The sequence below is a fragment of the Zeus faber genome (genome assembly GCF_960531495.2).
Source record: "Zeus faber genome assembly, chromosome: 3".
Classification (NCBI taxonomy): Eukaryota; Metazoa; Chordata; class Actinopteri; order Zeiformes; family Zeidae; genus Zeus; species Zeus faber.
This window is the reverse complement of record NC_137190.1, coordinates 25,752,802-25,824,157: the sequence shown is the minus strand read 5'-3', so window position 1 is coordinate 25,824,157 and position 71,356 is coordinate 25,752,802. Positions and strand designations below refer to the sequence as shown.

General features: G+C 42.4%; 5 protein-coding genes across 7 annotated transcripts in view; 4 read left to right on the top strand and 1 right to left on the bottom strand.

The window, feature by feature from the left end:
• The window catches only part of neo1a (neogenin 1a), a 164,112-nt gene extending 153,539 nt beyond the window's left edge, over positions 1-10,573 (top strand). The window contains exons 19-29 of the mRNA XM_079997168.1: positions 376-483; positions 1,005-1,199; positions 1,883-1,915; positions 2,196-2,261; positions 3,138-3,276; positions 3,557-3,801; positions 4,345-4,437; positions 4,776-4,946; positions 5,665-5,961; positions 7,026-7,159; positions 8,011-10,573. Of these exons, the coding sequence (XP_079853294.1) occupies positions 376-483; positions 1,005-1,199; positions 1,883-1,915; positions 2,196-2,261; positions 3,138-3,276; positions 3,557-3,801; positions 4,345-4,437; positions 4,776-4,946; positions 5,665-5,961; positions 7,026-7,159; positions 8,011-8,097 (1,568 nt within the window). The 3' untranslated portion in view covers positions 8,098-10,573. The remainder of the gene's footprint in view (positions 1-375; positions 484-1,004; positions 1,200-1,882; positions 1,916-2,195; positions 2,262-3,137; positions 3,277-3,556; positions 3,802-4,344; positions 4,438-4,775; positions 4,947-5,664; positions 5,962-7,025; positions 7,160-8,010) is intronic.
• A 5,954-nt stretch (positions 10,574-16,527) lies between these two features.
• On the top strand, positions 16,528-27,943 carry LOC307228405 (sorting nexin-1-like; the record flags this gene model as incomplete). Its single annotated transcript, XM_079998048.1, has 15 exons — positions 16,528-16,638; positions 17,123-17,258; positions 17,420-17,553; positions 17,736-17,802; positions 18,146-18,189; positions 21,833-21,974; positions 22,063-22,141; positions 22,245-22,320; positions 22,558-22,671; positions 23,111-23,204; positions 23,313-23,518; positions 25,367-25,510; positions 25,847-25,927; positions 26,483-26,554; positions 26,755-27,943. The coding sequence occupies 15 exons, from the start codon at positions 16,528-16,530 to the stop codon at positions 26,803-26,805; spliced, it is 1,551 nt and encodes a 516-aa protein (XP_079854174.1). The 3' UTR covers positions 26,806-27,943.
• A 9,124-nt stretch (positions 27,944-37,067) lies between these two features.
• On the top strand, positions 37,068-58,011 carry csnk1g1 (casein kinase 1, gamma 1; the record flags this gene model as incomplete). Of its 3 annotated transcripts, XM_079998175.1 has the most annotated exons (13): positions 37,068-37,254; positions 37,520-37,560; positions 38,771-38,840; positions 44,252-44,403; positions 46,990-47,224; positions 47,422-47,507; positions 48,162-48,246; positions 48,435-48,583; positions 48,682-48,789; positions 49,495-49,605; positions 53,799-53,905; positions 57,072-57,095; positions 57,957-58,011. In XM_079998175.1, 13 exons carry the CDS (start codon positions 37,068-37,070, stop codon positions 58,009-58,011), a joined length of 1,410 nt encoding a protein of 469 aa, XP_079854301.1. The 3 variants fall into 3 exon arrangements, with proteins under 3 accessions (XP_079854301.1, XP_079854302.1, XP_079854303.1); XM_079998176.1 differs by lacking the exon at positions 57,072-57,095; XM_079998177.1 differs by lacking the exons at positions 49,495-49,605; positions 57,072-57,095.
• Positions 58,012-63,070: 5,059 nt separating this feature from the next.
• On the top strand, positions 63,071-65,149 carry LOC307227659 (small ribosomal subunit protein eS17). The gene is made up of 5 exons (XM_079997048.1): positions 63,071-63,100; positions 63,850-64,001; positions 64,520-64,625; positions 64,827-64,892; positions 65,029-65,149. The coding sequence occupies exons 1-5, from the start codon at positions 63,098-63,100 to the stop codon at positions 65,104-65,106; spliced, it is 405 nt and encodes a 134-aa protein (XP_079853174.1). The 5' UTR covers positions 63,071-63,097; the 3' UTR covers positions 65,107-65,149.
• A 2,247-nt stretch (positions 65,150-67,396) lies between these two features.
• Positions 67,397-71,356, bottom strand: part of cpeb1b (cytoplasmic polyadenylation element binding protein 1b) — a gene marked incomplete at both ends in the record, with an annotated part of 8,053 nt that continues 4,093 nt past the window's right edge. Inside the window, 9 exons of the mRNA XM_079997305.1 lie at positions 67,397-67,507; positions 67,806-67,886; positions 67,990-68,084; positions 68,214-68,412; positions 68,583-68,719; positions 69,074-69,178; positions 70,073-70,186; positions 70,290-70,545; positions 71,202-71,356. The exon at positions 71,202-71,356 is cut by the window's right edge and continues 75 nt beyond it. Of these exons, the coding sequence (XP_079853431.1) occupies positions 67,397-67,507; positions 67,806-67,886; positions 67,990-68,084; positions 68,214-68,412; positions 68,583-68,719; positions 69,074-69,178; positions 70,073-70,186; positions 70,290-70,545; positions 71,202-71,356 (1,253 nt within the window). The remainder of the gene's footprint in view (positions 67,508-67,805; positions 67,887-67,989; positions 68,085-68,213; positions 68,413-68,582; positions 68,720-69,073; positions 69,179-70,072; positions 70,187-70,289; positions 70,546-71,201) is intronic.

Below are 71,356 nucleotides of genomic sequence, written 5' to 3'. Positions count from 1 at the left end.
CACACACACACACACACACACACACACACACACACACACACACACACAAAACCCCACACAACTGCAATGTACACATGCAAAGCAAAGGCTCCCCTGCCTCAAACACCATCTACAATCCCATAAACAAAATTGTTCGCACAATCCTTAAAAATCACACACCCAAAACAACACACACAACCTCACACCTACACATCAATACACACATGCAGGCCTATATCGGTTCATATCACAGATACACAGCGACATCGGCCATTTGTCAATGTCTCAAAATCATTTGTTTATTTCAATTTGTCTTAGTTGTTTATAAACTGTTGTTTACTCTTTATCTGAATCCGTTACCGATACATGGTAATTAACGCCCGCCGCCATTCCCAGTTCCCAGTTCGTCCCCTAAAGACGTGACTGTGGTGAGCAAGGAGAGCAAGCCCCGCACCATCATCGTCAACTGGCAGCCGCCTTCTGAAGCCAACGGAAAGATTACGGGTTAGTGTCTCTGTTTGTGTCTACATATCTACATGTCTGTCTATAATATGTCTCTCATGTACATTACATTTACATTTACATTTAGTCATTTAGCAGACGCTTTTATCCAAAGCGACTTACAATTGTTCAAACACCAACGGACGCAGCCATCAGGAGCAATTAGGGGCTAAGTGTCTTGCTCAAGGACACTACAGCATGCTAGCAGGAGGAGCCTGGGATCGAACCAGCAACCTTTAGATCACTAGACCACCAGCTCTACCGCCTGAGCTACCATCCCCGTAAATCATGTAAATCTAGACTCAAAAGGTCAATTAATAGCGAGTGGAGTGTGTGTAAATGTATTTATTGACTTTTGATGATGTTGCCAATAACGTGGCGTCAAAGGAGACCTCAGTACATCTGAGTTTGACTTGACATTAAAACCAAGGACTTGGGATCTCTCTCTCTCTCTCTCTCTCTCTCTCTCTCTCTCTCTCTGTCTCGCTCTCTCCCTTCCCTCACACCCACCATGGCTCTTTTAGGCTACATAATCTACTACAGCACGGACATGAATGCCGAGGTGCACGACTGGGTGATCGAGCCGGTGGTGGGCAACCGCCTGACCCACCAGATCCAGGAGCTGACGCTGGACACTGCCTACTACTTCAAGATCCAAGCGCGCAACTCCAAGGGAATGGGCCCCATGTCGGATGCCGTGCAGTTCCGCACGCCCAAGAGTAAGCAGGACCAAGAGGGAACGGCCTCCACCGCAGAGCCACTCAGCCACTCATTAATCCAGTATCAACACATGCTTCTTTTTTTGAAGTGAAATGAGTATCACAGTTAACATTCCAGGTGAAGCATTATCACCTTTAAGCAGAAAGATGAATTGAGATTCCCCCTCTACTGCGTTTGTAATTGCTGCGGGAATGACGGAATGGGGGCAACTGGTCCACAACAACAACGGCTCTGGTGTATTCAGCCTCGTACCGTGGAAGGAAAATACCAGTTTATTTGCATGTGTGCTGCCTAAGCCTCATTCCGCTGGAAAAAGTTACACGACTGCGCTGCTCAAGTTACAGTCATCATTTTCTCTTGTGGCAGTTTTAATAAAAGCCTTCTGGTTTTTCAAGACTCCATAAAATCGATGAGTCATTGTGAATTATTTCATCGGTCACAAGCCGCATTTTAATCTTTCCTTTAGACGCTTTGCTTATAACACGGTTTTGGCAGAATCTCTGCTGTGTTTATCACCTTCTCCATCGCCTCCATCCAGTTCTGTGTTTTCCCTCTTCTCTGCTCTCTCTCTCTCTCTCTCTCTCGCTCTGTCCATCAGTCCTCCCCCCACTGTTGCTTTTAGCTAACCAGGTTTTTATGCTTTTTATTTCTCTCCCTCCCTGCTCTCCTTTGGCCTGTTAAGCTGAGTCCTCTGACAAAATGGCTAATGACCAAGGTAACCTCCCTCTCCACACTCTGTCTCTGTTTACCACTCGGTGCTGACTCTAACTTATTCACCTCTCTCCCTCTCAGTAACTTTATCTTCCGATCTGATTTATAGGCTGACTTTTATATTTTTTATCTTTTTCTGCTCTTAGGAACTTTATAGTCCATGGTAGATTTATGCAGGCATCTATTGGAGGAGAATAATTTTCAGTCCAGGCAGTTTAAAAGGAAAATAAGTTTTTTTTTTTCCACTGATCTTCAATTGCTCTGTGTCCTGTTTCAACTGCCAGCCTCAAACCTCCCAGCGAAGCCTGGAAGCAACCTATCTCCACCTAACCCGTTCGGATCTGCAGTCGGTAAGATGTTCTTTACCAGCCGCCATGACAGGCACACAGCTCATTTTGTCAGTCACATGACATGATGATGACAAAAAATATCTGATAAAACCAAATCTTGACAGGGAAATGGATATATAGATGGAAAGATAGATAGACCGATAGATACATAGTTGGGTAGATAGATAGATAGATGGGTAGATAGATGGATGCATAGATTGATTGATTGGTTGGTTGATTGCAATGTCCCACCAGCTCACGTCAAAACAATAGGAAAAATATTAAAGCAATAATGCAATGCAATATAAACACGAAAAAAATTAAGAAAATCACAATATATGGAAAATTAGAAAAAATATACACATAAACAGTCAACTATACCCAATAAAAAAAACTCTAAACCTTATAATAAATGACAGATTAACCTAAAATAACAGAAAAAAAAATAAAAAAACATAAAAGTGGAAAAGACCTGAAAAATAAAAGGTCATGTCCAAGAATGAAGTATAGGGTCCTATACAAATAACCTATGAAATAAACAGTGAAGCACAAGGATTCATGTGGTCTTAATGCATAATAAACATAGTAAATTTACCCTATTTTTATGATTCGACTTTTAAGGTTTTTAAAAGCCAATGCCTTCTCGGTTTAACCTATGGAGTCAGACTGAGCTCCCTCCATTGCAGGGATTTTGTTGACGAGCCACAACGAGGGACTTAATCACTTGGGCGGCGGTGTGTTAGACGAGCGTAATGAGGCTTTACGGAGGGATTCCCATTTAGGAGCATAATGAAAGAGCTCGTCGTTAAACAGCCCAGAGCACTCTCCTAAAGCCGCCTCTTGGTGACACCACGTATAAAATTCCTCACCCCCGTTCCTCACAATCATCCTCTCCAGGTAAGCCGGGGATGCCGGGCAGCCTGGACAACCACATCCTGGTCATCGTCATCATCATCTCAGTGGGGGCCTTCACCATCATTGTGGTGGTGGTGGGGGCCTTTCTCTGTACCAGACGCACCACATCCAACCAGAAGAAGTGAGTACCCCCCTTCCCCTCCCCCCCTTCTCCTTTCCTCCCATTTTGATTCTCCCTCCTCCTCATCCAAGGTTGTGCGGTCTTGTTTGCTCGTCGCTGTTACTGCTTGTGTGTACATTGAGAAATGGCCTGGTGTTTACTCAACCTCTTCCAATCCCGCGCTCACATGCCCCTCCTCCCCTGCTCGTCCTCCCCTGTGTTTTGACGGAATCCCTCTGCTTCGTCTCCGATTCCTCCGTTTCTGAAACCGCTGCCTTCTTTCCTCCCCCACCGCCACCAGGAAGCGAGCGGCCTCCAAGTCCACCAACGGCTCTCACAAGTACAAGGGCAACTCCAAAGACCTGAAGCCGCCCGACCTCTGGATCCACCACGAGAGGCTGGAGCTCAAGCCCATGGACAAGTCCCCTGAGCCCAACCCCGTCATGACCGACACGCCCATCCCCCGCACCTCGCAGGACATAACGCCGGCGGACAGCGGCTTGGACAGCAACCCCCACCTGCAGCAGCGGCGCAACTCCTACCGCGGTCAGTCCCGCCACGCGTCTGGGCCTCTGGGCAATGGGTCAGGTCTCCGGGCCGCTTGTCCGTCTGTTGTTTTAGACTCGGCAGCTGTCTTAAAGTTGGCCAGGAGAGGATAAGCAAGTAAAAAAAAAATCAACATTTAGGAAGTTTAGGAGTTGCACTTATTTCCTCCATGAGTTCTCTAACAATCAGTGTCTTTAAGAGTTTAGCGATTATGCCATTTGTTCCTCTCACCATGTTTGTCTTTGTCGATGCTTGTTCTGTGTCGTTCCTAGGCTTTGTGATCATCATGCAAAACATTTCATGCTTTTCATACGTTCCTTCCCCCTTGTGCGACAAGGACAGACTCTCATTATTATTAATATTTCCAGTGGATTGGTTCCAAAACAACGTGATTAGGGGTTAATAAGGGGCAAAAGATATGATCAACACAACGTAAATTGCCGTTTCCACAAGGCTTTGACAAAATCGACGACAAAAAAAAAATACCCCACAAATCAGTACGCAGCGGGTCTCTGATTGGCTGGTTTCCACCATACCTTTTAGGCCACGAATCAGAGGACAACATGTCTACACTAGCAGGCCGTCGAGGGATGAGGACTAAAATGATGATGCCGTTTGACTCGCAGCCGCCTCAGCGTAAGTGTTGGTTTGTTGGGGTGTAGTGGGTCGGTCTATTTACTGGAGACAACATTTAATATACAATATATATAAGAATATAGTCAACAGTGCTAGTTTACACAACACAGGCTGTCCCGCCCAGTTGATGTTCACTTCATGCTATTTTATTCTTTATTTATTTTATTCAACATTTTATTTTGATTTAATAACATGTTTATTTGAAGGGAGTGTGTTTGGGTGTGTCATGTAACGTGCATGCTTGTGCATTCGAGCAATAGTGCCTCCACATCTTCACCCTTGCGTCATTGAAACATCTCATCCTGTTTGTGTGTGTCCATATTTTTGTCCATCCACAGCTGTGATTAGTGCTCACCCCATCCATTCCCTCGATAACCATCACCACCATTATCACATGGGCAGCCTGGCGTCTCCAACTCGCAGCTACCTCTACCACCAGGGCAGTGGGCACCCGCGCCCACACGCCTGCGCCACCCCCATCTCCCATCTAGACAGGGTGGACTCCACAGGTGAGACTGCTGCGCCCCGTTGGACAACAGAGGAACTGCGAGTGGTTTGCGCCAATGCCGGGGAAACGCAAACCACACTGTTCATTTTAGCCTCCATTTGCCATATCTACAATCAGTTCTTTCTTCCATTCAATTGCCATGGAGTCGGGTGATTTTCTCAAAAAGCATTTTCCACGCTATTAACTTCAGTTTCCTTCCCAAATCGACACTTTCATTTTCTTTTTCACAAACTGTATACGTTTCCGCATATTGTCTACAGTCAAAAGGGATGATGATGATCAGTGTATATAATTTATACCTAATCCTTTGAATGTAGTCCTTATCAACACAGCAAATTTTTGATTGTATTATCAGGTATTAGAGCGGCAAAAACGTTAACATGGTTTTGCCCTTTACACTTTATTAGTGTCAAAGCACTTCTCTCTTATCATACAATAGGCGTTTGAGACGTCGATGTATTTTTGGAAACCTTTTTTAACTAAATAACCGTAGTAAACACTTCCTCCTTTCATCCTTCCTTCCCAGATTGTGGCAGTCATCAACTGAGTAATTGTCCTAAAGTTACATGCTGCAAAAAGCCAGATAACATCCGCAGCCTCTAGTTCTGGACAAGAAAGTCTTGTAGTTACCACCTGGAAACTTTTCCAGGTCTTCTCCATGTCTGTGGACTGGATCTCTGAAGCCTCGGTATACTCATCTGCCGCCCTCCCCCCCACAGAATCGGTGAGGACCACGCCTAGCGTTGAGCCCCCGCCCGTCGCCATCACCGCCTCCTCCCAGGCCTCCTGCCCTGCGGAGCTGCTGGCTGACACCGAGGGCAGCTACCACGGTTCCAGCACCACTGAGGAGGAGCCCAGCTACTCCAGCAACCTGCCCCCACACCGCCCCGCCCACCCTCACGCCCACGCCCACGCACACCCGCTCAAGAGCTTCGCCGTGCCGGCCATACCCGCCGGCTCCCACCCCTGCTACGAGTCGCCTGCCCTGCCCAGCACTCCGCTGCTCGCCCAGACCGGTGAGGGGACGTAACACCCACACACATACAGTATACAATCTCTTTCTCACACACTCACTCACAGTAAGAATCAAAGGAATTTGCCATGAACATTTGACTTAGTAAATAGGCAAATAAGTAAATAATCAAGATAATAAATGAGAAATAGTGATATAATATATAATAACATATATAATATAATATACTAATGAATATTAATATGACAACCCTTAGTCATAGAGGAGACATTACAAGAGCAGTGACATGATGACCATGTGGTGCATATAGTATTATCTAGCAGTGATTCTTGATAAGATTTGTCTCTGAGACCCCAATCTGAGAAGATTTTTATTGTTGGAAATGATGTAGTGCAAATTTATGAACAAACAGGAAACAAAACATGTCATTATTGTACATCCTCTCATGGTTCTAAAGTCTCATGAATGAAAGTTGAAGTATTAATCATTTTGGCTGGGACCCCCTGGAAGCTCTTGAAGTATTCCCTCTGGTCCCCTGACCCCACGTTGAACCACTGACAAATTAATTATGGGCTAATTCTGTTCAAACTCTCTTCTGCTTTGTACTTTCGCAAACTCCTCCTAGACGATTTATCGCATCGACTTCCAACTTGGTGAGGGTCTACAAGACACCTTCACGGTTAAAACAAAATTAAAAGATTTGGTTTTAGTCACATGGTGTGGTTCGTGGTACAGCCTTGAATTTCATGTTGGGTGTAAAAAGGCACTGTTTACGTGACTTTTTTGTCGCTTTAATGGTCATTTTCATCCTCCGTACTTTCGCGGACTCCTCCAATCCGATTTATAGGGTCCCACCGACGCTTGCACTTTGAGGTCCCGGTCATCATTGCTTGCAGCTTTAATTATTATAATTATTACTTTTATTATTATTATAAACAGCTATCCAAAATACTTCTGTGTCAATTGGCCGTTACACTCTTTACAGCCACCAGGTGTCCCAGTCTCATGAGCGGCCGTCATATTTAGCACCTGGCAGGCGTGCATGGAGGGAAAACACTGGATGCAGAAAGAAACAAACTCAATTCACCGTCCTCACGTCTTTCTCAGGACCCTCTCACCCGCACATCGTCAAGACGGCCTCCATTGGAACGCTGGGCAGGACGCGCACGCCCATGATCGTCACAGTGCCCAACGCCCCCGACGTCCCCGAAACCAGCAAGATGCTGGAGGACGTGGACAGCGTGAGTACAGCGCCCGGCGCCCCGGAGCTGCCGCTTTGTTTTCTCTATTCGAAGAAACAACATTTCACCGACTCCACTGGAATGTTTTGATGGCCGTGATGGAATGTAACGTGAAAATATTCGATCTAATAATGTGTTAGACGCCACGTATGGGTTTGGCTTTTCCGCTGAACTCCGAACGACGACCACACATCCCAAACTCATGTCTGGTTTTATTTGGGCACTAAATTAAAAAAAATAAAAAAGTACTTTTTTTGGGTGAGACATTGATTTTAACCACATTTTTTTTCCTGTTTGTTCTTTCTCTCTTCTTTCACTTGCCATTTTTTGTGGTGTTCGTGGCGGCTGCCTTTTTCGATACTACTCCATTTAATCATTAACATTTTATATTTTATTTATAACCCCCACACCCCCCTATCTGTAACAATGAATGTTTTTTCCTCCCACTTCGTTTTACCATCGAATGTTTTCTCAACGCTTCAATCCTCTTGGTTTGGCTGATGACCATCGGTCAACTTCTGGCTGCCTGCTCACCACCTCTCGTCGTCGTCGTTGTTGTTGTTGTTGTTGTTGTTGTTGTTGTTGATGTCGTTGTTGTCGTTGCTATGGCGCTTCAGTCCCATTGAGCCATCCCTTCGCCTGCCTCACTTCACCTCGCCCCACCCCACCCATATGACTCCCCTGGTTCCTCTGTTAAAAAAAACAAACTAAAAAAAACAACCAACCCTGACTGATCCTCCTCTCCTCCTTTCTTCCTTCCCTTCCTCCCCCCTTCCCAAATCCAGGTGCTTGCCTCCCTCCCGCCCTGCCCCTCCCCCGCCCCGCGCAGTAACCCTGTTCCTCTCCCCCAGAGTTACGAGCCCGACGAGCTGACAGAGGAGATGGCCCACCTGGAGGGCCTGATGAAGGACCTGAACGCCATCACCACGGCTCCCTGAGCACGCCCGCGTGCACGCACACACACTCACACACACACACACACACACACACACACACACTCACAAAACACGCATACGCATACGTCAGGACACACCCTCATTCGACCCAACATGTAGGAATCCACACACTCCAAAACGAAACACACGCTACAGCAACCCGCACCGCAACCACCCTGGGAGCCAGAGGTTTGTGGACACACGGCGGCCGAACTCTTCCCCTCCCTCCCAACTCCCCTTTACTACGCAGAGAGGGAAACAAGCAAAACAAAAACAAACTCCAGACTGATTTACAAAACTCAAAAGACGATCCGTTTCATTTCCGGCTCACACCCGCTCAGTCTCAGGAAGGAGATGGCCATGCGAGGGAAGAGAAGTGAGACGTTTCAAACCTTTTTACGAAAGAAACACTCTCAGAGACGATAAGACTTATTGAACAAAAGAGGAAAAAAAAAACAAAAAAAAAAAAACAAAGCGGTCGCTTTCAACCTGAAGATTGTGAAGATTGTTCTTGGTTGTTTTTTTTGTTTTTTTTGTTTTTTTTTTTTTTTTCCTCCCCTCAGCAAAAAAAAAAAAAAAAAAAAAAAAGGTTTTTGCGGTGCGCGGCCAGAGACGATTCCTCGCCGAGTCAAAAAGGAGAAAGTCCAAAACGATGCTGGTATTGATGTTGGTGCCGGTGCGGCACAGTCTACACACAGTGTTTGTTTGATTACGTGTCATTTCTTTGTGCATTTTGTATCTTATCTATTGGGCCGTTGCAGTGAAGTGAACATTGAAAGTGAACAATCCCCCTCTACAAAGCCGGCAGTATCCGCCACGTTCAAGCCCGCCAGGTTTGCTTTCAACCCACCCCCATCCTCATTGTGTCATATATTGTGCCATTTCTTTTATCATTTCCTACCTTTTTAATGTATTGTTTTTTACACTCATATCCTTATAGACATGTACATACGTTGTTATTTTTTGTTTTGTGTTTTAACTGCCTCATTCATTTTTCTTTTTCTTTCTTTTTTCTTTTATCGCTCGTCTCCCTTCGAATCGTCGCTATTTCGGATGAAAGTGGGCTGAGGTCGAGTCTCGAACGTCATTTTTCATATCGGCGGAGGGAGGTATTCCTCCGGTGTTTCTATACAGTATGTTTTTAAAATGGACTCTTTGAGTAATCCCCTCCCTCCCTCTGATGTGTGCGCGTCGAATTGTGTTTGGTCGATGTTTGTTGTGGGATCTCTGTTCTTAAAAGCCTTACCAACGTGTCTGAATGTTGGACATTCTGAAGACTTGGTCCTCCCGAGGACGCCGCTCCATCACCGCTCCGTCAGCACGGCGGTCGATAGACAGGCGACATCCTTTCATATGAGAAGCTCCGCCAAGCGTATCTCGCATTTCCCGAAAGCCAATATTTGGTTTCAGAAGATTGTCGAAATAACCAGATATGCCCACCCCCTCCACACACACACACACACACGCACACACGCACACACACACACACACTCCCATGCGCGCGCGCGCACACACACACACACACACGCACATTCATACACACACCACTCGCACACACACACACACACACACACACACACACACACACACACCAGAGAGCTGGTTTGTCACAATAACCCCCCATTTTATTTTTTTATCTTTATTTTTTTTTTCCCCATTTATTTTTATTTTTTATTTCCTTCAAATCGTATAAAGTGCAAAGATGTCGGCCTTTTGAATGGGACTCCCAGATTTTTTTACATTGTAGTTTTTGTATGAAGAAAAAAACAAAAACAAATGCTTGTTCTATACACAATTCCAATGTAAAGAGGAACAAAAAAATAAACTATGTTCATGTAAGAAGCTAGTTTTTCATCTGCCCTCTTACCCAAAGAAATTTGTCATTTGCAATCAGTCATTTGCTCTTCTTTTGTGAATACCATGTTTCTCATCAATGTGCATCCTCATGAATGTCAATATAACTGTAAGAGATTTAAAGTATGGATACAAAAGGAACAACGTTTTGGGGGGAGGGGAAAAAAAAAGGTGGATGGAAAAGCGAACGGGAAAGATAGGACAATACTCCATTTGGGAAATAACTATTAAGTTGTAAACAGTTAAACCTGTATTGCACTTTTTCACACTTTTTGAAAAGTACATTTCTTACATATCTTGTGTTTTAAATATCGAGCTGTTTGTGTAACGTAGTGTCCTAGGTTAGCGGCAGGCAGCTGGTCTTGTTTTATGTTTTTATTTTATTTGTTTCTGCTTCAGAGAGGTTGTGAATTTGAGTAGCAGAGAATTATTGGCTGCGCTGCTCATGAGGAATGATGTTGCTTGTTTATGTACAGAGCTCTTTGCTTTCTGTAGAAAATTTGTGGCTTTTTCAAGAAAAATGTTCGGAAAAAAAATTTTGGAAAAAAAAAAAAATGAGATCTTTTTTTTTTTTTTTTTTTATTGGTCCTCCTATACATTGTGTATACAAACTATTATGAATACTAACAAAGTTCCTGTTTCAACTCGTCTTCTTTGCCTGTGGAAAATGTTGTGCTTTAATTTTTTATGCCGTGTCGAGATGCACGTTGTGCAATGACAAGAAATTCAGTATTCCATGCGTTACAAATGAATTAATATCCAAGACTGACAACGCTCTGGGGTGCCGGCGCCAAACACATCCCAGTGTTCAGGGAGTTGTCTGTATTCGGGCGGAATATTGTGGCTCAAGCCAGAGTGTTTGTATCGCGGGCAGAATCTATTCATTCTATTCTAACAGAAGATATTTTAGGACGGATTGAAAAGACATAGTTTAGACACGGTAAAACTAGCTGTCAAGAGCTTGTAGTTTAAAACTTGTGTCAAAGTGTTGAACTTGACAAACTGGCAAAATGCACCAGCTTATGTCCGGCCATCTCATATACATTTACACAAGTTTTGTGTAAAATATAAAATTTTAAATGCCATTAGTATTGGAACAGACCTTATTCCAACCCCCAATGAAATTAACTTAACGGAAAGGTCAGACCCGTGGAAAAGCCAGTTCTGGGATTGCAATTACAATGGTATTAATATTACACATTTCTAGCAGACAGTTGGTCCAAAGGGAACACTTTCCACACTGTTATTCTTCACGGTCTGAGCAGAAGGAGAAAAATTGTTCCACTGCAAACATGCTGATGTCACCGTTAGAGCAGAGTTCGGTAAATCAACTCGGCAGGTTATTGTTCAGCTATAAAACTGCGGAGAAAGTCTCAATCGGAGCCAAACCTCGTCTGAGATGCGGGGAGGGCGTTTTGTTCCAGTTGTTCTTTTTCTTGACACTGTGTCCTCAAGTAAGTAAAAGAATCACCCCCCGACATACCCTACTCAGCCCTTCTCCATGTATTCCCATTCCAAAGTCAAACCTGTTATCGCAGGGGGATACATTCTGTGACTATTGAACCATTGTTTAAATACAGATGTCCCATGTAGATAGGAAATGTACACATGTTCCATTAACATCAGCCCTGTCAGATTGAATATAAACAAACCGTTTTCTATGAGACACTTGGTTTTGCCCCCTTTTGCAAGAAGCTGTTATATTTGTAGGTTCATAGAATCTTTTGTGATGTATAATCGGAAATTTTGTTTGATGTTAGATCTGGGTCATATTAGGTAAAACGAAAAAAGAAAATAGGGACTGATTCTGTCAAACTGCCGATATAGGATTGCTCAATATCCTTGTAAAATATTTTTTGTCGTCAATCAGGATATGCAGTCACACTTGCCCACAGGAACAAAGTAAAGCAGCACTTCATAGCTCTGTTATATCAGGACTCGGGATGTGACAAATGCTGTACTTACTTTCTCAACTACAAATGTCAATGTGGGATTTGTGTCAACTAGGATAATGTACTTCAGAACAAAGTATGAGTATTACTGCTGTTCTGACACATACTCAGATCACTTCAGATTACAACCGTTAGGACATGGTCCATGCCAGATGCGCTTCTCACAGTCAACTTGAGATTCTTCAACTTGAGCAGCCGTCTTGAAATAAGGCCGTGCAAGAGTCACTGAAATATCACATGACTCTCAATACTCCATTCCCATGTTAGAGACATTTAAACCCAATCATGTCACCACAGAGGGGCTCAAGTTGAAGGTTAAAGAATCGCAAGCATTTATATTTTAGAGTCATTTAGCCCTGTTACCCTAACAATGTAGTGTATTTTTTTAAGGAAATCACCAACATGACAGACGGTAGTGAGGGAATTCTGTGTCCCATTTTACACTAAGCAGTAAAAAAAACCTCTAAAATCATGCCAATTAAAAACAAGTAAGTGGGCCATATGGTGGAAATAAATATTGTGCACTTTAATGAATAATTTCACATTCTGAATAAGTGCATGGATTCATTTTGTCACATCTTTTATGGTGCTTCCATGACCCACACAGTGTTGTGAATGAACACCAGAAGCAAATGGATACGATTTCATTTCTTTATTCTAGTGCTGTTGTTCGACCATACCTCCTCAGAAGCCCTTGGCAGATGGCTCTGAAGCCGCCAGTTTGGACATGAGCCTGAGGGCAGCCTAGACCTCCGTGGGGGTGTGGCGGGTTTGCGAGAAGGCCTTCCAAGCGTGCTGGTACCCGGAGCGGGAGCCGATGGAGTAGACGGGGTCCAGGTCAGACACATCACTGAACACCGGCTCGAGGCCTTCCTCCCTGTCACTGGTGGAGTCTCCCTCAGCCCACGAAGCGCCGTCCTGCCCTGGTCCAGCAGCTGCATAACCAGTCGATGACACATCATAGTTGCCGCCACTTCCCCCAAAGCCGGCATAGTACCCGTACGCGCTAGCCTCTGGGTGGCCATAAACCGCATTGTGGAAACCAACGGACCCACCGGGAGACTTTGTTTCCTCTCAGCCGTCATGTTGTTTCGGACATTGACGTTTGATGGGCTGCTGTAGGCACCAACGCCAGCATCGCCAGTAAAAGCTGGATCCCTGCCGACGAAGACTCGGTAGCCACTGCTGGGAAGGCCTACACCTTGTCGCGACAGTCCACTCACTACCAGCATGAAGCAGCCGGATGGGAAGCCAGCGTTGGAGAAGCTGCTGGCCTGGCCAGAACTCACTCCACTATCCCAGGAGCCCGGAGACACCCTCCTCACAATGTCGGATTCTGGAGCAAAGTTCCCATCTGGGGACCAGAGAGAAACAGTCAGTCCCGTGTGGGAGCGGTTTAATTCGTCGAACTGGTTATGAACTGAAGCTGACACAACACCGTCCTTACCTTTCTGCACAGGTAGACAGGCGACAGTGCCAAGCAGGAATGAAATCCGCAACACCCTGAAAGTAAACTTTAAGACAAGCAAAATCAAAGCAGGGGGGAGGGGATGAGCATAAAGCAGGGAACCAGGAGTGGGCACTCACCTCATTTTGGTTCCAGTTCAGTGAGAGCGTCTCGTGCTACGGCCTCCCTCCCCCCTGCCCTCTCCAGGTGCTGCTTTTATGAAGCATCTTCCAACGTGTCCCCAATTGATGACACATTGATGCCGTTTGCATGGGGCGAAAGCAAGGTGGAGTTCCTATTGGTTGAGGTTAAACTATACATTTCCACAGTACAGTTGGAGAAATGCGTATTTCAGCCTATTTCTGTCATGTCAAAACATGACCAATTGCATATACAGTCATTATATTACCGGGAACAGACATGGGGAACCTATGGAGCAAGTGAAATATTAATGAGTAAATCTTTTGTTAAATCCATCAATAAGTCATTAAATTAATAACTGTATAGCTCTGTGAATGTGTCAATTAACTAAAATAACGTGAAAAAAATTATTCAAGTCATTTTTGTATCGATGGATTTATTCATTATTTATGTATTAAATATTAATTTACAATATTTCACTGTGTCCTCAATATCGCAAGTAAGTTTCACCTGTTTCTTTAAATCAGTAAGCAATTATTACTGTCGTTGGTCGCTATCAATTTTAATGAAATTGTCGTGATCTGAGATCTAAACTGGAACTGGCAACTATTTGCTGATCTTAAAGGTTATCTTGCCTCGCTCAATCGCTTTCAGATTGTTGATACTCCCACAAGACCCAATCTGAAACGTCCTGGAAAAATCATCTCCAATTGATCTGATCCCAAGCGACGCTCCTCAGGAATACACAGCTGCTTCTGTATTCGCCGTGCTGTTGCCGCAGTTGGAAAATACAAAAAAAAAACCTCCCAAAACCATGTCCCGCATCATTATAAAGCGTGACGTGAAACATTTTGTGGAGCGAGGGTTTTTTTTCGTGACCTGTTTTACTTTGATTTGGAGAGAATGGACCTTTATTGTTGATGTTGGAAAAAAAAAAGGCCTGGGTGGGTTTTTCACGATGGGTTTCGGTGAAGTCGGTGACAAGCAGGCTCCCCACAGAAAGTACAGAAAAGGCCGGAGCAGCGCACGCTTCACTCCGGGTTTATCCGATGCACTTCACCAGCGCGACGTGGCCCGGGCGAAAGCCAGGGAGGGCAGATCATGATTCTGACGGGCTGCTTTTCAGGCGAACGTGCAACACATGCACAGTCGCAATTAGAAAAGACAAAGCTGAGCATTTCCTCACCCGAAACCGTCAAACAATCTAAACAATCCCTGGAAATTCTGGGATACTATTAAATCCTGAGCTGGAAAATAAAAACGACACAGAGCTTCCTCCGTGCATTGTTAAGGACTGACATCAAATCTCTGATGAGGCTGAAATGCTTTGGTTGGTTTAGTGAGTGTTTCATTTCCCTCTGGGTCCTTGTTTGACTCCCTCGACATTACTCGCGTGAATTCCCCGACTGTTTGTTCCGACTGTCATGCCAGCGTAAGTCAATCCTTTCATTTAAATCCGGTTGCAGTCTCGGAGGTGCACAAAAGCCCCTCAGACTTTTAGACACAGAAATCGGCAGGGCCCGGTAACTGACACATCTTTTTCCATCTCCCCCCGGACACAAACTAAATTGTTCATATGGAAATCTGCCTTTTTTGCTTCCCCTCGTTGAAAGGAGGGTGACCCGACAGTGTTGTTTTATTGTTGGCCTGTCTCCACATTGTCTGTCATGGTTAAGGTTCTGGAATCCCCTTGTGAGTGAACAACTCAGAGTTTTCAACCACTAATAATATCTTATCTGCTTTTCCATCAGGTTTTAGGGGGGGAAAAAAACAACAAACCACAGCACAACTACAGCAGCCCTAAAAGTTGTCAATTATTTTATTGAATCTCGAGACAATGAGCGACATTGTCCCGCTGTTTTCATTGACTTATCAGTATTCAGTATTGAAGCAAAGACCCATCCGTGCAGGATGGTCAGAACAAACCGTCTCCCTGTTTGATAATTATGGATCATGCAGATCTCAGGGTGTGCGGGCAGAAGGTATTACTTCTAGCTCCCTTAGGGCGTCCGAGGGCGTGCCCCAGGGATCGCTCCTATACATTACATGTCAACAGTCTTGATCAAAATGTTTCCAATGCAGATTTCAACTTTAATGCCAATGATACTGTGATATATACAGTGTATTGCTCTGCGTCTTCAGCAAACCAAGCTCTTTGCCAGCTCCAGTACAACTTTCTTTTAACATTCCACCATTGTACCATAGCACCTTGTGTGATTCAAAACCTGTTTTGAATGCTGACGAAACACAACTTGTGATGTTTTCATTTGCAAAATCAAGCGCACCGAGCCTTTCATCCGTCACCACTTTCCAGGGCTCCGAGATTGAGTCTGTATCTTAATACGAATATCTAGGAATTGTAAGTGATGACTGTCTCTCGTTTAGAGCTCACATTCAGCAATTGGTGGAAAAAAATAAAATAAAATAAAATAAAAATGAAGTTGAAACGAGCCTCGAAAATTGGTTGCTGCCACGTTTATGTCTGCGCTGGAGTGTGGGGATGTTGAATACATGCATCTGGGCAATGCCAACACATGCTAGATACTGTCTGCTATGGAGCACTGAGGTTGACCACACATTTTAAAGCCCTCCAGTCCGTAGACGGAACTATTGGCATATTTCTTATTCATAAGGCTATTCTTCCCACATCCTTCAGAAAAGCATGATGCCAAGACAGGCTGCAGCACAATTAGCAGGGTTGCAGCCTTAATCAGAAAAAAATATATATAACAATTTATTTTAACAATTTAAAACAAAAAAATAACAAATTTCCTAATTATAAAAGTCATTCATTATTTATTTTCATTGTAAACTGTTCATCGTGCTGCTGCCTCTCTTGGCCAGGACGCTCTCGCCAAGGAGATTTGTTTTTAATCTCAACGAGACTTTTTACGCCTCAACGAAGGTCGAACGAACGTTCCATTTTGGAACTGCGCGGTGCAGTGGCGGGTCCTCGCCGCCAGGTGACGCTCGCTCTTGCCATTCTCCGCTCTTCGATTGCACTTCCGCTTTCGTACCGTCGTTCTCACAACAAGGAATATGGCGGCGAGCTCGGAGCGGGACCCTCCTCCATTCCCTGCCTCAGAGCCAGCGCTCTCTGGGATGGGGGATGGAGATGGCGACGAGGGAGCGGATGTCTTTATGGGGAACGTAAGTATGTTTTTATTTTTATTTCTGTCTTTTTGAGTTCGGAATGTTTTCGACGTTTAGAACGCTTCAGTCAGACTGAACTAGTCCCAGCCTGCAGCCGCTCTGTGACAGGTTTCGGGCATATGGACACAGTACAACCTGATATTTATTCATATATTACATCCCAAATAAAGTATTCAACTTTAAGCAACGCCTTCACTCCATACCCTTAACTTGTCGTTGAAGGACTTGTCTTGTTGTAGCCGTGACGCTTCTGGCGTGTTTGTGATGTCACACATGGCGGCAGAGCGTTCTTTTTTCGGTCATAAACCGAAGTCGGGCTGGTGTGCCCCCCCCCACTTGACCCCACCCGGGTCGCTCTTCCGACTTACTTATCTGTTCCTGCAAGTAGGGAACTGACAGCAGCAGCAGCCCCCACCTAGAAACAGACTGACACGCAGTCAGAGACTTTAATTATTTGAGTCTTCCCATGGCCTTTTCACAGAGCAACCCTGTGGCCCAGAGTCCGGGAGTTCAGGGAGCATTTGGGGATGAGCCTCCAGATGTTTTCAACAAAGAGGTCAGCAGCACTTCCAAGTCCAACGGGGTTCACTCTGATGATGACAGCGATTTGTTCACAGGTATAAGGAGACCCGACATACCCATCCTCTGTTATAAACCACTTATATTGGGCCTTTTTTTGCCCCCAAACAGGCTTACTAACTGAATCTTTCTCTCATTAGTCTCTTAGTTTTAGGGCAAAAACAATGCAATTTATTTTCTTTCTTTCCCTGCAACTCAGATGCACAAGTGGAACTGACCACGGAGGAGCCGAGCAGCGTGGCTGTGAACGATCAAACTGTCTCGCCTGGTCCTAGACCGGCCGACACATTGGCACCCAGCACAGCAGCGATGCAGGCCAAGTCCATGGAGCAGGTAGAGGGTTAAGTTGCATGGCCCAATAGCCTCTAAAGTATATTGACAACTAATACACGTGAAGGCTGTCTGCTCTCTGATCAGGTATCAGCCCACTGTGTTTCCATTACTAATAGGTGAAACTATGATTTTGTGATGCTGTGGGTTTTGTAAATGGGGATCTTTCTGGTGATTGATTGCAGTTGGAGGAGGAAGAGGCAAAAGACACCTTTGACATGGAAGTCTCTGTGACCAATCCTGAGAAAGTTGGTCAGTGTCCTTTTTCATACTTCGTGTCCCAGTATTAGAACTATGAAAGGGACATATTTCTGTCCTAAAAATAACTTTGAAAAGTAATAGATAAATTAACTATTTAAAAACACCCTTTGCACATAAACAGACTTAAATAAATAATAAATAATAAATATGTGACAAATAAAAATCTTGAATCTTGAATCTTGAAAAGTGCAAAATTGTAAATGTAAAAAATAGTTAACATACTGTTTGGTCTTTTACGTTTCTCATTTGACTCCTTTTGTTTTTGATCCAAATAATAATCCAAGTAATAATTCAGTTTCATCATTGTGATTTGCTTTTGTGTCTTGTTTTGTAGGAGATGGCATGACTGCATATGTGGCTTACAGAGTATCAACTCGGGTATGTAGCCAAGTGTATGGTGCTGACGTTTCATTTGAGTGTTTATGTCCATGTCAGGTGAACCATGAAGCAATTACACTTTTATATAAGTGTTGTGGCACCAAAAGAAATTGAAACACATCCCCTTCCTCTGCTCGCCTCTTTGTGTGTGCGTGTGCGTGGGTGTGCGCGTGCGTGTGCGTGCGTGCGCGTGTGTGTGTGTGTATGTATGTATGTATGTATGTATGTGTGTGTGTATACACTATATACTGTATATACATTCACCGGTCACTTTATTCGGTACACCTTGATAGTACCGGGTTGGACCCCCTTTTGCCTTCAGAACTGCCTTAATTCTTCGTGGCATAGATTCAACAAGGCGTTGGAAACATTCATCAGAGATTTTGGTCCATATTGACATGATAGCATCACGCAGTTGCTGCAGATTTGTTGGCTGCCCATCCATGATGCGAATCTCCCGTTCCACCACATCCCAAAGGTGCTCTATTGGATTGAGATCTGGTCACTGTGGGGGCCATTGGAGTACAGTGAACTCATTGTCATGTTCAAGAAACCAGTTAGAGATGATTTGAGCTTTGTGTTGTGGTGCATTATCCTGCTGGAAGTAGCCATCAGAAGATGGGTACACTGTGCTCATAAAGGGATGGACATTATCAGCAACAATACTCAGGTATGCTGTGGTGTTTAAACAATGCTCAACTGGTACTAAGGGGCCCAAAGTTGCCCAACAAAATATCATTACACCACCACCACCAGCCTGAACCATTGATGGATCCATGCTTTCATGTTGTTGTGTGAAAACAAACAAAGAAATTATAATGAATAAAAGCTCCTCAAAACATCAAGGTTGGGGTATTACAAGCTAAGGTATATTTGTATGTTCAGCTACAAGCAGTTATATCAATTCTCTTGTAGACTTTTAAAATAAGTTTAAAAAGTTTAAATTGATGGACAATCAGTCCATGAATTCATATATTCAAATTCCTCTCAATCAATGATTTCAATGTAATAAATCCATCAATACCAACATTACCATAATTGCACAATCCCATTAAATTATTCAGTTTCATACACTTCAATTTGACTATAGTGCAAGTCACTTTTAAGTGATTGCAGTGCAAACATTTGTTTCCCTGGTTGCACAGTCCAATTAAAGTTCAATTCATTGTTTAAAAGTGATTAAAGTGCAAACATTTGTTTTAGTAATTGTCCCATTCAAGTTCTTAGTTCACTTTAAAGTGAATATAGTGCAAAAGGTTTGTGCTGTGAATTAGCACAGTGTGCAGTCCTACCGCACCAGTAAGGAAAGGCCCTAGAGGAGCCAGGCTTGAGCCCTGCCTGCAGTTTGTTTAGTGAATCTTTCCATTGACAAGGGTTTTCTTCCATTAGCTCGCCATCCAGTTATTTGCTCCAGCATAAAACCTGACCTGTTTAGGTAAAACAAGCATGGAAATATTGGGCATGAAACGTTTCATGTCTTCTCTCCATATGCACAGACCATCACATCTTACACAGGAATATGAAAACCGTCATGGCTAACCAGTGTTCCACAGCAAGTCTGTCATGTTCCACAGCAGCAGCAGCAGCAGCAGCACATCATAGGCTGTAGCAGTAGAGACTGTTGGATAATTAATTATTGGGGACAGCTCGGTTAAAGTTTGTTTAAATACTTTCAAGTCTGTAGACAAGCTTTCCAGTCCATATAGTTTAAAAGTTTCAGAGTGCTAAGTTGGCGTCCTACTGTAACAGGTTCCTGCACCGGCGTGGAATGAATGGAGGCAGTGGTTTCCGCTTCACAAAGAAAGGGGCTGGGTACAGGGTGAAAGAGACTGCATCCTATTGGCTCAGGTGTCTTGTCTGGCAGGTTTTATGTCCATTAGCATGATGCATTTTGGATAGGCAGACTACTACCTATCTTCTACTATAAACTAAAGCAGAGTGACCCATCATTTTACCTGGGTTACGCACACTCAAAGTTCTGCTGTTCACCCCTCTATCGGATTTCAACTAAATTTGTGTGTACGTTCAGGACATAGTGTGGGGGGTGTCTCCTCTGAGTGTAATCAGGATTGCTCTCAGAGAGCTTGAGCTTTGGCATATTTCCTGCTAAGCCCCACCCTGTGTGAAGATATTTTGATTGTTGGAGGCCATGTTTTTCAACTGATCTTGCTAATTTATAACAGAATTGTCTCTGTCCTGCAACGGTGTCTCCTAAATTTTGTGTTCATACAGTCAAAATCCAAAGAGCCTCTTGGATCATAAAAGTCTGCCATGATGGACTTTTTGCTAATTTGCATAAACTGAAAAAGAATAATGTAACATCTACTTTTTGGATTTTGACTATCAACACCAAATTGGGTATACATCATTGCCGGACTAAGATACACATTTCTATTATAAATGATCATGATGTTCTTCATCTAGCTGCTCCTGTCACTAGTCACATTTTAGCATCTGGCACTTCTGTTCTTGATTTTTATCGATGGTTTGTATCTTTGTGATGAACCCTCAGCGGTTACGCTTGTCTTGTCAATGTGTGGAGACCGTCATTACAAATAGGCATACACAGTGCTCCATCCTGGACATGTTCCTTATCTGTTAGACAGTGGAAAATGGGTTTTCTTTACATTGCAAATGATTCCGTGGTCGTCCACTATAGTTTCCTTCAAGGTGTAGCTCTATTGCTGCACTTTCTACTTCTAATCAGTGTAGAAATCGGTGCGGGTGTTTTGACCGCGTTCAATCATTAATTCCGTTGGTGTTTGCCAGCAAAGCTTTGGGTTCTTCCTTGTGCATGAATTAACGATCCAGTGACACATCGCTCATGAAGAAAATGCTGAGCAGCCAGATGTCCTTGCTTTTGGTCCCCTACAAAGACACGACTATGCATAAAAAAGGCTGTAATTCCAGCACGCCGCAACTGCTAGAGCTGTAAAATACCCTCAAATCAAAGCCGAGAGTCTATAATTATTCTAAGGTAAAAACAACAAAAGTGCTATCATCCAAAAATGTACGGACTACACTCTGTGTCCTGTATGATACCTTTGTGCTGAAGTGCTTGAAAAGTCCTTGAAAAACACATGGTAGTTGAAAACCTGTGATTTTCCCCCTAGTTTTGTTGTTCAGATCAGAACATGATTACTTCAAATTTATAATAATAATGAATTTAAATTTCCCAGAATTGCTTTTACTACAGAATATGCCAGGGAACTGCAAATTGAATCCTGTGTAGTTGTAAATAGACACTTTTAATAATAATAGACAATGAGATTACTAATATACTGAATATATAGATGTACCAATATTAATAATAAACTATAAGACTACAATTATATTATATATTATATATTATTATATATAGATCAAAACTGAATGTGTTGTGTGAAGTCCTTGAAGATTGAAAAATTGGTGCTTAAAAGGTACTTTATAAGTCCTTGAATTTCATTTTGTAATGCCATAATGAACCCTATAGTGATCAAAGGATTCCAATTCTTCTTTGGTTATAAAAAAACAATAGTTTACAGCCTATTCCTTGAGCTATTTTGTTTATTTTATGTGTGGCACTTAACCAGATGATGGCTGGAATTCTCAAGAAGCCTATCTCTAAACTTTGACTCTTAACACCGTGTCTCTGGTTCTCCAGACGTCCTTACCCGTGTTTAGGAACAAGACCTTCTCCGTGAGAAGGCGTTTCAGCGATTTCCTGGGTCTGTACGAGAAGCTGTCAGGCAAGCAGTCGCTTTATGGCTGCATCATTCCACCTCCGCCAGAGAAGAGCGTCGTAGGTGGGTGTCTCCTGCGCTCATTATCCACCATTTTAACATTTCAATGAAAGGCTTGGCATTCATTGTTTTATCATTTTTGTCCCAACAGGCATGACCAAAGTTAAAGTAGGGAAGGACGATCCCTCATCGGCCGAGTTTGTGGAGAGGAGAAGAGCAGCGCTAGAGAGGCAAGAATGATTTGTTTCAATACATAAAAATTCTGTCACATTGCTTTTTATTCTGACTTGGCCCTTTTGTTGCTCATAACATATTTCTCAAATCTTCTCTCAGATATCTCCAGAGGGTCGTGTCCCACCCCTCGCTGCTGCAAGACCCGGATGTCCGTGAGTTCTTGGAGAAAGACGAGGTATCACCAGATATGGGCCGTGTGTGTGTCTGTGTCTGTCTATGTGTGTCTTTGTCTGTGTGTCTTTGTGTGTGTTTTGCTGTCTTTTGTGTGTGTGTGTGTGTGTGTGTGTGTGTGTGTGTTTGTGTGTTTTTCTGTCTTTTTATGTGTGTGTGTGTCTTTTTGTTTTTGTGTGTGTGTGTGTGTGTGTGTGTTCTGTGTCTTTTTGTCTTTATGTGTGTGTGTTGTGTTTTCCAGCTTCCAAGGGCAGTGAACACCCAGGCATTGAGCGGCGCTGGCTTCCTCAAGATGATCATTAAGGCGTCAGATGCTGTCAACAAGATGACCATCAAGATGGACGAGTCTGACACCGTAAGATGCAACAACGACCCATAAATGTGAAGCATGTTTCAATGACGATATGACATCAGAGCCACAACATAAAACTGTCACACCAATAATAAAATTCCAGCTGTGGCCATTACACATTTTAAATACAATGAGAATGATATTCTACATATGTAGTACTCTGATGTAATTCACTAGCCAATCACGAACGCAAACCTAGAGCTAACTAATATTTGGAATGTCAATAAAGACAGTTTTTCCTCGATACATTCTTCAGCCCTCTTTGACTCATAAAATGTACCTTTGACGCATGACTTGTAGGCTGATTTTCTAACCCATCTTAGATTTCTTTATTTTTTTTCATTAAGTACTTATCCAGTGTACAAACTACAGCACGTCATCACAACCCCAAACCTATTTCTCCATCAAACACAAGTCTGACAATCTGTCTGCCCCCCCCCAGTGGTTCGAGGAGAAGCTCCAGGAGGTGGAGAGTGAGGAGCAGCAGCTGAGGAAGCTGCACATTGTGGTCGACTCCCTGGTCGTCCACAGAAAGGGTAAGTTTGACGTTCTATCATACAGAGTCGTCTTCTCTCCTCCGTATTCCTCCAAAGCTCTTAGAGCCAATGAAGCCTAAATCCTGATCCCACTCGACCCCCTCTCAGAGCTCTGCGGGAACACTGCGGTGTTCGCCAAAAGCATGGCCATGCTGGGGAACTCGGAGGACAACACGGCGTTGTCACGGGCCCTGTCTCAGCTGGCAGAGGTTGAGGACAAGATGGAGCAGCTGCATCAGGAGCAGGCGGCCAGTGACTTCTTCATCCTGTCTGAGCTGCTGGCCGACTACATCCGCCTTCTTGGTGCCGTGCGGGTACGTTGTCCGTTAGGCGCCGGTGATTGTATAAGGCTTGAGCCATGGTGCAGTCTGTGTAATGTAATGAGGCAAATGCAGTCTCCCTGTTAGAAGTGCAGGATTTATCCTTCAAAAGTAAAGTATTTACACAAAAACATTGAGTCTTTACTAAATTAAGTCCCATAGCAACGGGGAGACGTGCGTGAAGGGGCACGTCGGGGGACACACAGGTTTTGTAACAGGATAGTCCCTTAACTCAATCGCACTTAAATGTGTTTCATACAAGTAGGAAACAAACGAAAATAAATAGATCTAAAATAAAAACACAAGAAGACCGGCACGGGAGTCAAGAACCAGCACAGCGTGTCTGGAGGAGAAATAAAAAAAACTCCACTCCAATTCTCCAATACCTTTTTCCCACTGCGGAAGTTTCGGCGTAAATAAACAGGAGGGTTTAGCTTCTGTTTTGACCGCCTTTCACACATAGTTCCTGGCAAATTACTTGGATAACTTTTCCGACAGCTCTAGTGATTTTAAATTTTATCACATGCAGCTACGTTCTGGAACATTTTATGTCTTGCGCCTTTTCACACGTGACATGATAATGCCTGAATAGATGGGGCAAGGGACTGTCCATCACAAGTCACCCGGTGCTGTCCCGGGCCACACCCCCCCACACCAGAGAGACAGACACAGAGCGACAGTGCACGGAGCTCATTCACATGCACGCACAAAGAGGAAGTATGTGGACATAGCACGCGAATAAAAATAAATATGCCTATGAAACAAATCCTGAATTAAATATGCAACGCAATTAATACATAAATAATGTGAAAAATGCCCGATGGACGGGGCAGAGGCAGTGGTGCCCCCCGAGCCCACCGGCCGAGGTGGGGGGGGGTTTCATTCCGATTAATGGGATCTTGCATCACTTTCATTTCACTGCGAGGTTTTCTGAGACCCTCCTGTTTATTTATGTGCCAACGTCCGCAGTGGAAAAGAGGGATCATAGAATTAGAGGTTTGTTTTTTTTAGCTCCTCCAGACAGCGAGCGCTGTGCGACAGTTCCCCACTCCTGTGCCTGTTTTCCTGTGTTTTTATTTTAGATCTATTTATTTTTGTTTGTTTCCTACTTCTATGAAACAACTGAGTTAAGGGACTGTCCCGTTCCGTCCTATTACAAAAAACCTGTGTCCCCACTGTCCTGTGCCATGTCATGCACGTCTCCCTGTTGCTTTCTGTTGCTATGGGACTTAATTTAGTAAAAACTAGATGTTTGGTGTAAAGACTTTAACTGTAAATAATAAACCCTGTACTTGTGTAACGGGGAGATCACATTCCCCCAATTATATTACATTCTATGCACGCACACCATGGGCTCTAGTGCAACAAAAAAATCTCGAGGATCAATAAAGTTTGATTAAAATAGATATGTCTTCACAAAGTGAAAGCTTTTCATAGGGGTGGAATTTTCGGGGACTCTTTTTTTGTTTTTGTTTTTTTGTTACTTTTGTGTCAAGTAAGAGACCAAAGTTTATCCAATCATTTCCAAGATGTGAAGGTTATAAAGGGAGATCCGAGTTAAACTTTCGTCAAGACCCTTCCCGAGAGAAATTTCTTCTTTCTCTCAGATATAGAAATACTAAAATAACAAAAACAAACTAGAGTGCTAGAATTTCTCCTTTAATGTTTGATTGTAAGTTGGAAGATATAGACAATATGTTTTCCAAAAGGCAGACCCAAGACTGGGTCCATATTTGAGTACGACAACCATGACCACAGCAGGAGACCAGCAATGAAACCAGCTGTTGTTTATCATCACAAATGAGTGTTATTTTGATTGTTTGCGATGCTGTGTGTCTGCAGGGGTGTTTTGATCAGCGCATGCGGGCGTGGCAGCGCTGGCAGGAGGCTCAGAGCACGCTGCAGAAGAAGCGGGAGGCCGAGGCCAAGCTGCTGTGGGCCAACAAACCAGACAAGCTGCAGCAGGCTAAGGAGGAGATCACCGAGGTACAAGCCTGAACCCAAACACCACACGCTCCACTTTGAGTAGGGCTCCTGTTTCACACTCTGTGTCGCACCGAAACGAAAGACAATTAAAACTGTATGATAGAATGAGAACTGGGATGATATGATGGCTGCAGGCCCTTGTGCAATATGTCTCCATCTGAACCTGCTGTCGCTAAGAGTCAATAAGCTGCTAAAGAGGTCATAACGTAAGTCCCATGTAATTAAGTTGTTAGATAATTTCATTTTGAGGAAGGAACGAATAGTATGAAAGAAGGAAAGGTGTATGTTTTTATATGTTGTGATGCTACGAACTTCCCTTCTGATCCATGTTCTTAGTGGGAAGCGAGAGTCACTCAGTACGAGAGGGACTTCGACCGCATTGGTGGGACTGTACGCAACGAGGTTCTCCAGTTTCAGGTACATTGAGGAATTGCATAACAATATAACAGGGTTTTTTTTACCGGGGCCTTGAGGTGCTTGAAGTGCTTGAATTTCCCCCTCAAAAATGTACATACTTCAATACCTTGAAAATAGCCCCTTTTGTGCTGAAATGCTGGAAACCGGTGATATTCCTCAGTGGTCGTATTATTAAAATCATAACGTAATAAAACATTTTCCAGGATCGCTTTTATGACCGATTATGCCAAGGAACTAAATAGTGAATTTATTTTTAAGACGTGGCAATAATAATAATAATAATAATAATGACAGATTATGCCAAGGATCTAAATAGTTAATTTATTTTTAAGACGTGGCTATAATAATAATAATAATAATAATAATAATAATAATAATAATAATAATAATAATAACAGATTATGCCAAGGAACTAAATAGTAATTTTATTTTTAAGACGTGGCTATAATAATAATAATAATAATAATAATAATAATAATAATAATTGCTTGTAAGTCTGTGGTTAGGTTGACATGATGGTAATTGGTGTTAAGTGTATTATTTTTGTTCTTTCAGAAAGAGAAAGCTAAAGACTTCAAGATCCAAATAGTTAAATATTTGGAGTCAATGATGCACTCTCAACAACAGGTAATGTTTTCATGATCTACGCCATGATTTGTATCTCTATTTAAACAGGTTTTGTGATATTTGTCTTTTTTCTCTAACAATTAACAATGAAAAGTGTGTAAACCAGTCAGTGATAAAATGATGCTACTCCTCTCATACGTTTAGGTTCATATGAGGCTTTATTGACTGACTCTCTGCTCTTCTCACCCTCACCCTTCCAGCTAATAAAGTTCTGGGAGGCGTTCCTGCCTGAGGCCAAGGCCATAGCTTAATAAAGAAGGAAGCGCTTCCAAAATAAAGACCCCAACTGCCTTTTCTGAACACGTTACCTCCTGACCAGGAACTAAGTGGACTACGTTCACGTTAATGAAACCTCCGTCCATCCAAATATCCGTCCAACATTTTTTAAACATTTTTTGTTCATGTTCTCACAGAGTTGCTTAATGTAACGTGCTGCCACACTCAAACAGTATTTCCTTTGCATTTCATTTTCTGTTACGATTAATATCAATTTTTTTTATTATTTTTTTTTTTTTAAAGGTCATGAAGTATAAATACGGAGGCTGCTCATTTTGCCCCAGTGTTTGCAGAAGCCGCTGTATGACAGTGGATGTGTAACATGTACCGTATGTATGTCCGTGCTCAGGCCGCGACACTAAACGTCTGAAGACTTGAGGTACTGCCCCACAGTAACAAGTGACATTGTCTATGGTTGACAGTAGGGGGTAGTTTTGTCATTCATTCCAATCTCTTAATGAGTGTTTTTTTTGTAGGAAGCTCTTAAAATGTGTCATGCACCACAATGCATTGTATAACTGTAGAGGATGCAGATTTTATAATAAACTACCACTATTGTCGACGGACCTCATTTACCAAATATATTAGCACATTTTTTACACTGAACTTGTATTTACAGACTGAACAAAATGACGTTGGAGCGTTAAGGTTAGAGTAATAAAATGTGTTTTCTTTTCCAGTATTTCATATGACATGCATTTTGGACTCATTTTTGTATGTGAACCACATGTCGTTGTAGACTATGTGAGCGCTGTGAAAGATGCCACCCTGAATGGCCTTTGGAACTTTTTGGAGGTTCACCAGCCATGGAACTTAATCCGAACACCTTCCTCAAAATTTACAGGCCTTGAATAAATCGTGTGCGTGTGTGACTGTCAAAAGCAATCGGCATCTCAACAATTTGGCCAATTATTTCAACACTAACAAAGCTATGGACGCCTCATCGAAATATTGTCCCTTATTTTCTTATGCAACATTTGTAAGTGTCGTTTTTTTTTTTGTGCCATATATTTCCGTAAGAATGTCCTTTATTTTTGTAACCTCACATTAGTTCAGACATTCCGTGATATACTGGTAGATGTAAAGAATAAATACGATCGATTAAACTTTTAACTGTTTGGAGATTCTTCTTAATAATAAATATGGGTGCAAACGAAATAGTGGGTTTTCCAATAAATCTATTGAATTGTTTCATGGCCAGCCCGTGTATTTACTCTGTGGTTAGTTGTTATTCATATTAATTATATTATTTTCGATATAATTATCCATAATGTATTATTAGAAATGCATGAGTAAAACAATACATAATTCAGCTAAATCAAGTAATGTAAACAAATCACATCACAAATAAACACCAGCGTGAGCGACAGCAGCAGGCGCAGCACTTCCGGTAACCTGGAACTGGTCTCGCGAAGCGGGCGTGGCGTGTTTCTACTTCCGGTGTGCTGGGTCCGAGCGGAGGCAGATTGACCAGAAAGAATGGAGCGCCCCGCCGCCTGGCCCCGCTTCTAGACCAATAAAACCTAACACCCGCCGCCGGAGACGCGCCGGTGCCGGAGAGCCGTCGTGCGCGCCGGGGCGGCAGTCCGCGACGTGCGCCTTGGCCGCCCGGGGTTTTCGCCCCAGCGAAGGTGAGCCTGGTGTGTTTGTTTGCGATTAGCTACTTAGCATCCTCCATTGGCCGCCGGTGTCCTGTTAGCTCGTTAGCTAGCGAGACGGCTAATTTCCTTGTTGCATTCGCTACAGCTGCCGTCCAGCCAGCGGTGCTCGCTAGCTCCGGCGAAAAGCAGCAAAAAGCCTTTTCTGCTGACTAACGCGGCGCTGCCGTTATTAATACACGGGTTTCATAGCTGTCCCTTTTAATACTTTAATTTTTGCAGTTGTTGTTTGTGTTTAAAAATATTCTGGTTTATTTAGTTAACATTGTATATTGTTTTTATTCCATATTATTAAGCATATATATGTTATGTTGTATTTTTATTTTCATTTTTAGATCATAGATATTATATGTTGTTGTTTTGACGTTTTTTATTTTTATTTTTTATTTTGATGTTTGTTTGGCGTTTTTCTCATGTGTTTGAGTGTAGATTTTTTCCGGAAATCAGAATCCAATGTAATATTATTTTGGTCATTAAAATAATAATAATAATAATAATAATAATAAAGAAAAGCTGTTTATATTGCTAATTGGGTAAATGCGGTAGTTGTCTGTTTTGTGGTTGAGCACCAGCTTGTAAATTCCTTGTATATACAAATGGTCAGAATCAACAGATTCTGACTCTTAAAACATCACAGATATATAGGTAGTTATATTTCATCTGTCCTTTTGTCTGGAATCACTTGAATGGGGTTTTTTCTTCTTAAAAACCACGTAGAGCCTTTACCAAAATCCTTGGGTCCCTATTTATTATCCCTGTACCAGCTCTCCACACTTTTCAGAGAGGTTCCTGTGTCGTCCTTCCTTACCGTCCAGTTCAGTCGATGACAGCGTGTGATGTCAGGAAGGATATGCTGAGATACATCTTTTCTATTTGCTGCAGTTAGAGCTGATTTTTCCATTCATAAAAGCCAGTGAAGATATAGATTGGGGCACAGTGAATGAGTTCATTAGGCAGCATTCCGAGGACTGGTTACTTTCTGGGAGTGGCTCACAGTCATGTAGAGACTACTGTGTTTAGCAAGTTATTCAGTTAGAATTATAACCCATTCAACCAAGCCAGGCTTGTATAAACACTTACAGGACTCGTCTTTAGAAAACCCCCGACCTGGTTTAACTTAAAGTGGTATTTTTGAAAAAACATTTTATTTTTTTGTAAGTCCAGGGCCCACATCCTTTACAGTTGATGACTAAAAAAAATATCTATTTTAATATATTGGAATGCATTTACAACAACCATGCATGCATGCATCCATTAATGTCGATCATTATTTAGCTTAAAAAAAAACAAAAAAAAAGCCCCCGAGGTGAGATGAATACAATTTAGGAGTGTGCATGAGTTCAACAGAGTATGAACACGCACTAGTGGGTTTGTCGTTGACTCCAAAAAGTAATGGAGCAGAGAAGTGAAGTACAGTTCACAAGAGCAGCGTTTGAGGAGAGAAGCAGCTGCTTGCTGGCGCTGCCACAGCAGGAGGCTGTAGTATTGGCAGGACCCCCTCCCAGGCTGATCTTTCCACAGAAGGTTAATCACTTCACTCAGAGCCTTCATGTTTTTAGAAACTCACACCATATCAACAGTGTAGTTCTTTTTTATTGATGCTGATCATCCTTAAGTACCTGATTTTATCAAGATGTTTTGCCAATTAAGTAATAAAGCTACATGAACCTTGTCTTTTTGGTTAACTGTTATTATTATTGCTATGATTGTAACTTATGTCTACAACCAATAATATTATTACTTATCCTCTCCATAGCCTCATACATTTTGCTCTATTGAATATTACATGTTCAATTCTTGACCTTTAACAGATTATTTTATGGACCATAGGCCCAAGTAATATGAATTTACAAACTATCATAATCCAATGCATTGATCTCAAACAGAATTGATAGAAATAAAGTTGATTGTTAAATGATGATCACATAATTTAGTAATGAATTGATCTACTTTGCAATATTCATGATTTCATATTCATATATAATAGTCATTGTGTGTGTGTGTGTGTGTGTGTGTGTGTGCGCGCGCGCGCGCATGTGCACGCACTTCATGGATTTGTTGGAACAGCCTCTGGAATAATTGACACTACATGAGTCAAGCACATTTTTGACAAGGACAAATTAATAGACCCTCCTCTAAACAATATCCTTTACGTCAGTTCGTATCCATACAATTGTGCTAAGCTTGTCATTGGAGAGACATCGTAAACTGAGTTATACTAACGCCTTGGGCAGAATATTCCATACAACCATGATGCACATTGTGGTGATATTAATGTGACCAACCAGATGCTCAGTGAAATGCATCTGATTGTATATTGAAGGCTCCTCCTTTCTTCTGTCAGATATTCATATTGAAATGATTCATTCAAACACTTAGTGGCCGGGGGGGAGGTTAAGCGGTTTGTTTATAAAGCTCAGTTGTCCTTGTAAAAGCCTTGAATAAATCGTCATTTAATAATGCTAAACTCCAACTAGACTGGTGTTCAGCTGAGGAGGCTTGAAAAAGTAAATATTGGGGTCAAACAAAAAGGGAAATGCTGTCTTTCTTTCCCATCATCACACCAGACCACCACTTCAGGTGCTCCTATCATCACACCAGTAGCTGCCATGGTTAGGGTGGGGCGGGGGGTCACAGAGCAGACAATGGAGGGGCTTACACTTGTTAACAGAAAGGGCGAGGACGGCTTTGGCAGCATCACATTCAGAGCTAGAATGAACATGTTCTGAAGAAAGTTCTGTTTGTTTAGGCCGTCAAGTGTGTATCAAATAACTTTGCCGATGCATTTCTTGGTTAAGCTGTTGCTGTCCAATTGCACACTGAGTGGAAGTAACAGATAGCGATTAGGTTTGGAAAGACCGATGCATGGGAAAGAAATAGTTGCACCTGCTGTGTGTGATTTATTTTATTATTTTTTTATGTTTCATAGTACATGGTATAAAAAAATCGAAACACATATTCACATTGATTTTTGTAGTTTGTTTTATACCCTATTCTGAGTAAACATTGTCCTTAAATGTTGTGAGTTGAGCAAGAATGCCTTGTGACTGCTTGTCAGAAGAATCCTCCGTGTGTAGAAAGAATAGGAAACAATGGTGTCTTACTGCTTGCTTGCTTGTTTTTTTTGGGGGGGGGGGGGGTGTTTTTTTAGACTTATGTGAGACTGCTTTTCAATACTATTTCTGTCATTCGGGTTTTAGAATATAAGTAAACAAACAGAAGTGTTTTAAAGGAACATTCTCAATCGCTACGTATGGTTTTCACTTTAATCCACTCTTCACCAAGTTTTAGGTTCTTCTGAAGCGATTTCTCATTAACAAAAGTGTGCCAGCCAAGCTGCGTCATTCCCCTTCAAAAGTTCTTGGTTCTCAATCACATCATACCTGAATCGCGTATAGTACTGGGGGGATGGTAGCTCAGGCGGTAGAGCTGGTGGTCTAGTGATCTAAAGGTTGCTGGTTCGATCCCAGGCTCCTCCTGCTAGCATGCTGTAGTGTCCTTGAGCAAGACACTTAACCCCTAATTGCTCCTGATGGCTGCGTGCGTCGGTGTTTGAACAATTGTAAGTCGCTTTGGATAAAAGCGTCTGCTAAATGACTAAATGTAAATGTAAATGTAGTACTGTACTATATTCCAGATGTTACTCATGAATCCTGTGAGGACAAAGATGCTAAACTTGTATTTCTCGCAGGCGTTTTCGTAAATGAGAATGAGGCCGAAGATATAATGGATGCCTCAAATCAGTATGCTGCCACTGTCAGGCATACTTCTTCATAAAATAAAATAAACTCTTGATCCAAGTTAGGTGGCTGTTGTCTATGGCGATAAAGGACATTGTTTATTGAATGTGTTCATGGTTCTGTGTAAAATACTATGCCCCTCATTACTGCGCACATGCAAGTGTCTACTGGCAGGAAAGTATAGAGCAGGACTTTGGTTTCTAGGATGAAGCATGCCATTGTATTGCTTAAAGGAAAGGTACTTTTATACTGCCATAACACAGTTATACAATGTAATATTGTAATAAAATCACTTCATTTAGCCTCACATCAAACATGTAGTTTAGGTTAGGCTGCTAAATGACTAAATGGAATGATTGGTACTGTAGACTTTGATTCCACTTTTTCCATTACAGATTCAGTAGCCTCAACTAAAGGTATCCACTGATGGCAAGTACCGATCTGATGTGTTACTTTGACAGGACAGAGCAGACTGAAACCATTAGCTTGGCGTCAGCATGGTGATTGACATATAACCCATTTTCTCCATTAGAGACATTTAACATCCTTGTATATGTAAAGAAAAACATCAAACAAAGTTCAGTCACTTTTCATTGTTCTTCAATATCTGACCTGTTTGATATCGCAGGTGTTTTCTCCGATATAGATACAGCTTTTTCGGCCTTGTACTGGACCAGACAGGTATCTAATAGCAGTATCGGTGCATCCCATCTGTGAAAGAAATACGGGTCAATCCCAAACACCAGTCCTTCCACGCAATGCAGTTTTGGTCATGAGACACAATGGATACTAAAAAGGTTAATGTTTACCAATGTCAGTAATTAAGGCCTAATGTAAGGACACTTCCATAAGAGGACCTGGACCAGGTTGAGCTCCAGAACAGCCCTCTTTTGGGGAATGGAGATTTACATATTAATGTAAATGTATTTAATTAAAAATACCAAAATATATTTCAATATTCAATACTAATATTTCAATAGAATTAGGGTTTTGTTACTGTGTTACCCCTTCACTGAGCTTCTGTAAGTACAATGGAAACCGCTTATAATGATGACAGTTAGTGATCAAAAAACTTGGGACAGAATCATTCCTATACAAATGCTGTTTAAATAATTTGCTTATCGTAATAAAGTAGTTCACTTAGAGAATTTTGGGTCTTTCCACATATGACAACATATGGGAAAAAAACTTAAAACTACTTTTTTTTCCACTTTACTCCGGTGATACTTTACATCGCAGTAACCTGTCTAAAGTGGTGGTGCTATTGCCCCATCATGATTTTGCATAGCACAGCATCCTGTGTAAGGATTTTCTTACAATTTTACATTTTTGTTAGACACTCTAAATCCTGTCCGAAAATGACTAAGTTTAAAATATATTTAGGACTGATAATTCGTAAAACAGGCAGGTTTAGAGCAGTGGCATAATTGCATCATGAAGAGGAAGCAATCTCCTCTCCGTGTCCCCATTTCTCCCCAAAAAAAGTGTTTTTATTTTAGATGTATTTATTTTCCTAATAAATTATTTTTCCTATTTGAATGAAACAAAATTCAGGCTCTGCAGAGAATTTGATACCATTAGATTCTGATCTGCATGAGAAATAAAGAAGAAGAAAAAAAAATTGGTTATAATAACCATCTGCTTATAGTGATCAATGGACCCCCGAGGTTTCCACTGTACCATCCTATCTTATGGTCAAAAACTGGGCTATTATGGCTTGACTAACACAAGCTATTGAATTACTTGTGCTAATCTCATTCCTGAAAAGTATTCAAAATATCAGTCGGGATTTACAAACATTTGATTGTATCGATCAGGATGGTAATTTGACATGTAAAACAAATGTCTTAAAGTGTGACAAATTCAATCCTCCCATTAAACAAAAGTCCTGTGGTCAAAATGCTTCCACAAATGGCACACGGTCAGCCTCAGTAGTTTGCAATAGTAATGTCTCTCTATAACACTTCAATGCACACACAAAAATCTATGCTGGCCAATCAAATGGGTCATGCACACTGGACCATGGATTAGACTAGCTGGGAAATGATTGTTGTCACTTCAGATACCACCATTTAGGTTGCCACTCTACAGGGTCTGAGCTTCAAACTACCTTTTTTGTGTTCGAGATGTTCTGTTCTTGGTATTATATAATTTCGGCACTGCACAATTGCCCTTGAGAGCAAACTATCTGCCTTTGGTGCTGAGATTCGTGCAGGCAGCATTGACCATGAGTCACCCGAAAGAGCCCCCACACAAACGGTTTCCAGCAGCAGCCTTTCCACATTGAGCAACACTGTTTTAAGAGTGAGCTGTTTTGTTTTTTTTTGTTGTTTGTTTTTGGGTTTTTTTTATTCATATTTACGTCTGCAAAAGCTGCACACTTAGAATAAATAATTAGTCTAAACTCTATTCTGATTTTTAGATTCTGCTGAGAGTGTCCTTGACTTCAACCCTCACTTAAAAAGTAGCGAGTTCAACATGGCACCCTGCCGGTGTTCAATGTCATTGAGATGTGATGAATGCAGAGCGCCGCATTATGGATAGGCGTGGACTATTCCTGGATGGTTGAGTTATCCTTCTGAATTACAATTCATTCAGATTCAGACACATACACAGTGTTGCCTGATTGGTAATGATGTTTAGACATCCTGAGGCGATCAAACATTGTTCCACTTTTACTTCGGGGCCCAGTGTGTGCCCTAAAGCCGCAGCCCCACCATGCCATCACCACCAGTCCGCAGTGTTGACACAAGGCAAGATGGATGGATGCATGATGGATGCATGATTCACATGTTTTTTTTTCTTCAAACCCTGGCCCTCCCGTCACTGTGAAACAACAGGACCTGGGATTCATCACTGCAGCCACTTTTCCCCCAGTCTCCCAGACTCCTCTGTTTTCATTCCTGGAAAATACAAAATGTAGTTTTTGTATTTGCTAAAAGAAGTGAATACGGGCCAGGCTATTGTTTCCCATTCATGTAAATGTAGGCTGAGTGTTGTGTTCTCTGAATGTGTGGGTGTTTGGGCTGTACCCTTCCTGTAATGCTGAACAGACCTCTTATCCACGAGCATAACATTGGCTGGATGTGTTTTGGTGTTGTCATTGTCACCAAAAGGTCATCCAGCCTACAGTGCACACACAGGACTGAGATTGGCTGTGGAAATTCAATACTTTTATGGCACGTACCTTGTAGATGTTATCAACTATCAACTATCAAATTGGTGTGTTTTGGTATGTCACTGTAGTTTAAGGCTGTAATAGTGAAATAATACACATCCACTTTAACAACAAACATTTATTGACATTGAAAAATTTTAATTCAGGTAGACTGGTAATGTGCCTCAACTCACCTGATGGCCTTATTTCCTTATTTACATTTAATTTGTTGCAACATTTCTTGTGACATTGGCTCAATTCTCCTGAAATTTAGATGGAAACATGACTTTGGCATTAAACGACTTTTACAAAATGATTGCTTTTAGCTCAAATAATTGCAATGAGATGATTGTGTAATAATTGAGACAGCTCTAGGTGTGATTATTGGTTAACTTTTAATTGCTCCTTATCATATTTAGCTTCGACACCTTTGCTGTCAGATGTAAATTTATGCAATGTTTTATATAATATTCTCAAGTGAATTGGTCTGCGAGGCTTGAGCTCCGCGTGGTGCAAATTGTTAGCCTGGGAACCAGAATAATGTGCAGCTCATGTTTCATTTGCTCTGCAGAGTACGTCTGGCCACCCTCTCATTCAAACAGATTTCCACCCGACCTTAACAGGGTGGTGCCAATCCCAACTGTTATCTAATATGGGGCAGGTTTGATACGATGCAGAGGAGCGCTGTTGAGGCATTTTTGTAAACAACCAAGATGTCTGCCGCTGATGTGGAACGGTCTGTTGAATATGCTATCGCCACAGTATTAAACGAACTGGACAGTATATTTTCTCGAAAAAGCTTTTGTTAAGAAAGATGTCATACCTCCGACAGGATTTCGTACAGCCCTATTATATAACATACTAAGACCGGACGTTAATCTCCAAAGTGTTACTGTAAATTACCCTATAATAAGTTAATAGAGCAAACGTTACCTTCTGCATGCCTGCTCCGTCCTGTATCTGTAACCGTCAGTCGCACCAAATCAGATTGGCCTCCCAAGGCACAAATTTCTTTTTTGTTTTTCGTTCAGGTTCATTTGGTTCTTCGTCAGTTGAATCAATTTGCATATTTGTTTGTGATGTTGACGGGTTAGTTGAACTTTACACCCACGGTTTTAGTTATTAAACAACTTAATTTGCTTCGCCGTTTTCTCTAAAACAGGTGCCTGTGCGCACCGGTGCGCACGAGAGTAAACGCACCAAGACACCAGCATTCTGCTTCCACTGTATCAGCAATATTTAAATATCACTAATACAACAAATGTATTTATAATGGGGTGGGGTTTTGCTGTCCCTATTTTTATTTATTTTAAAAAGTGGTGGCCAGTTGACTCAATGTGGTTGCAAGGTTAACCAGGAAACTGTTACTGTCGAGTTCTGCACTACAGTGATCTGCTCCTCTGAGGAAGTCAGCCTCTCTCCTCTGATACAAATTTGGTCTTTTTTTTTTGCAGGTCTTCCACCATTTTGTCCCTTTGCCAGCTCAATGTGGAGACCAGAGGCGAGCTTCTCTAGTCAGTGTTAGTGGTGTGAGGGTGGAGAAGGGGACAGGCAGTGCCAGCCCTTGTTCCATGACAGTAACTGTACCACCCTTGTGCTGCCAGTGACCAGGGCTGGTGGTGGCGCTGCTGTCATTCTTCATAGTTCTCCCTGGGGGACCAGTGACCTGACCTGCTCGCAGCATGGACCCACAAAGAGACAAGTATGGCGAGCGGCCCGCCAGGAGCACCAAGGTTTCGCAGGGAAGTCGCAGTGGTCACTCGTCACGGCCCTCCGGTTCTTCCAGCTCCTCTGGGGTTCTCATGGTGGGACCCAATTTCCGCGTGGGAAAGAAGATAGGCTGCGGCAACTTTGGTGAACTGAAGCTTGGTGAGCTCGCCCTAAATGCTCTTGTCAGTTTGGAGACAATAATGGGACGTTTGAGTTTGTGATAAATGTTTTGAAATTCATAGAATACATATAGAAAGCCAAGTGGCACAATACAATAAATGTGAATTTTCTCGGTAGGTTTATGCTGTCAGGCTTCTTGGAGAGAATCATTGTTGATAACTTTCCTCAAACAGGCGAGAGAGGGCTTTAATTTGCTGTGATTTCTTAAACATTTCTTAGTTTTTGTTGTGTTGTTGTGTTTCAGGTAAAAATCTCTACACCAATGAATATGTAGCTATTAAACTGGTAAGTTTTCTTCACTTTTCTTCTTTAAAGTATTTTAGTTGTGATTTTTGCACAGAATTAATTACAAATGTTACATATTTATCAATTCGCTGTCTGTTATTCAAGGGTGTCGTTTTGCAATAAACGTTGCCATTATTTTTGACCCGCAAACAACTTCTGCAGAATGCAAGCATTAGACCTTTAACCTCTATTATGTGGTGATAATAAGGTGTTTCTTGCCTCTACATGTGAGATCTAGTACCATAAGACAAATGCAACACCTTGCTCTGCGATATTCCCAGGAGCCAGGTGTATGGAACTGGCACGCTTGGCACTATGTGTGGAACAATGGGTTGCCAAGCTGGCTCCTCTAGCCTTCAAATACATTTGAATGAGTGGTAATGCACGGTTAACTGTTCTTATAAATAACATCAAGAGTGGAAATGAGCACTCACCAAAAAGATCACAATTAAGACTAACATTACATTTTCCAGATGTCTTATCTAATCTAACATTACATTTTCCAGATGTCTTATCAATAGTGCACAGTGTACTAACACTAGTCTATTTGGAGATGTTTTTTCAAGCATAAGAAAATCAGTGCTTTCAGGCATCCAAATGGCTTAATGGGTCATTAAGAATAAGCCACAACTACACAATATTTTTGTATTGTATACGTCCCATACGCAAAACGGAGTCTTTTTAAAATGTTCTTAAAACTACTTCAAGTGTGTAGTTAACATTTCAGTCGATAGATTCTCAAATTTGTCTTTTCTTTCTCTCAAATTGTCTTTGTCTTTAAATGTACAGTCAATAGTAGAATGGAATATTATAACTGAAGTTAAATTGACGCAATGAACAATTCTCATGCATCCCAGACAATTTATCCTAATAAAAATGAACAGCTGTGTCCGAATCTTGGCGCTTAAATGAAGTTTCAGTAAAGTGCTGCTGCCAGTCACGCTCCATCAGTTTCCACAGCAGAGCAAACACAACATGATACACTGTGGCTGTGGAGATTTTGTTCTTTTGGTTCATTACAAAATTGGGGTGACAAAGTAAGACTAGAAAAATTATCTGAGTGTTATAACAACGGACAGCAACAAGTGACAGCTGGTTTGCAAAACTGTGGTTCAGGTTTTAAATGTTATCACAACTACCAACAGTATTTATTCATGTGTTGCACAAAAGATTTGACCATTCTTCTTTTTTTTTTTTATGTACCGTGTAGGAACCGGTGAAATCCAGGGCACCACAGTTGCATTTGGAATACCGCTTCTACAAAACTTTAGGAAGTACAGGTAAGGACACAGAGAAGATTAGCCTGTTCCCCATCCTGTCTTCCACTCCCTGCATTACAATGATCTGCATGTTTTGGGAGACGAGATGAAATGATTGTCACATTTCCACAACAAGAGATTTCTGCGTTCGGTCTTTGACCTTGATGTGGAGCTCAGCGCCTTACCTTGCTGGGAGAGTCTCTGCTTATGTGTGGATATCTCATCAGAAGGTAACCTTGTTGTGTGAATGACAAAATAGGTGCAGAAATGTCAGCTGCAGACTTTTTTCATGCTCTGCTAAAGACTTTTATGCGGGCGATATCTTCAGGTGAGGAAGAATGTTCTGAAGTGTTCCTTTTTTAATAAGGTCAGTCAGCGTTTAGACAGGACAAGTTCTATGTGGTGTAAATTAGGTCTGTCACAATTATAACACAATCACCTGATCACACCTCAATTATTTGAGCGGATCGAAATGATTTTTCAAAGTCCCTCCATAACAATATCTTCTCATCAAGATCTCAAGGTAATTTTGAGCTGATGAGAAGAAGCTGAGAATATTGCATCAAATAAAATGCTAATTTGACCCGTTCAATCAACTGAGTTGAGGAAAAGTAACTGTCCACCTGAGTGTTATGTTCCAATGTTCAATGCTGATGAATGGCTCCTCTTCGTAAGCTGGATGTGTGTTGTTCCACTTTTATCAACTTAGACTATAATACTGATGTCAAATGAACAAATTGCTTCATTTTTTCCCCCTAAGAAGGCAACCCAGGGCTCCAGACCAGCCTTTTCCAATAGTAGCACCGGTGCTCCCGACTGAAAATTTAAGGAGGTCCAGCACAAAATTTAGGAGCACCACTGAAATCGGCATGCAACGCAGAACATTCTTAATTTTTCTATCTTAACTGTACTACTGATAAATGCTTTGGTAACAAATATACAATTTACAGAAATAACAATGTACGGTTTTATTTTACAGGGGAAAAAGTCACAATTTTGAAGTAGTACTGAAAAAAAATTGTGACAGAAAAAATCATAGTTAAATTGTGATTTTTCTCTCCTCTCACTCTCATATTCATACATACATAGACACACTAGCTGTCAAACGATGGTTCCATATTTAAATTTTAAAAAACAAATGATGTTCAAACCTGAAAAATAACATTTAAAAATATACAGTACGTGTTTCAGCAGAAATGTATCCTTTTTTATAAAGATTCTGCATGCATAATTCAATCATTAATATATCAGCAAATAAATGAGCCTTGACTGCACCACTCCGTGAGCACGTTAAAATTTTTATTTATTTTTTAATTAAATTTTTTTTATCGGCCAGCCGAGCAGCTCCAGGCAGGACCGGCTCTTCCTTATGGCAAGATAGGCAGGCGACATCCCTGGGGGGGTTGACCATGGCGCAATTTGCTTACCTGTCTCCCTCTCGGACACCAACAATGATGCACACGGCAGTGATGGGGTGGCCACGATATGCGGAGTGTTTTTATTTTAGATGTAGGTTATTTTATTTTTCACCATGCGTAATAGGGACACTTTCTTTGTGACTCCTACTGATATATGATGACTATTAAAAAATAAAATAAGAAGATGGTCGGCATATTTGAAAGTCGCACTGGTGTGCCTAATTATAAAATTGAATAGCACTGTCTCCAGAAATGGTTGCAAAATGCGACTAAATCGCAGATCATACTCTGGAGTCCTGCAGGTCTTCAGTAAACTACTAGAGCAAATGTTACACTTTTGAAGTACTCTGCCAATTACAAAAAGGAATTATAAACGGTATTACTGTGTATTCAAAAGATGTTTAAAAAATCGGTGGCCTTTGTGACTACAATGGTATCCCGTTTTTGTGAAATGAGGTTTAACACGTTTTTGCCTTTCTGTACAATTTCAGTGAATAATAAATAGTATCATATGAGAGTAGATAGGTTTAGTAATTTAGATGGTTAAAAAAATGTGTTTACTATCACCATCCACTATATGACTAATGCATCTGTTTTTGGCCATGGGGCCCAGCCATCGTTGCGTCATGTTGCTAATATAGTTTGGCCTAAGTTTCATGCTGATACTAAAAGGCACGTTTTTCTGTTACGATGGCCAGTTTGGGAATATGCATCTAATGTTTTGCAAAGACGAGGGTTGGAAAAGGCCAACTGTGCGAAAGCTCATTAAATATTTAGAGTTTGACTGCCTCTTTTAGCACTAACCTGCCTGAGTCCTCTCCTCCAGATGGGATAACGTGACCCCATTTATTCTTTGCCGAGTGCTGCGCTACAGTCTGATAGGCAGCTAGCATGGCTGCCAGACAAAGCATGTCTGTGTGCAATAGTGAGTTATGAATGAACATGGTTTTCAGATATTCAAGCCAGGTGTTGCATCAATTGTCTCTGGATATTTATGATAATAACCTCGTTTAGTATTTAGCTTCTGTTGTTTTCATGCGAATGCCATGTGATGATACTATATTACTGCTAGCAAGAGTCAGCAAATGGCTGAATGGCTCTGCCTTCACATGACTGCAAGGCATTGTTGTGCTGAGACGAAGACTGTTTGAGGATCTTGCATGCTATTGTTAAGAGGGCGAGTGGAAACTGGTGAGTCATGTCATGGCATTGGCAGCCTGGCTTAACCATGAAACACTACACCACCCCTCAAGCCACTGCCAGCTTATAAAGCAGTCAGATATTCCCAGAGGACTTATATCTTACCATATTTTAACTTGGTCATAGGAAGAAAGGTCAGGAGGTCTTCTGTGCTTGTCCCATGTTGTCTAGAAGGTGAATCCCACCAATGAAGTGATTGGATTATGTAAATGTTTTCCCACATTTCCAAAATGTATCCTAAATACATTTCTTACAAGTAGAATTGTAAGTGTTTTGATGTATTTTCTCTATACTTGTTAAATATCGAAATTTTGTTTTTGATTCGTAGTTTTGCCTCAATAAAAATAAAAAAGGGAGCATTGTCCGTTTTTTTGTTTTTCTTTATATATGGTACTAGTATTGGTCATTTTCGAGATTTCTGAAGCACCTGAAATTAATGGTGTAGAATGTGTTAAATAAACAAATGTTTGAATGCTCATGGATATATTTGAGAGAGGTATATTTGCAGTAGTGTTTGTTGGTGACTTGAAAAGCAGTCAATAGTTTGTAGAATTTACTGTTGGCTTTGAGTGATTCTCAGGGCATGGCTGGACATGTTTTTAATTAACTGAATTTTCTTTTAACCTTCATGCGCTGTTGTAGCTTTCTTTTGAAGAGACTGGTGCAAGAGAGAATAGAAACCTAATATTTTGATGCCTCAGAGCCACAGCATGAGCTCAGTGAAAGTTTATTTGTATATCTGCTTCTCCTTGAATATTGGGAAACCCAGCAGCACCCCCATACCAATTAGAGTTGCAGTTTTATTATCAGTTTTAGGGGTGCTCACTCAAAAGGTCAACATTAAAGTCCACTCGATACCACTCAGCATCATGCTGTTTTTTTTAGGATACCAAGCCGGTACTGTTCTGTGAAAGCCTGATGGGGAAGTCTGTCAGTTAAAAAGCAGTGTGAGTAAGGAGAGCAAACGCCATTCATTTGGGTTGGATTTAAATTTCACCACTCATCCAGTTGTTTGCCTTTTGTAGGAAAGCACTGTGACCACTGTTGGCTTATAGCAGTGCACTAGGTAAGGGATTCTGAGCTCCATGCATTGTAGCCAGTTATTTTTGATAGAATAGGGTATATCGACGTTGCTCTCCATTTGAAATGGTTCATTTGGAGATTTACTATCGTAAAGATATTTTCAATCCGTCTCAAAGGAGTACTTCAATGATTTAGGCGCTAATATTATGTTCTATTCACTTTGGACATGTAGCATGACCAGATTCACATTTTATTTATGCAGTCAGTTAATATTCAACAGTAGTCTGTAAGATATCCCAGGTGACTAAGCACTTGGGTTCCTTTTCAGCACTAGGCTGCTTCACATTTACACATTTACGACCACCTGCACCTCCACTGAGGCTGTTATTAGTTTGAGGCCTCAAGGGCACCTTGATGATTGCTTTATAGAGAGGAGCCCATCCAAGGTTTTGAACCTGAAAGCTGGAAATGCATTGTCCTGAAGCCTGCAATGGCTGGCCTGCTTATTTACAGCAAATTTCTGATCTGACACCTTGTCTGCCCTCCCACAAGCACACACAACTTCAAGGCACTCATTCCTATGGTACAATTAGCAACCCACAGAATGGGATAATTGCATCCAGAAATACAGGATGGTGCACAGCACGAGCATATTTACATGCCCAGATGTTGGCTGGCTGTGTTTGTGGCACTTTTCTTGCTGTATGGTTGTGACTTACAGTATTTCCCAGGTGAAATTTGCTCTGCTTCAACGAGTTAGCTCAAGATGGCAACGTAACAGAACATCATTAGTCTTTATATTAGTCTGGTTCTTAAACTGATGTCAAAGTTTCCGATAACATTTGACTCTTTATGTACCTTACCTCAACATAGACTCAGGTGAAGATGGCACAGAACAGATTTTCTTCATAACAGCTGCAGACACGACAAACCAATTGTGGGCGAATATTTGATCTGAGGCAATGGTTAAGTGTGGTTAAGGAACTGGCTGCCATTATAACTAGGTCCCCTACCTTCACATTATATTTTATTCTTCTCATCATTCATAACAATAGACGCCGTTAGATACCTTGGGTATAATTCGGTGATAATAGAGAAACTATTAGGCAGTTTTTATTATGTACAGTTTGAAATGTTGCTATTCATTTTCTTGTGGTCTACTGTGCTGTCATGTTGTTCTGTGTTTTACACTAACTGAACTGAACAGTGTACCAAAATAAAAATTCGGTCAGGTCTCACTGTTTACATTATACAATACAACTGCCATAAGTTAGGAAGGAGGAAGGCTTTTTATTTACTCTATTTAATCCAATGACTTATAATTCTCTTACAAATTCACTGTTGAGCATTAATTGTGTTTATTAATGTTAAAAATCAGAATTACTAATATGACTGCAAAAGCATGCGGAGCAGGAAAACAATCAAGGAAGAAAATGGTTGAAATTTCAAATCACCATGTTTACCCAGCAAGTGTCTCTGATTGCTGGTCAGCTCCCCCTTTACCGTGTCAGGTTGGGGGTGTGTGGTTGTTGTTGACACTGGGCTCCATCTCATGAAAATTATCAGTCGTGGGAAGCAGAAATACTAAACTGCCTCATCCAGTCTCTTAGCGCTCACATGCACAGCTGAGGAATTCTGTTGGCCCGCTGACTGATGTTATCACAGCTAAAAACAATGTGTTACAGTGTACATGAAACCTGTTCTAATAAATATGTGAGCTCTCCTGCTTTGTAGCTTTTTCCTTGAGTTGTCGACTCTTGCATGTCTCATTGATGTATTGTTTGGTTCCAGCTGAAGGCCTTCCCCAGGTCTTTTACTTTGGGCCCTGTGGGAAATACAACGCCATGGTGCTGGAGCTGCTGGGCCCAAGTCTTGAGGACCTTTTTGACCTTTGTGACAGGACCTTTTCTCTGAAGACGGTCTTGATGATAGCAATTCAGCTGGTGAGTTCATTGCCTTTATAAGCCTCAAATCCTTAAAGTTATAGTAACTTTCCTCTCCGTGGAGGTGGAGTACATTCACTACAGGGGTTTTAATTCCCAGCATGCAGATATTTTTCTTTACTTTACATTCATTAATTGAAGTTATTTTTCTCATTATTATGCAAAGTTTTAAAAATGTAAAATATTTGGATATCATACGCATATGGTGATTTTAAATTTAAGTGTTTCAATACATTGATTTACTTGTGGCGGCGCGCCACAATATCAATATTGACCGCTACATATTGATTTAAAAAAATAAAAAAATAAAATCTATTTAAAATGTGTAAAATCGTATTTCATTGTAGAGCTGCATTCAGCGCATTGATTCACTCAGCCCCCCCCCCTTGCTCGCTCTCTCTCACACACACACACACACACACACACACACACACACACACACACACTGACCACGGACCCGTCTGTGAATAGCCCCTCCTCTCAGTGCACACTCTGAATCACAACATGATCATGCGCGGGATGTTTGGGTTGGTCCCGGAACCCGGTACCACTATGACACCGGTTCCTATACTATCGGCATTTACCGGACCGACTCACAATGCGGATTTCGTTGCATCATTTTGGTACCATGCCAGGGCTGCCGATTGAAACATCTGCCCCCCCGGTGCTCCAAAACCGCCACATGCGCCTTCACTAACATTATCGTTAGCGCAGCGCTTAAAATCCTCTGTGACGCACCGCCACTTTCCTGTCCTATGTGACCCGTCTTCTAGCGGCGATACACACCAGACACACAAGCGGATACGCACTGCTGCGCTTCACCTCCGCTCCCATGTTAACGAATGCTGCTGTTCTAACCGGCTGGCCAGCGGACAACTCGTGGACGTGGAGTGGGAAAAATCTGCTTCCGTATGCTCAATCTTATAGAAATACATTGTATATGCACAATATCTACACCATATCACCGCATATTAATGTTTTTCACCTTACTAATAGTCTTACCATTGTTAATTATTTTAATACATATTATATTTTAACATCGGCCCTAATGAAAAAGGAAACAGAGGCAATCACCATTGTGGGATGGATGAAGTTCAATATTTTTGCATATACATTTTGCATATACAAGTCCTACATTTTCCATATAACCAGTAATTCCTGTTTTGATCATGCTTTTTCTTCATCTTATACACACACACAGACACTCACTCACTGTTTTTATAATACTAATATTACTGTATCAATTTGTTGTACAACAGAATCAAAATAGCTGCTAGCTATAATTTAATGTTAATGCATTTATTTGGGACAGTAATCACCACGTTCTTAAGTACGATCAAAGATCAGTACCAATCCAAATGCTCACATCATCCCACCTAGATGATGCACAAACATTTATTTTCAGACCTAACAGAAACTGTTATGGGTGTTGTTGTTAACCTAATAAGATGCCTATATAATCACATAGAAATAACAAAAACAACCATTGTCTATAGATACAGATTTATTCCACACAACACAAAAAAATATATAAAAACCTGAGCTGAAGCTATAAAATTGTTTCACAGCAAATCAAACTATTTACAGATACAAGTCGCCTTAATCCAGGGAATCCGGAGACTGCGGGGTGCTTTTTTTTTTTAAGCTAAAATATAAATATATTATATTGTATAAATAATCTTGAATTCTCATATTTCATTTTCAATAATTACTATAAGATAATAATGATTGCAGAAGAGAAGCCATCTTGAATATGCACGCTTGCGCGTCTGGTGTGTTCAGATCTGCTAAAATCTACGTGCGCAAAAAGTGTCCGTGCGTTTGCATGTCTGGCTCTCGACCAAAAGTTGCACTCCGTACACACCAAGCGGTGGCACTCCTCAATGTCACGTTATGGTCGCTTGACCAATCAGATAAAAGAGGCGGGTCGTAAAGGTTTTCACTACCGATGACGTCCAGTTCATACAAACTGTTAGTTATTTGTTAACATGTCACATTTGAAAAGTATATGAAAATTAATTACGGACAAATGGGTTTAGTCCATAATATCTCTAAAATACCCCTGATCTTTTTTTAATTAAAATTATTATTATTATTTATTTTTTTTTTGCACAAATAAGAATACTAAAAAAATACCCCCCTGTTCTATTCACCTGCCATTCCAAACATGCATTAAAGCCCTCAAAAATAATCTTTCGTTGATCAAAAACGCAAGTATGTTTTGGGTCCTCTGTGTGTCCTCTGAGAGCAAGTAGAGGGGTAAAGGGGATATGACGCCATTGACAGGTGACCTAATGAAACAGACCGTTACTTATATTAAAATGACGGATTTCTCTGGGTTTGAAAATTGTTGGAAACATTTGGGAGAATGTAAGTGCACAACTCAACAAAATATATAACATGGGTCTAGTTGTTTTTCGAAATGAATGTGGAGAAGTTACATATTGTACAAATTGGTTCTTTTAAAGAAATCAATCACAGGATTATGCAGAAGTATACACATTGTAATTAGGTTTACATTTTGATTCATAGATTTGAAGAATAAGGAGATGTTTGATGTTTTGTTTCCACTTTTCTCCGTATCAGATTTCCAGAATGGAGTATGTGCACTCTAAAAACCTCATCTACAGAGATGTAAAACCTGAAAACTTTCTCATCGGACGGCAAGGGAACAAAAAGGAACACATTATTCACATTATTGACTTTGGCCTGGCCAAAGAATACATCGACCCCGAAACTAAGAAACACATTCCATACCGTGAGCACAAGAGCTTGACTGGCACTGCTCGGTACATGTCCATCAACACACATCTGGGTAAAGGTAAGAGTGATCGACTGACTGTTTTTGCATATTTTTATTTGCATAAATTCCTATTTGTTAATGATATGCCCCCTAATAATGCCATTTTGTTTGGATAATCATGTTTTTAAGGAAACCTTAATCTTGTGCATGTCTGAAATCGATCTTGTGAATGTTGAATTCTATAGCTACTGCATTAACTGACCACTTTGTTATAGAGCAAAGCCGAAGAGACGACCTTGAGGCGTTAGGTCACATGTTCATGTATTTCCTTCGTGGAAGTCTACCATGGCAAGGACTAAAGGTACGGTAAATATGTCAGTCATTATCAATTTACACTCGCCAAATGAGGATAGTGAGCCTGCTAAGTGACGTTTTTTCTTTTACACTTCGACTTTTTGCGGATATCCAGTTCCAGTGAGAACTGTCGATTCTAATATGCATAAGAGAAAGGCGTTTGGTGCCTCAATTTCCACCGTCCTGGGTGTCTTTTCCCATTAGTTGCCATAGTAATCATTTGCAAATTTTTATATCGGCGAGACTTTGTTATAATCTTAATTGCTTTAATGTTTAATCTGAAGTTCAATGGAGTACTTTCTGTTCGACAGACATAATTGCTTTGTCAAAGTTTAAAATGTAGTTTCTGGTAAATGAGGTGGTACCTTGGTTGTTACACTTAATTCTTTCTAGAGAACAAAAATAGGTCATTTGACGTTTCCTGTAAACATCCCTCAAGCTGTGGCCTAGTTACATTACCACATTACCAACTATGCAGTTTATTTTTATTTTTATTTCCTTTTTCTGGCTGCAAACGACTTTTTCTACTCTTAGGGTACATAAACTACAGAATATTGGTGATGAAATGCTTGATGGCTACAGGTCAATTATTCAAATAGTATATATGAATGAAGGAATGACTTTAAAGTGATCTGACATCTGTATTTTGCTTTGCTTGCAGGCTGACACATTAAAAGAAAGATACCAGAAAATTGGAGACACAAAAAGAAACACTCCTATTGAGGTCCTTTGCGAGAACTTCCCAGGTATGATGCCCGCTGGAGCTGTGAGATGGTGAAATGCATTTAGGCCTCGTTTATTGGGATTGCAGCAAGTCTGCAAGGAAATTAATCTCCTTCCAATCTTCCGAGCTAAGGCTGCATATTCCTTCGCCCTTAAATGTGGAATTTTAAATCCGTGCAAATGAACCCAAATATTTTTTTCGTCGTTGCAGAGGAGATGGCGACCTACCTGCGCTACGTGAGAAGGTTGGACTTCTTTGAAAAGCCTGACTATGAATATCTGAGGACCCTGTTCACTGAGCTGTTTGAGCGGAAAGGATATACTTTTGATTACACCTATGACTGGGTTGGCAGACAGATAGTAAGTCACTCTTATCACTTTGTGGCTGAGCCAGCTCTTTGTGCTGCCACCCAAATGAATGCTCGGTAAAGAATTGATGGATGTATTTTCCTTTGTAGCCTACTCCTGTAGGCTCTGTCCATATAGACTCTGGAGCATCTGCCATCACAAGAGAGAGCCATCCTCACAGAGACCGGCCGTCACAACACCAACCCATGAGAAATCAGGTGTGCCTCTCTTTCCCCACTTCAAAAAGATTGGCATTCATTGGAACTGAACCAGTGCATTGTGTATTGGAAAGAATAAGATATATTTATCATTATTAAGGTCAAGGTGTTGAGGTTTCGATATTCAAAATGACAAGCTCAGTGTCTTGCAAAATAGCTGAACAAACTCATCAATAGATTCCCTCATTATCTTGTGTCAGTACGCATACATTTTCTTGTGAACTGGGGAGTCTGCCAAAATTCGCTTCTTTAGAAGTTATACACAATGGCATTAATGGTCAAAATGGTCTGTGTACTTTCCCAAAAGTCCTTCATAATATATTGAGTAGTTCAAGGTTGATCTTAGATAACAAGTTGGCACATTCTCCTGCCTTCACCATTTTAGCTCACAAGGATCACATGTGTCCAGGCCATCAAATCAATGTAATTACTTGATTGACACCAAAATCTGAGATGTGTGCGAGAACCTCTCTGGTTTAGGCCCGCCAGTCGTTGGCTCCAACTTTCTTCCTCGAGCCTTGCTTTGATTTTGATTTACTCTTTCATTTATTTTTTTGTTCCTTTTCACTTCTCATGCTGCTTTGCATGAAAATTGGCCTTGCACGCACTTCAACTCATCTCACCAAACACACCTGTTCCATCACCCCCCTCCCGCTTCACCCGACCTTGGCTTCCACCACCAATACTCCACCCATCCACGAGCAGACCGCAGCCTCTGACCGACGAGGAGCATGGGAGGTGCAGCCCAGTCGGCAGGCAAACTCCTCCTACCTCACCTCCCACCTGGCAGCGGACAGGCACGGGGGCTCAGTGCAGGTACTCACCACTCGACTGCAGAAGTCCAAGCATTCTGCTCCCTTCCCCCTATGGCTTCTCGATACAGCCACATCTGTCTCATCCAACCTCTGTCCGCAGTGTACAATCAAGTGTTTCACTGTTGAGAAATGTTTTCTTCGCTCTGGTATTTTATATTTTACAGCATCGATTTGATTGTTAAATTATTTTTGATTTACTACTATTCATTGTCAAATTTCAACCAGGTGTTGACGATGGTTGCCTTTGGAGACATTTGAGTGTTAATTGTATCGCTTTTATTTAGGCAAGTCCTGAACAGTTCAACAAGCAATGAACTGATGAGTTTTAATCACCATAGTCTGTCAGACTTATACCAAAAGAACTAAGCTCTAGCATTTAAAAACTAGTGTATCACGCATGATGATAGTCAAGTAAATAGTTGTATTAACAAGTATTCAATATCAACACTTGATGCACACTTGTGGATTTTGCTTTGAGACAGATTGGCATCCATATGTCTTCTTTCCAGTAGCTTCCCCTGCAGAAACACCCACACACTCTCCACGGTTACACCGCCAAACGCATGTGATACAGTGTGCTCACTGCAGATGAAGAAAATGTGATTCACTTATATATAGTTGCACTGTTTTGGCATCATATATCAGGTCCCATTTTTCATTACCTTTGGGAATCCCTTGTGTTTTGAATATTGCAAGCACATATTGCAAGATGGGCTTATATTTAACTTTATTTTTTATTTATTCATTCCTTTTTTTCCAAAATGCATGTTTCTTTAAGGTTTAGAAGATGGTGAACGACCATGCATGGCAGGGATTCTTTGCTTATTTACGGTATATGTTGGACTATTAAAATGTGTTTTGGGATAATGAACAATATATTCAAACAGAAGAGCTGGAGTTGTTCATCAAATATAAAAACACTTTTATCCAGAGTAAGAATGTCAACTCTCATATCTCTTGTACCCCCTGCATCTAGTTTTCCCTATCCAAACTACTTTCAGACTCTAAACTAATCTTTTTATTATAAATGGTACAGGTATATTTCCCATTAGTTATTTTGATTAAAGTTCCCGTGGTTTGCCCCCAGCATAATAGCGTCACAGTAAGTTAAACAGTAACCAGAACCTTCGGCCAATCCCAGGGAAGGTGAGGAAACCTGGAGAGAACAGCTATCCTGGAGCCAGACCCAACAATTTCAATGTCTGCCGCCTTGTAACTTCTCCAGCTCAGTGGTGGTGCTTGGCTGCTTTAACACCACCTCTGATTGGGGTGGACTTCCCCGTACTTATTGGCAAGCAGGATCCCTGTTCCTCAGCTGACTCCTCCACATTAAGAATGCCTGTGCTTGGGAGGGTAATGTTGGAGTCAAGAACGCCTAAGACAGTTGTTTCCCCTACAGTGTGGAGCCTTGACTGAGAGATGGTGGGGACCGCAGCCAACAACGTGGAACCGTTTTTCCCCTGCAAGCTTTGAAACCCTGCGAGTGGCAAATAAATTTCCTATCAATTCTCGCTGTGCTCTGAGGGCTTATTTGGGTTCAGTTATTCTAGCCATTCGGTGGTTGCAAACTTCCAATGAGAAGGTCCAGCTCCACTTGCATATCCCTCTTATCGGTTATGCACTAGCCAAGCATCTTATTAAAATCTACTTGCATCTCCACTGAATTGTCAGCTCTCCTGCAACACCTTCACTGTGTTCTGAGTGACATGCTGTGTGCATATAGAAACACGCCAAAATGACATTCACAACTCTGTTCAAAATGCTGGGGGGGTGTGGTCATGAGCTCACGGGAGCAGCTTCCCTCTATAAATGGGCTTGTGACTTATCTGCTCTGTCTGCCAAACCTAGTTGCCTAGCTGAATGGCACTTTGAGATGGATTGTCTTCAAGCCAAAGAAAATTAATTACTTGGGATACAATGATTGGAATCACGGTGCAAGTTAGAGAGTGACCCATATGTTCTTTAGTATGTGAGAGCACCTCAAAGGATTTTCCTCCTTTTTTTTGTGGCCTTTGCCTTTGAGTCGTAGGAAGACCAGATCACAGTCTGTTGGCCCAAGTTGTCTGTTTTATAGAGATAATCCGTTATCTCTTAATTGGTTATATGAACCTTTACCCTCAGTCTATCTGCACAAAATGCTGAAGAAACATTGGGAGAACAACAGGCTGTCAACGCATATACAGTAGGGCAGAGAGCTAAAGCCACCCCATCGGTGATGATTAATCAGGCTTATGACTGGAGGTGCATACATTCAAACGAGCACAAATGGGGAAGCCAATAGAGCTTTAAAGGACTCTTATGATCTTCCAACTTATAATGCAAAAATGAAGAACTGATAAGTATTTGAGGTAAATAACAAAGGCTTTAGTAAACCTAAACTCAGTTAAATTTGGAAAACTATTTTACCAAGAGATTACTATTTATAAACGAATCACTACTCCAAGAGGGGGAGAATCACCACGGGTGAGACAAATAAACATAGAACCAAACAACATGTACATGGAAAAACAAAAACATTAGATGACAATATGTATCGAAAAAACATAGTTACGTCCGGGAAATCTGGAACAGCAGTTGGTCACGTGGCTTCTTCCTGTCATAGATATGACTGTAAATAAGGTAGGAAAGGAGAGTAATGTAACCAGTTGGTGTGTGTCTGTCCTTGTGTGTGGGAGTGTCCTTGTGTGTGTCCCTGTGTGTCCCTGTGTGTCTGTATGCGTGTCTGTGTCCATGTCCACCGGTGAGTGTAAGGGACTTGTCCCAATTGGTTCTGGAGTATAAGGTCGGTATTATATCATAGCGCCTCCAAGCAGCGGGAAAGGCCCTAAAGCCCCCCCTGAGACCCACAGCCGTACAGCCCCCCCAGCCCCGAGCACCCATCCACGTAGCCGAATGTGCTCAGCACAGGGAACCTGGATGTCAGCCCGCTGACGGCTGCAGGCCGCCAGATATGAGGGGCCCTCAACCACCTGCTGCAGAGAAGCAATGCAGCGGGAGCAAAGGCCGACGGCCGCACCCCAACCCACACTAACGACAGCAAGCAGCCTCCTAGGGGCCGTGAGGGGGCCCACCCGGCCAACCACACCCCCACACCAACCCATCAGCGTCCCGTCACCCCGCAAAACCCCAGTGCTGAATGTGTGCTGTTGGCAATTCAAGTGAGGGGTGAGAGTCCTCCAAACAGGTCGAATCCGAATCACTTGCACCCCTCCTGCCCCGCAGACCCTGGTCTGGTGGAGTGTTGTTCAGAGTAAGATTTGTCTGCGAATGTATATAGGCGAAGCACAACCAGATCAACAGGGTGCAGCAGGCCGGGCAGCGGCCACGCGGATACCCGCACCTGAACGTGCCCCAGCACGCCCGCATCCCGTACACGGAGGCACCCAACCCACAGCAACTAGCCATGGGCACAGAGCGGCCTGCCATGCCATGCAGCTCCGCGCCCCCATCAGGCCCCCGACCAGTCCCCGGCCGAGATATATTTATCTCTGATGTAAATCGTTTTTAATTAGTTCTGTTAACTGACACACCCCTCATCCCCAAAGGGACTGCAATAGTAACAGTCAATGCCATGGCTGAACTTGTTTTTTTAAATGAAATTGTCTTGTAAAATCAATCATTCAATCAGCCAAGGTTTAAATTACCAACAAAAATACCTTGGCTGCCAAAACTGCTTAGACATACCAAGCAGCATCATCACACCAATCTAATTGGAGCTGTTGGGGAAAATAAATGTGTGAGTGGCCAGGCTGTGAGACATCTATAATGAGGGTGGTGTGATAGCTTTTTGTTGTGATGGTAACCAACTTTTAAAGTTTTGGCATATTGTTTATCTATGATGAGGAACAACTGCTGACTGTTGCAGGAGAAATTGTCATTGAGTGAACAATTTGCGTTTAATTTATGGGAAATTACATCCTTTTATCAACTATTCAAGTAATTTGAGGAACCTTCTCTATAGCTGAATATATGAACCGAATCAGGAAGTTTGATCAAGAAGTTTATTTTTAAATCTTAATTCCCAGATCTTTCCTACAATTTCCCCTGCAGGAGTAAGCCTATGCATTTCAGCTGGGCTTGGGTTTTTTTGTGTTTTTTCTGCCGATGTACTGTTTTGCATTCTTTTTGTTTGTTTGTTTTTAATTGTTTGAAAAAGCAAGTGGATTCATCTGAATGTTTGTCTTTGCCTTGTAGGTGGTTAGCTCAACCAATGGGGAGCTGAATGCAGATGACCCCCTGGCAGCCCATTCCAATGCACCAATCACAGCTCAGGCAGAGGTGGAGGTTGTGGACGAGGCCAAGTATGTGAAGTCTTCTCCTGCTACTTATTGTTATGCGTCTCACCTGTTCTTGCCCTTTCGATCTACTGTTCCATGACTGTGGTTTTTGTTTCTCACCCTTACCGCTTTTGATGTTTTAGATCAACTAAAAATCCTACTATTGATAAAAAATAACCAGTATCTTCAGTTCGTCATTTCGGGATTTTAACATTCCGTTCATAAAGTAATTCCATCGCAGTTATAGATGAACGTCACTAACGCCCACGCATATTGTAGTTTGGCATTCTCAACTAAATTTTTACCAATATTATAATGACACATAGCAAAGAACCTGAATATCTACCTCAAATACATATTTCATCAAATAAGCAGTGCTTGTTTGACTCATAGAACTTGAACTCAAACTGGAGAGGGAACAATTTTGCTTTGTGCTTTTCATATGGAATTTCACCCATATACATTTTATCTAATGTAATATTATCAATATATCATAATATATTCTTATTAATTCAGTATCCTGTATCACGTATATCACTATTTAAAGATATCGTAATATTTGTCATAACACGCTACCACTCGAAGACAAATGCAAACCAGACAAGATTTGACCTTGGCGGTTTTATCTTTCAGCAAACCTCTAAGTTTATGTAGCTAACATAAGGAACCTTACAAAGTCTTAGTCTATATTATTGTACCATCGTCGGTTAAAGCCAACATTCCGGTGAAACAAATGACCATGTGACCAGCCAAGTGCAATTTCCGTGGGATCTTATTAAGGCTGCTGTCATGTGAAGTGAAAGCTGATTAAGACTGCTAGATACCTACCCAGTCTTTTTATTTACATTTAAACACTGTCTTGGATTTCTTTTGGGGTTCGTAATGTGCGCGTGTTTAAATTTACAATTGCAAAATGTCACTGAACCACATCGATCAATTCCTGTGAGACTTCGCACACATGACAGGTCAACAGCTGTCGGAAGGGAAGAATCTTCCCTAAAAAAATTGTTGGTTTGTTCTGAGTTTGACTCAACCAGGAAACCCGACAATCAGCATGGTTCACATGTCCTGGAAAACATCCAAAAATGTAATTTTCTAGTCGTGGTAAAGTCATGCCAAAAGTGCCCAAAATATTATTATGATGCCATCAGGTTTAAACTGATACAGGCAGGTTTGGCTGATTAGACTTCTTCTCAGCTTGAAGTTGGACAACTGCAACATACTGAGGTCAGTCATTTAGAAATCAGCAAGGGATGGGACGCTGTAAGAGGTCTAATCAGCAGAAATAAGTGAAAAGGAGTGGACAGGGTCTTTAATATGGATACATGTGAATACATGACTTCTTGAAGAGAGTGGGAACCCTGCACCAAGGCTGTTGCCACACCCAAGTTAAATGCTTCAAACCTACGATTACCACAAACTGATTATTGCCGGTAGTGTTAACGATATCTCTGAGATCCATTCACTTAAAGCTGTGTCCATTTTGTAAGTCTTTGTGCCGTGTCCTCCATGAACGCATTCCTTTTTGATATGTTGATTGCTGTGTTTCATGTCACTTTGATACCTTGTCAAGCAAGTTGAGGTCCTTGTGTGGTGCTAAATGAAAGTATGTAAATCACAACCCTGACACCATTTTGCATACACAGGGGATATTTGGTTTCCACGGTAATATAGCAAGATGTGATCTTGTTCTTTCATGTAATCCATTTTCAAAGGTTGAGGTTTTGCTTGTGACTGAAATTCTTTTTTTTTTTATTATTTTTGTAATTTTTTATACTTTCGGCCTCTCTTTGGCATCGGGAACCTGAAAACACACAAACAATACAATTATTTAGTGACACAGCTAATAACACAATTCTCTTGTTCTCTCTCTCTTGAAATAAAAAACATATCTGGAAAACAACACAAATTACAGTTATATGAGTTCCATTGACTACAGCATTATTTCAGAGTTTTCCCAAGTTCCGTGAAAGCACCATTATTTCCTGTTTTGCAGAGCTGATTATTTATAGTTTTCCGGGTCCTAATTTTCAGATGCATTCCGAGTACATGGAACGCATCATGGACTCGCACAGTTTAGCACTTAGGACTTCCTCGAATCCCACAAAGTTAGGAGGGACACAACCAAGGCATCTAACACTGGGTTAGATGCGAACAGAATGCCTTTATTTACAAAAAGAGATTATATCAATCGAACAGCCCCGCCAACATCAAGCAGGTAAGACAATAAACATACACACACAGTTTGTAACCACTGCAGAGCGACGGAATCCACACCACGCAGCTCGCATGATGAGAATGGATGTTCATAGCCACAACCCGCAAAAATTGGATGATGATGATGTCATCGTTGTTGGCGTCTTACTCAAAGAACCATCTCTCTCCACCACTGGACCGGACGTTTTAGAACCTTGGCGTGTCGGCAAGGCATGAATGTTTGGCTACTTCTGTCCAAATTTCTGTGTTTTTTTTTTTTTTTGTTTTGTTTTCCACTAATTCCTTCTCTGAATGTGGTTTGATATGGATGAAACTTGAACCGCGAGATGTCTGTAACATCCCGTTCCAAAACCATGAAAATAGAAAATAGACCCGGATCTATTCATCTGTCTTTCTGGTCAAGCATTAAAGCCCTCGAAACATTGTTTTTATTTTAATATAAGTGTTTTCTTTTATTTTACTCAATCTCCTTATTGAACGAAACAAAAAGCACGATACGTAACGGGGACTCTCTCAGCACCATCCCCTACTCCCCTCCAACTTGCCACAAGTTTTGTGAGGGAAACCTTGTCCTGTGGGACGCTTGCTTTTCAGTCACACAAGCAAGACCTCTCTGTGCAGGTTTCCATTTCTTAAAAGGCATGCAATCCACCTGTTACTTTAAATGATTAAGTGCAGTGGCTAATCCATCAATTCTATTTTACTTGGTGATATCATACTTTAATCTCCATGAGCAAATGAGCCGAACGATATGCACTTGTTCCTTTTCTCCTTAGTGTGTGTGTGTGTGTGTGTGTGTGTGTGTGTGTGTGTGTGTGTGTGTGTGTGTGTGTGTGTGTGTGTGTGTGTGTGTGTGTGTGTGTGTGTGTGTGTGTGTGTGTGTGTGTGTGTGTGTGGAGGCCATTCCCACCATCTTGGTCCTACTGTATTAATCTATCTTTTCTCTTTACGCTCTTTCCTCCCTCTTCTGTAGCTGCGTGAAAATGCTCAACCTGTGGTGAGTCCCTCTCTGCTAGTCCACATCAGGCTCATGGGACAGGGGAGTGGACCAGCCTAAACTGGGCCCAGTCGAGTAGTTACTGCCAGGCTCACTGGTACAACAGTGCCATGTGTCTTCATATTATAAGTGCGCTAGAGCAGAGGCCCCATGTTTCCAACCACAACCTAACCTCAGTAACTTGAGTGTGTTGTGGCCAAAACAAAACTCATGGAACCCTCGGTGCAAGTGGAGGTCCTAGTTTTAATTTGAGCAGGTGTCTCCGATGCGAAAGCAGATGTAAAATGTCTCTTTCATAGAGGTTCATCTGTGAGTCCCGCTAGTCATTCCAGGCCCAATTGGAATTATAAACCCCAACATTTATGAATCATCTCCACACACACTGATTTCACACCAGCTGACATAACTGTACGCCTGTCGTGTTGGCTTGTCGTTCATTCTCCTCTCTGAATCTCCTCTTTAAATCCGAGATTTAAATGGTTTAAACCTCGGATCGAGTCTGTCCTGTGTCTTGGTCTACAGACGTTCTCCTGTCGCTGTGCGTTGTCAGTGTCCATTCTCTGTCCTGTGCTCCACATCTGCACCACGCTAGGGCTCTCTGCTGTTTCTCTTGTAGATAAAGGCTCTAAAATGGCAGGACATGAACGCAGAAGGCAAAGTCATAGTATTGCTGCTGTTTTCCCTAGTCACACCTGTGGCAACTGAATATTTACTTCTGGTTTTCTATTGATATTTCTAAATTCATGGATGAACATGCGATGCCTAAAATATTCCAGCCCATTGGTGTCTTTTGGATTAGGCTCATCTCCTATCTCGCTGCTTTGCACGTGCTGACGCCGGTCTGTGTTTTTCTCTTTGCAGGTGCTGCTGCTTCTTCAAGCGAAAACGAAAGAAGAACACGTCGCGACACAAATGAGTTGCCGGACTGAGACGCTCCCAGTGTCGGGCTCAGCTGCTTGGATCACAAACCTATAAAGTCCATTTCAGTGGAAAAGGGACGTTCCTGAAACATGTTATTTGAAATTTCCCAGGAGGAACCAATCAAAACGGCTGAGATGTACCACCAGATACTTTTGAGTGTCTTTTTGATTGGAGACCCTTTTTTTTTTTTCCCCTCCCTGATGCGGGATACATGGGAATGTTAAGCAGAGCATCTGGCCAGATTCAAATTGTTCATTTTGGGATTTTCCAGGGCAGAATAGGACTTCTGTCTGTGATGCACTTGCCCGGCATTTATTTGTTTTTTCGTTGTTGTCGTCGTCTTGGATACCATGTCGTCTCCAATTTCTCGCTTGTGGTATTTCAATGGAATAGAGGGAATCTTCACTCTTTCACCCCGACCGTGTGCAAACCATAATTTGCGTCGCCCTTTTTTGCACTCAAAAAAAAAAAAAAACACATTTTCAATTTCCCTCTGTTAAGCCTCGATGGTCTGTGTTTTTATTTTCCCGTTTATTTGGCACAAAGTTCTTTTGTCAATCCCGACGTGGGACTGAATGTAAACCTAAACAGATGGAAGCGCTAACATCCACTCAGCAGGCACCACAGAGCGTCCCTCTGCCTGTAGGTTCGTGCACTTTGACCTCCACTGAGGTGAAGCCTGCGTGTGAAAGGAAACCGAAGGCAAGAAGATGGAACCCTCCTGCACTGTGGAATCCGTTCTCCAGCGGATCGCTGTGTTTGTTTGGCTTGGTTAAGCACTCTCCAAACCACGCTGGAGTCAAAACACACGGCATTTTTTTTAGCAGTTTTTTGTTTTGTTTTGTTTTTTTCAGTCTCGAGCAGATTAGTTCCCGTCTGCTTTGTGATGAGTGACAACAGTACACTTGTAGGTTGGCCGGAGAAAAAGTAATTGTATTTATGCTATTTATGTCTTGGTTGCCACCCTCTTTCTTACTGGTTCTTAAACATACACGTTGAATGTATGGACGGAAAAGTAAATGACTTTGGGGCATTTATGAAATCTGTCAAGTGCATGGGAATACAACCACATTGAGCAGTTGCAAAGTGATACCAATGTCAACGACCTAAAAACAAACCAACCAACACAAGTCAGACCAAAACCAGGCGGACTTGGGGGTGGGGGGGGGCGGGCACAGGATGCTTGACAAAAGGTTAGTAATCTTCTAATGGACAATTCTACATCGTATGCCAGTAGAAGCTGCTTTGGGAGCAACGAGAGACAAAGGCGTGAAGTGCTTTTTTTTTTTTTTTTTTTTTGAAGATTCAATCACCGCCTCTTGACGCTACTGTCCGATGCCTTAACCCCGACCGACCGCATCATCACCCGCAGGACGGACAAAGTGGAAGGTAGAGAGTTTTAAGAACCCCTGGGCGTCGAGCCGTGTATTCCCTATAAGTATAGAACAGTTGAACACCGTGGCCCAAGTGGACGATGCCAAAAGGAACGTTGGGCAAAATGAACGGGAACGGTGGTAAGATGTCCCTGGTCCTCCGTGGTGTTCGTGCCCCATGGTCCGGGAACACCCTGCTGAACCACTGCTCACTCCTCCGTGTGACCAGGTGACCCAGTGTTAACCTGAGGGACTGTTCGAAAACCCGCGGTGAATATGTGTAAACCATCGTTTTCGTTTTTTTTATTACAATTTTATTTTTTATGTCTTGTGGAGGGCTGCCTTGAAATTATATGTGCGTATAACGTCACCTCGCTGATCCTCTCAATACCTTCCCAGAGTGAATTTAAAATGTTTTCTTTTTTTCTTTTTTTTATACATGTTTTATATTTTGTTAATGTGAATTTCCAAATGCAACTATTAGTTCCCATTCCAAATAGCCATGGATTTGTGGGGCAAGAGGGTGACAAAAAGCTAGAGACCATGACTGCACTACGTTCATTGGCCCTGCCTTCTTAATACTGTACTTGCGTGCTTATTACTTTAACCTTTAGCTGCCTCATTTGCAAGGCCTCCCTTTGAGGTGCAGGGAATGCAGTCTAATGAAACAAGTAGTGGCCACCCCACACACACACATCAACACTACTCTTTTGTGCCATGCATGCACACACATACAAAACTAGATGCAAGTCCGACAGGAATTTTCATTATCAGTGGAGTGCTGCAGTTGGCATTTTGTGGACCTGCGCAGACATCTCTGATAGAAATAAAACATTCTAGATGTTGCAGACTGGCTCTGAACCAGTGAGTGAACCTGCTTATGTGTGTCAACACTGTAAAGCTTTTTGGTTTCCTGACCCTCGGGTTACTTGTGTTGCCTCCTCTTGGGGACTAAGTTATTGTGTTTTTAAGAGTACTTGAATACGAAAATCTATGGGAGTTATTTTTATGTTTGCCTCCTTTGTCTTTAAGTATGGCGACTTCAGAGAAAGCATTTGGTGGGAAAGTAGGGCAATTGGGCTATTTGAATGACAGGTATTCATTTCTTTGAGATGCCTCGGTGCCTCCGAACTGTGTCGAACAAGCGTAGATGTTGCTTCTGTCGGTCGCTCCTTGTGGTATCCTGCAACTGGAGGACCCTTCAGAGGTTTGGCTTTTTCAGTACTTGTGGAGTTGGAGGTTTACTTGACTTCCAATCATAGGTGTCCCCATGAGTCATGCTTTATGTAATAGCCAAGACAAATCGACACCAGTGAAAGCCTGTTTCCGATGCCAAAACTGAGCTGCTCTTGTCAGAACATGTAGTCGAACGGAACAGAAGTCTGGAGTTCCCCATTCCTTTTCTCGTCAGGAGCTGTTTGGGATGGTCCTTCGTCACATCCTTAAGATGTGTCGAGGTGTCTGAACAAGCTGTGAGGGCGAAGAGCCTTGACGTTACTCGCTTTTAGCTTATCTGTGTGTTACAAAGTGTCTTGCAAGAAGTGTGATTCTTTATAGTCAGCCAAGTGGGACTGTCGAAGCCGGAAATTGTGCCATCTACTGCTCGCCATCCTCCAGGCAGAGTGACGTCAGCGCGCCAGACACCTTAAAAAGGCTCAACATATTTGTGCATGGAGAGATGGATATCCAGACAATAGCTTTCAATCTTCCCTCCTATCCCCCACTGCCGTTCCCGAGACTACTAGCCCATGCCTTTTACCTGTGCCAGGAAAATATGAAGTTGAATGTTTTTGATCACTGCATTCCACCTTGTCCTTGACTTAACGTGTCCACTATTTCTTTCTTTTTATTTTTATAATTTTTTTTAATCTTATAAATAAAAATATGTAGAAATTAGGAAGTGTCGGATGACCTAAATGGAAATCGTGTTAAAGGTATCAAATGAAATGGTCACTTTGAATCCGTTTCAGTCGAGCAGTTTGTCAACTTGGTCCCATCTTGACAACAGTGGGTTCCCCCGCTCTGCTTAGGTGATGATTCATATGGATGTATTACGAATATGTATTTCCTCTCTCCTCCCTCAGCCTCGTCCAGACTCTGCCTTCTTTGTACCTGCATGGCTTGTCTGGGCTCTTTTATGTCCTCAGTAGTGGGTTTTCTAGGAGTTACCTGGAGGATGGAGGCTTAACACTCAGCGATCCGGTCCTCGTGTGAAATAACGACACATCTCCTAACGACACATTCCATTTCAGGTTCCATCATTTTCACCTAATGTTGCTTTGATTAAACTTTGCCTTTCTGTGCTCATTGTTTCAGCTTTAGAGAGTGTGTGTGTGTGTGTGTGTGTGTGTGTGTGTGTGTGTGTGTGTGTGTGTGTGTGTGTGTGTGTGTGTGTGTGTGTGTGTGTGTGTGTGTGTGTGTGTGTGTGTGTGTGTGTGTGTGTGTGAGAGAGAGAGAAAGGTGTGAAAGCAGAGGAGTTTTTCAAGTGGAAATTAGTGGCTTGGCACGTTTTCCTTTATTGCTGTACTGTAGAATCGTCCTTTATTTACTGTATATTTTCTTTGAGGGAACTGTTTAGGGTGACATTACTGCAATATTGTGATTATTTGAAAATTGTAAAAGTGTACAGAGTTCACCATTGTAGTCTTTTAATTACCGTGGGATTCCATCATATAAATTATGTATTCTTTGGCACCTCCCCTTCTTTCAAATTGTGGACAGAATTGTACAGTTTCGAGAGTTTATCCCTCCCCTTGGTTTTCCAGAGCTACAATTACGAAATCTTCGAACTGTAAATATTGTGTTGAAATATGAATGTCACTTCGAAAATGTATTTGAATGAGTTTAAATACTCAAGGGCTTCAATAATGAAGGACCCACTTATTTTTTTTTCTTTTGATTATGGTTTCATGTTTTTAAGTTGCCGAAAGGTCTTTTTTTTCTTTTTTTTTTTTTTAAATCTGAGATGCCTCTTTGCTTCTTTTCTGGAGTCATACAATGTGTCATACGTGAACCTTACAAAAATCACTTTTTATTCCCTCCACACCCATAGGGAACTCAAGTTTGCACCCTTTTTTATGTAAAATAAAAAATCTCTCCACCCTGTGGGAATGTTGTTGTTTTTTTGTATCTTTAGATGTTACATTCAATATTATGGTGGCATAATTCAACAAGGACTTTATTGTAAGGAGATCCAAAGCATACAATGAATCCTGGTACTTCACTCGATGTAGGGAATCTCACTTGTAACAGGGAAAACGAGTTGCATTAGTGTCCTGACTCAAGATAACTCGAAATGATATCAATAGTTCACTGTCCATAAATATATCCATTCAACAGATGCTGAACTTCAAAAATGGAAGTTTTATCAGTTTCCAATGCTTGACAAGCTTACGGAGCTTACAGACTAATGGTAATGTGCGCGATCGGCGGTTTAAACGACGTCATAGTAGAAAGGACATGGATTTCCCACACATTTGATTCTTCAAAAACAATGACTGTGTTGAATGCGCTCGTTCAGCGAAACAATATCGGAAGAAACGGGCCGTGATTAAACCTGTAATCCTGTTGTGACGCTGGGGCGCCACCGGTGCCGTCACCCGCTTCCGCCGCTCGATGGCGCTGTTTCCCCGGCCCGACGGGGCCGAATGTCCGCTATAAACTTCCGCTCACAACTTCCGGTGTTCTCTTCTACCAGTCCGATCCAACATGGTGGGTACCCTCTCAATCGCTCCGACATATCATCCTTATCAATCCTCACTTCAGGGCCAGCCGACAAACGTATCCGAGCCGTAGTCTGAGCGCAGATGGTTTATGTTTTGTGAAACAGTGGTTTTGGTCGCGCTTCTGACGCAAAACACTCTTATTCTCGCCGCTGCCCCGCAGCGGCGGTGGATCCGCTACCAATGCGCTACGTCGCTAGCATCCCGCGTCTAATGGAGCAGTTGTAGATTTCCGTGTTGTCGTCGTGCGCTTGTTGAATGTCAACCCACGCTGTCAAATGTCCCTCGCTGCTTATAAAGGGGCGTCTAAGTGATTTGGTGGCCGCGTGACGGAACCATGTTTGCCGAGACAACGTTTGGCGCTGATGGAATGACGTTTCAGCCGCTTTAGTCCCAACCGTTCAAACCGCTGTACCGAGCCGTCACGGCCCCTTCTCCACCGGCGCCCCCAGACGTCTTGTCGAACCCCATCGCACATCCCAAAAAAACCAAAAAAAAGCGTATTTAATTCCACCCATGTAGTGCACACACTGCAGGGTTTAGCGGGATCCGGGGGAACACGTCGTAGGCCCCGGGGTTTGGGAGAGTGTCCGGGCACGTTGTCGGTCCCATCTCAAATCAAATGATCGCTCTAAACCCCGAAAACAAGAGGATCCACAAGGATTCTCGTAAATGTGTCTGGATCATCATCATCATCAATCCAACTCATTTGATTGTGCTCTTGTGTGTTTCCCTCAGGGGCGAGTCCGGACCAAGACAGTCAAGAAGGCCGCCAGGGTCATCATTGAGAAGTACTACACCCGCCTGGGGAATGACTTCCACACCAACAAGAGGGTGTGCGAGGAGATCGCCATCATCCCCAGCAAACCGCTGCGCAACAAGATCGCTGGGTGAGTCGGGTGCGGTTCTCCCCTCCCTCCCCCCCCCCCACGAGGCGCCGTCGCCTCCTCGTCCACGAATCAACGTAGTGATCACACCCGCGGTTGGTTCTGGAATTGAAAATTCAGTCGGCCTTGACGCTCAAGTCACCTCTTAAAGATGGGATGTTGGCCTGTTAATCCGAACGACACGACGCGTGTTATTTATTTTTTAAATGACCCCAGTGCGCTTTGATATTTAACTTTGCAGTGCGCCATCACTAAACCGCGAAGGCTTGACTTGCTCGCTGCCTCGCATCTGCTTTTGAACAATTTGATCCCTGAACTCTTTAAATCCGTTTTCCATCCAAGAATGTTCACGTGATCGTTGCATTTCAAACGCTGACCGATGCGGGAAACCTGTTTGCGCTGCAGATCGTGTGTTGTGAGATGTTCCTGCGTGCGCAGTCTTTCCCCACCCGCTTGCTGATTGAGCCTCGGACGTTGTTCGTTTTAGTAATTTCATGTGTTTGTCGCGCCAACTCCTTCAGGTTTGTGACCCATTTAATGAAGCGCATCCAGAGAGGCCCCGTGCGAGGAATCTCCATCAAGCTGCAGGAGGAGGAGAGGGAGCGGAGAGACAACTACGTCCCCGAGGTCTGTCCACCCCCCTCTCCTGTTGACCATTTTGTTTGTTTTGCTGACAGAATCCAGGCTAGACGGGTCTACCAGTGTCATTTTAAAAGGATCCTTTGGCTGTCAAATCTTTCCACGTACATCCTGCGTTTTGGAAAACTGCTCCGTGGCGCCCGACTTGATTGTTCAAAGCTCATTGTGTCGCTTCTGTCCCGTTTGCAGGTTTCTGCTCTGGACCAGGAGCTCATCGAGGTGGATCCCGACACCAAGGAGATGCTCAAGATGCTGGTGAGTGGCGGACACCACCAGGGCCAGATTCAGCCTTTTGAGAGAATCTAGTGCAGTCGAGCTTTGTGCTTCATCTGAAATGCTCTGAATGTTTAAATGTAAGACCCTGCTGTTAAACTCTTTGCTCTTCTTCTAGGACTTTGGTGGCCTTTCCAACCTCCAGGTCACCCAGCCGACCGTTGGAATGAACTTCAAAACCCCACGTGGAGTCTAGAAACATGTATCATAATTCTCAATAAAGAAAAGGAAAAATCTAATGGATGTCTTGTTACTCTTTGCAATTCTATAGTACAGCACTGTAAATATTGGTTTTACTTGTGGCAACATGAGTTAAATTTTGATCACAACTTGAAATATGGTGACTCAGCCAAATGCAAACTATTTTTGGGTTCAAATTATTGGATGCATGCTGTAATTTGTGGCCCCCAACTTTGTCTACAATAAACTGCCCAAAAAGTTAGTGTACAAGCTTCATATTAAGATATTTACACTGAATATTTTAACCAAGCCAATACTGATCAGAAGTCTGCATTACTGTAAAGCATCCAGAAACATCCCAGATCTATTCTCAATCACAGCTTACATTAGCTCATTAGACTGGAAACTCATTTCCAAAGTTCTGTGTTTCCACTGCAATAAATGAACTGAAATTTGCTTTGAACCTTGTATTTTAACGATGTTTCACTTTGCAAATTCTAGAACCCTGGTGGTTCAAAAGCTTGCAGTGCTGTTCCATTAAGTATTTTATACCAAAACAAAGCTGATTAAGTGGGTGCAGTCCCCAAAACCTGTGGCTTCATTCCTGACAACCCATTGCATTACATTTAGAGATTAAACTTGGTAGACTGAATATGAAGTTTGGTATTAAGGAATAACCACAAGGAGGCACAATTCTACCTTACATGGTTGCTATGACAACTGACTAGCAGTTCCCAAACATGAAGCCACCTGTAGAGCTAGATAAGCCTATTATTTGAACTTGTCATTTACATTCCATCTCCTTTTGCAGCTTCTTAGTTGACTGCTTAATCCTTATAATTTCATAAAACCCAATTTGGGAAGACACGTTATGGCAGCTTGTGAGTCCTTAGCGCTAGAAAACTGGTGATAGTTTATCCTTCAACCATTGTAAATTCAGCAGTTTAATCACAATGATGAAAGACAGAGGCAGTGAGTAATGCTTAAACACCTTTATTGTGCCCATTCTGAACATACTCCACATCTTTAAGTAGCAACAAACTTGGCAGACCACAATGAGGTAGACTTTCAAAATGCTAAAAAGCAACTGGGCAACAGACAAGCTCAGCGTGGCAAACTGAATGAAGAAAAACAAAGCACTGTCTTTGGCACACAGCTTCCGCATTTCTGTCCTAGTGGAACAAGAAAGTAAAAAAACAAACAAAGTAAAAGCGTGGGGAAGGGGTGAATTACGGTTTGTAAGGTCTACTCAAGCTCCAGGTACTTTTCAAAGCCAAGTGGAGGTTCTTACAGTCAACAGGAAACGAAGCAGCTGTTAGAATCAAGGCGTGTACCCTAGATGATCGTCTCTCTGCCAATGTACAAAAAGTGATTAAAAACCACTGCTACCCTCCTAAAGTGCAAATTAAAAAAGTGCAACAGTCAAACTATGTACAATCAAAACGTCAAGGTTTATCCTAGTGTAGTAAGATCCATCAAACTTGATTTGTTTGTTAAAAATGATGGAAACCAAGTTGAAGTAACGTCCAGCAGGCAGAAATTAACCTTAACAAGGAGAGAAGTACTTCAACAGTTTGTGCCCATTCAGAATGTTGGGAAGGGCAAAGAAAACCACCAACAGCCACAGAGAAATGCATGGGGTTGGAGAGGAAAAACAAAAACAGATGGGGGAACAAAAATAAATTAAAAAGCCGCCTGGTAGAATTCTGTTCAAAATTTCCATGTCATGACTTAAAACCGTTTGTGTACAAATTAGTAAAAAACTGCGTAAAAATGTCTGAAATGCGACTGGTTAAATGAAGCCCAACTCTTTATCTCCCAAAGTAAAAAACACCAGTTGGCTTGCACAGGAAAAACAGTTTCCAACTGGGGTGGGGAGGTACAGGGGGAAGAAAAAAAAAAACTAGATAAAGGCACTGTATGGCATTTGCCAGTGAGTGGCAATGAGACTTGCACGATTGCTCTACAATATGCAACACATGTAAATGAAAATTATAATAAAAAAAAAAAAAAGGGGGGAAAGGCATCTTCTGAACCCTGGGCTGCTCCTTTCTATTTGGCCACAAGTCTTGGAAACTGCATAAGTGAAGAAGGGCGTCTGCTCAACGAGCTGTGAACAAGTAAACAGCAAAAACGTAGCGAGTGCAAAAGTGAATGTAGTGTTTCCCCGGTGCCTGGTGGAGCGCCGCGCCGCCCTCACAGCGTGAAGGTGGCGGCGCTCGTGCTCTGCGAGGCAGGCAGCCTCGCCCCCCCAGCGTGGGCCCCTCACTGCGGCCCTTCCCTAAGGAACAGAGCCTGAGGAGGCTCTAGCTGGAGTCCCTGCTCTTCTGGTTACGCATCAGGGGCCGGTGGTTGCTCAGGATGTCCATGGAGTGCTGCCAGTGCCAGCAGGAGCGGCAGTAGTACTTGAAGCAGGCCTGGACACAAGGTTAGAAAATACTTGTTTATAAACTTGCATTACTTTTCAGTCACTGGGACAGAGTGTGGCATAAGAACATTTTAAATGAGTCACTGTTTAAAGAATCACTTCAGCCATGCAACAGAGCCATCTGATAAAATAAAGTGGTCGCAGTAGCCCCACTGCAGTTGGCCTTCCAGGGATTTGATGAAATGTATTTCATAACGTTTGCACCAACACATCCTAATGAACTGCAAAGTCTACTCTGGGAAACAAAAACCTTGAAGTGTGGTTTGACTTCCTGATAGACGAGTCACCTGGTCTCTGCAGAAGAACGGCCCGGCCTGTCGACTACACACTTGGCACATCGAGTCTTCCAGATAGGGGTCAATCTGGACCTGTAGCCGAGCAGCAGACGCCACGCAGTTCAACAAAGCGTTCATCTAGAGTCGCTCCACAAATAAAAATTGGAGAAACGGTTGCGCCTAAAAGTAGCTCTACCTTCTTGGTAAACTTTGGGGTTTTGATCTCTACAAATGCAGCACATACAGCCTTCAGGTAACTGCGTTGGTTGTTGAAGGTGACGCGTCCAGAGCCTGTCGGCAAATCACTTTGTTAACAGATACTTCAATACGTGCACCACCTCAATCCCATCAAGATGGAGACATTTCAGCCCAAACACCAGCAGCATGGTGGTGTCATTTGACTCCAGCTCAGTGCTTCACCTATGGGGTACTTGTGCTTGTCTGTGTCGATGCCAGCGTACATGACTCCTCCAAACAGGTCGTTCATGATGCTGGCCAGGGCCTCTGCGTTAAGCATGCCATGCAGCGCGCCCACAAACACCGTCTTGCTGGGGTCCAGGCGCTGGGATGAGCAGCGCACGTAGTTGCTGTCAGAGATCACCCAGGGGATCACCTGCACCTGGACCACGGGAAGAGACGGAGGTTGCTGAACTGTACCTCCTCAGTTCCCCCCGGAAAAGTTCTACCAACTCACCATGTGAGTGGGAAGGAGCAAGGAAAACAAAACTGGAGTCTGGAACTTCACATGCCCCCCTTATGAAAGCAGTGGAGTTACTAGCTTGTACTCACATCCTTGCATCTCATTCTGCGGCTGGACATCTTGAAGTAGTACTCCCCATTTTCCTCAGGGTGGAGCAGGTCCTGGGTGCAGGCGTGGAGAAGCCCCCTCACAGACTTCTCATTCTCAAACACCAGGTAGACATAGCCTGGGAAGCAGAACAGTGACACTCCCTCACGTCGGATGTGAGCGCAAAACAATCTGAACCCATCAGAAGATGAACAGTACCATGAAAAACTGCTTCAAAAAATATTAAGTACAATGTGGAGTAAATGGAGCACATTTTAGTCTGAATGTCAGGAGAAACAGTGATATGTCTGCATGCACTAGAGCCATGCATCAGGTTCACACCTCCACTGATAACATATGTATAACCAGCAGTGTTCATCTGTAGGAAAGGAGGCTTCTTGCTGCCCAGTGACTAGAGTCCCAGCATGCTCACCAGGGTGCCACCTCTCAACCAGGAAGTAAAAAAGCAGATAGCCTACCAGCCTGTCGTTACCTTTCGGCATATTACCTTTAGGAGGGCAGCGCGGGTGCTTGCCATCCTTACCAGGCCACTCCACGCTCAGAGGGCCGTAGCCGCTGAACGTGCCGATCAGACCAGCTGAGGAGGAAGCGGCGGAAGGCAACGTTAAGCCCAGGTGTTCCAAAAGTACCTTTGCAGAGTCGGAGCTTGTGACGCTATTAAGGTAAAGACGTTTGCGCTCAAATTCTCAGACTGTAACAATATTTTAGTCAGGGATGAGCTCAAAACAGTCACTTAGCTTCTGATGTCTGTACATGCGTGACGAGAAAATGGATTTGTTCACTGACAACCCAATCAATCTCGTCAGTTTTCTGGTAAATTCTTCCCAAGTTTTCAAAAAGGGTGACAAACTAGTGGACAATTGTCTCGACTAGTCAAAGATAAAGCCTTTAAAGGAGACCAAATTCACAGAACTCTAATGCTTAGCAATCATAGTGCAATTAGTACTTAGTTTTCAAAATACAAGCATTTTGAAAAACTACGGAGCTGAGACCATATAAAGTGCATAAAAAGGTCAACTTTGAGCTCAGAAATTCCATTGAGATTTTAGTTAATAATTGAGCCTCTTAAACCACCCTGAGTTCAGACAAACTACTGTATCAAAGAACCAACAGGTACATTTCTACATTAATGATAAAGGTTTTCTGGGATCAATGGTGACCCGTCAATATTCCTAGCTCTAGATTGAACCGGCATCCAGTCATGATTACATTCAGCATTACAGCAATTTAATTCAGAGGGTCAAGGAAGGTCCAACCATTTTGCTACCCCCACCCCCAAAAAAACCAAACACTGCTAGCAGAATATAATTTGTATAATATAATTTGTTTGATAATAAATGATATAATTCATTATTATAATTTGTATAATATAATTCCTCCAACTGCAGATTACATCTTTGGAGGTAATCAGTCTGCTAGGATCTCTGAAAGGCCAGACCAGTGTTTAAGGGAGCAAGGAAACACTCATTACCTTCGGTGATGTCCCAGGGCACTCCTCCCAGGAACACCTTGCAAGAGTACAGCGGGTTCTTGTTGTTTCGGGGCGGCAGCTGGCCGCTCCAGGTGAACGTGGCCTCGTTCACAGCTGACGTGACCAGAAGGTACAACGTTAACCTCCGTTTACATGCAGAGCGAAACCTAGAATGGGAGCATTGGGTGCAGAGACTGGAGCTGTGTGTGTTCCGTACCGGCAGCCTGTCTGTGCAGCCGCGCCTCCCTCTCGATGCTGAAGGTGTCGTCCGGCTGGTCCAGCAGGTCCAGGCCGGGCCACAGGGAACCCGTGGGCCAGCGGCGGGACAGAGCCGAGGAAGCGGGGCTGGCGCTGGGGGGCGGGGTCAGCGGGGAGCCGCTGTCCTGGTTGTCCAGACGGGAGCCCAGACGCAGGGGGTCCTTCTGCATGTTGGACATGAGGTACGGCAGCGGGGGCGAAATCCTCAGGGTGGACTGAGATGGGTGACAAGAATTAGTAGCAGGTGAATAGTATATTATTATGTGTAGAAAGTTGCAAAGAATCCAATTATATTTGTACATGTGGTCAAATAATCAAAGAGGCTGTTAATTCTGGATATTTTATAACTAAATGAATCATAAATGCTACAATTTGTATTTTCTGCTTACCTGTCAGATTTTTAAGCACTTGCACTGTAATATTGTAAAATGTATCGCGAAACATCTTTCATTTGTTCAGTCAGTTATGGCGTCAAGGTAAGGTAGAGATTATTTTTAACTTTAGATACTACAGCACAATTGCTGCACCAAAACATTAACGACTGCAACAGGCCTCAATCTAACCAAGTCCTCATGCCATTCAAATTAATACTGAATCACCCAATGTTACACTCACGATACAAGAAACCGCACCATTTGTCAAGTTATTCCTCAAGGCAGACTAGCTGGAAAACCAACTCACTCAAGAGTCAAACCACTGTACGTAAACAGCACCGCGCACCATAAAGCCTTTTCAAAAATCACGTCACGATCCCTCTGAGAATATGCATCATTAGCTACACCATAAATTGTAATCAAATGCCGAGTAACTCGAGGCAATGTTTAACTTGACGACATGAGTCCCAGTCAGGTGCTGGATGTCCATTCCATACCAGCAGGTCACAGAAGTGGTCCGAGCCGGAGCTGAAGCCACTGGTCTCCGAGTCGGCAGGGCTGCTGGAGCGGGAGTCCAGGTAGGAGCGGGAGTCCAGCCGGCCCGCAAGGCGGGCCATGCCGGGGAACTTGTCCAGGAAGTCTGCCTGTGTGC

What these genes read in the sequence shown, in the direction of transcription:
- LOC307227659 (XM_079997048.1), top strand. An exon ending in CTGCGCAACAAGATCGCTGG is followed by an intron (nt 64,002 to 64,519) that starts GTGAGTCGGGTG and finishes CAACTCCTTCAG; the next exon opens with GTTTGTGACCCATTTAATGA. An exon ending in AGGAGATGCTCAAGATGCTG is followed by an intron (nt 64,893 to 65,028) that starts GTGAGTGGCGGA and finishes CTCTTCTTCTAG; the next exon opens with GACTTTGGTGGCCTTTCCAA.